General features: G+C 46.6%; 1 protein-coding gene across 3 annotated transcripts; it reads right to left on the bottom strand.

Annotated features, from left to right (window-relative positions):
- Positions 1-36,869: 36,869 nt before the first annotated feature.
- Positions 36,870-70,326, bottom strand: LOC139754547 (homeobox protein OTX2-like). Of its 3 annotated transcripts, XR_011713902.1 has the most exons (5): positions 70,003-70,326; positions 53,500-53,677; positions 53,072-53,259; positions 38,588-40,830; positions 36,870-38,543 (listed from the first exon to the last, which is right to left on the bottom strand). XR_011713902.1 is itself a non-coding variant. In XM_071671871.1 (4 exons), the coding sequence occupies exons 2-4, from the start codon at positions 53,606-53,608 to the stop codon at positions 40,066-40,068; spliced, it is 1,062 nt and encodes a 353-aa protein (XP_071527972.1). In that variant the 5' UTR covers positions 53,609-53,677; positions 70,003-70,326; the 3' UTR covers positions 36,870-40,065. The 3 variants fall into 3 exon arrangements, 2 of the variants coding, with proteins under 2 accessions (XP_071527972.1, XP_071527974.1); XM_071671871.1 differs by having other exon boundaries at positions 36,870-40,830; XM_071671873.1 differs by having other exon boundaries at positions 36,870-40,830; positions 53,072-53,232; positions 70,003-70,325.
- Between the last annotated feature and the right edge of the window lie 1,763 nt (positions 70,327-72,089).

The following is a 72,089-nucleotide window of genomic DNA, read 5'->3' as shown; positions in this document are numbered from 1 at the left end:
GATCGCAACAGGTCGATTGTGTTGACGAGCGGCAGTCAGTGGTAGAGAGGCGTGTGTGGGGGAGGAGGTCTCGGTGACTGGGGGGGTGTGGGTCAGCAGTTCATTTTTGCCAGACTGTCGTGTGAGCTGCTGGTGTTGGTCAGGGATGGTGGACGGGTTCAGCGAAGTGATGGTCTTCTTCTGGGTAGGTGGTAAGAAGGGCCCTGAATGATTCTGCCTACCGTTTCCTGCCCTCTGTCTAGCTGGTCCCTCTGCGTCGCTGTTGGTGAGGAGGACCAGGCTGAGGGAGGAGGCGTGGGTGGCCTTAGGTAGATCGAAGATGGTAAAGACATTCCTGAGCTCATCTTATGGGACGCCTAGTGATATCCGTTGGCGGAGAAGGTACAGACGGTATGAGGAAGATTTTATTAGTGATGGCAAGACTCCTCCGGGTTGGTGTGGTCGTCTGTTGTGACACCAAGAAGTTTGGTGAGGTCGTTTGGCCGCCGCCGTTCACTCCTGAAGGTTGTTCGATGACGTCCTGAAGGACACTGAAGTCAGGAGAGTTGTTGTTGTTGTTGCTGTTGTTGCTGTTGTTGTTGTTGTTGTTGTTGTTGTTGTTGTTGTTGATAGTGGTGCCAAAGGAGGAGGAGGAGTTTAGTACGTAATTCCAGCGGTGGCTTGTGTCCCTCAAGGCGTCCATGATAAGGACGAGGAAGAAGGAAGGAAGGAAGGAGGAGGAGGGTGGTGGTCCCATCTTCGTGCCCTGTGGTACGCCTCATGTTGTGGGTAGCGGTGCCGATGTGTGGCCTCCCCCGAAGCGGAGGGGGTTTTGGTGTCGCCCGGTCAGGTGAGGTCGTCCAGCCACGAGACGAGACACGTACGTAGTCCCAGGTCGATGGCTGTCTTTATGATAAGGTTATGGTTGACCCAGCCTTAGTGAAGTGGATGAAGGTGAGCGCCGCCGAGGTCTTGCGCTTCTCCAAGTTGTGCGGAACGAAGTCTGGGAAGCTGACACAGCGGTGAGGGGTGGAGGAAGACTTCAAACTGCTGAAGGTCTACTGAATCAGCTGAAGAATCTATGTCAGTGGTGTGTGTGTGTGTGTGTGTGTGTGTGTGTGTGTGTGTGTGTGTGTGTGTGTGTGTGTGTGATATGAAAATTGTATGTGTCTATAAGGTAGGGTAATGGGGAAGACATATGTGGGTGGGTGAGATGAAGACCCCAAAAAAATAGTGAGTGGTGTTTGTTACGATGTTGTTGTCAGGGAAGGGAGCAGAGGCGTGATGTTGTTGTTGTTGTTGTTGTTGTTGTTGTTGTCGTTGTTGTTGTGAAAGACGTATTGAGAACATCAAAACAACTTATAGACTTCAGATGGCAATGTCGTCCCGCACATTTCTTTCTTTTAGGAACTTTCGACGAGGAGGAGGAAAGGTCATCACTTAGCAATGTTACGTGAAATTACCGTCACGCCTGTGTGACGCACCGTCACCGTCACACCTCTTGTGACTATGAGGCATACTGCGGTGGTACATAATGAGGTCATTAGTGCAATAATGAGGTCATTACTGTACCCGTTACAGCCTCGTTTGATCGTTGTCTTCTGTATCGTCTGACATGGCCACAGAGGGAGGTCTCTCTCTGTGTCCACTGATTCAAAACGGATTGAGGGAAATTTGACGTCTGGAGGGAACGATTGAAAAGGCATTAACCTGAGTGAGGGACGATTTTCAGGCCTGAGTGAGGGACGAATTTCAGGCCTGAGTGAGGGACGATTTTCAGGCCTGAGTGAAGGACGATTTTCAGGCCTGAGTGAGGGACGATTTTCAGGCCTGAGTGAGGGACGAATTTCAGGCCTGAGTGAGGGACGAATTTCAGGCCTGAGTGAAGGACGAATTTCAGGCCTGAGTGAGGGACGATTTTCAGGCCTGAGTGAGGGACGAATTTCAGGCCTAAGTGAGGGACGATTTTCAGGCCTGAGTGAGGGACGATTTTCAGGCCTGAGTGAGGGACGATTTTCAGGCTTGAGTGAGGGACGATTTTCAGGCCTGAGTGAGGGACGATTTTCAGGCCTGAGTGAGGGACGATTTTCAGGCCTGAGTGAGGGACGAATTTCAGGCCTGAGTGAGGGATGATTTTCAGGCTTGAGTGAGGGACGAATTTCAGGCCTGAGTGAGGGACGATTTTCAGGCCTGAGTGAGGGACGATTTTCAGGCTCGGTCTCAGAAGCGATCTGAGGGACGCGATATGACCTAGTTTAAGGACCGGAGGCCAGTGAAGGGAATAATGGATTCTTCACGTCAGAAACCATTTTTTTCATGCACTTGCCTAACTACCTACCTACATGACTGAGGTCAGTCTGGAGTATATATGGTTGTCAAGCTACGAGCTTTTTGAACGAAGAGAGAGAGAGAGAGAGAGAGAGAGAGAGAGAGAGAGAGAGAGAGAGAGAGAGAGAGAGAGAGAGAGAGAGAGAGAGTTTTGCAGATGAGAGAGAGTTTTGCAAATGAACATAATACCATCCACGGTAAATAAACAACACCCCAACCCCCTCCGATGAAAGTCACATAACATATAAACATTTGTGTTTTGCGATTGTTGTCATACACATATTTTCATATTTCCGCTCGTTAATGTATATTATTTTCTTCACTAACCTTATTTAAAACTGAAATGAGGACAGATCTAAGGTCTGATATGTGTCCGAACACCCACGATGACGTTTAAGGATTCCTACAACTCAGGGCTGCGCTGTTTCCAGTAGCAGGGGAATGTAGACTCCTTCTGGAGTGAGGGGGAGGGAGGGGGGGGAGGTTTTTTGATGAGGTCGTTGTATACTCCACTGTGATACAGCCTTGCCAGTGTGACTTTCACACTCGTAGTGTAACCTCGTGCAAGGTGCAGTCCGGTAACACCAATCATTTGTTTACCAAAATGGCGTCCTAGCTACGTCTCTTCGGTGTATATCAACTGACTGTTATATTTCTCTCTTGTGTCTCCCCTGATGATGTGATTATTACACGAAAGTGCACTTGGGATCTTATCGTGTTTCAGTTTCCCCATGGACTCATAGGAATATATATATATATATGAAAAAAAGGGCAAATGAGAGTTGGAGTGAGAGACTATCAGTAAATTTTAGGGAGAATAAAAAGATGTTCTGGAAGGAGGTAAATAGGGTGCGTAAGACAAGGGAGCAAATGGGAACTTCAGTGATGGGCGTAAATGGGGAGGTGATAACAAGTAGCGGTGATGTGAGAAGGAGATGGAATGAGTATTTTGAAGGTTTGTTGAATGTGTCTGATGACAGAGTGGCAGATATAGGGTGTTTTGGTCGAGGTGGTGTGCAAAGTGAGAGGGTTAGGGAAAATGATTTGGTAAACAGAGAAGAGGTAGTAAAAGCTTTGCGGAAGATGAAAGCCGGCAAGGCAGCAGGTTTGGATGGTATTGCAGTGGAATTTATTAAGAAAGGTGGTGACTGTATTGTTGACTGGTTGGTAAGGTTATTTAATGTATGTATGACTCATGGTGAGGTGCCTGAGGATTGGCGGAATGCGTGCATAGTGCCATTGTACAAAGGCAAAGGGGATAAGAGTGAGTGCTCAAATTACAGAGGTATAAGTTTGTTGAGTATTCCTGGTAAATTATATGGGAGGGTATTGATTGAGAGGGTGAAGGCATGTACAGAGCATCAGATTGGGGAAGAGCAGTGCGGTTTCAGAAGTGGTAGAGGATGTGTGGATCAGGTGTTTGCTTTGAAGAATGTATGTGAGAAATACTTAGAAAAGCAAATGGATTTGTATGTAGCATTTATGGATCTGGAGAAGGCATATGATAGAGTTGATAGAGATGCTCTGTGGAAGGTATTAAGAATATATGGTGTGGGAGGCAAGTTGTTAGAAGCAGTGAAAAGTTTTTATCGAGGATGTAAGGCATGTGTACGTGTAGGAAGAGAGGAAAGTGATTGGTTCTCAGTGAATGTAGGTTTGCGGCAGGGGTGTGTGATGTCTCCATGGTTGTTTAATTTGTTTATGGATGGGGTTGTAAGGGAGGTAAATGCAAGAGTTTTGGAAAGAGGGGCAAGTATGAAGTCTGTTGGGGATGAGAGAGCTTGGGAAGTGAGTCAGTTGTTGTTCGCTGATGATACAGCGCTGGTGGCTGATTCATGTGAGAAACTGCAGAAGCTGGTGACTGAGTTTGGTAAAGTGTGTGGAAGAAGAAAGTTGAGAGTAAATGTGAATAAGAGCTAGGTTATTAGGTACAGTAGGGGTGAGGGTCAAGTCAATTGGGAGGTGAGTTTGAATGGAGAAAAACTGGAGGAAGTGAAGTGTTTTAGATATCTGGGAGTGGATCTGTCAGCGGATGGAACCATGGAAGCGGAAGTGGATCATAGGGTGGGGGAGGGGGCGAAAATTTTGGGAGCCTTGAAAAATGTGTGGAAGTCGAGAACATTATCTCGGAAAGCAAAAATGGGTATGTTTGAGGGAATAGTGGTTCCAACAATGTTGTATGGTTGCGAGGCGTGGGCTATGGATAGAGATGTGCGCAGGAGGATGGATGTGCTGGAAATGAGATGTTTGAGGACAATGTGTGGTGTGAGGTGGTTTGATCGAGTAAGTAACGTAAGGGTAAGAGAGATGTGTGGAAGTAAAAAGAGCGTGGTTGAGAGAGCAGAAGAGGGTGTTTTGAAATGGTTTGGGCACATGGAGAGAATGAGTGAGGAGAGATTGACCAAGAGGATATATGTGTCGGAGGTGGAGGGAACGAGGAGAAGAGGGAGACCAAATTGGAGGTGGAAAGATGGAGTGAAAAAGATTTTGTGTGATCGGGGCCTGAACATGCAGGAGGGTGAAAGGAGGGCAAGAAATAGAGTGAATTGGAGTCATGTGGTATACAGGGGTTGACGTGCTGTCAGTGGATTGAAGCAAGGCATGTGGAGCGTCTGGGGTAAACCATGGAAAGCTGTGTAGGTATGTATATTTGCGTGTGTGGACGTGTGTATGTGCATGTGTATGGGGGGGGGGGGCCATTTCTTTCGTCTGTTTCCTTGCGCTACCTCGCAAACGCGGGAGACAGCGACAAAGTATAAAAAAAAAAAAAAAAAAAAAATATATATATATATATATATATATATATATATATATATATATATATATGGAAAAAGGTGGATGGAAAAAGTTGAGAACAATGGAAGTAAGGGGAGTGGGGGAGGAATGGGATGTATTTAGGGAATCAGTGATGGATTGCGCAAAAGATGCTTGTGGCATGAGAAGAGTGGGAGGTGGGCTGTTTAGAAAGGGTAGTGAGTGGTGGGATGAAGAAGTAAGAGTATTAGTGAAAGAGAAGAGAGAGGCATTTGGACGATTTTTGCAGGGAAAAAAATGCAATTGAGTGGGAGAAGTATAAAAGAAAGAGACAGGAGGTCAAGAGAAAGGTGCAAGAGGTGAAAAAAAGGGCAAATGAGAGTTGGGGTGAGAGACTATCAGTAAATTTTAGGGAGAATAAAAAGATGTTCTGGAAGGAGGTAAATAGGGTGCGTAAGACAAGGAAGCAAATGGGAACTTCAGTGAAGAGCGTAAATGGGGAGGTGATAACAAGTAGTGGTGATGTGAGAAGGAGATGGAATGAGTATTTTGAAGGTTTGTTGAATGTGTCTGATGACAGAGTGGCAGATATAGGGTGTTTGGGTCGAGGTGGTGTGCAAAGTGAGAGGGTTAGGGAAAATGATTTGGTAAACAGAGAAGAGGTAGTAAAAGCTTTGCGGAAGATGAAAGCCGGCAAGGCAGCAGGTTTGGATGGTATTGCAGTAGAATTTATTAAAAAAGGGGGTGACTGTATTGTTGACTGGTTGGTAAGGTTATTTGATGTATGTATGACTCATGGTGAGGTGCCTGAGGACTGGCGGAATGCGTGCATAGTGCCATTGTACAAAGGCAAAGGGGATAAGAGTGAGTGCTCAAATTACAGAGGTATAAGTTTGTTGAGTATTCCTGGTAAATTATATGGGAGGGTATTGATTGAGAGGGTGAAGGCAGGTACAGAGCATCAGATTGGGGAAGAGCAGTGTGGTTTCAGAAGTGGTAGAGGATGTGTGGATCAGGTGTTTGCTTTGAAGAATGTATGTGAGAAATACTTAGAAAAGCAAATGGATTTGTATGTAGCATTTATGGATCTGGAGAAGGCATATGATAGAGTTGATAGAGATGCTCTGTGGAAGGTATTAAGAATATATGGTGTGGGAGGCAAGTTGTTAGAAGCAGTGAAAAGTTTTTATCGAGGATGTAAGGCATGTGTACGTGTAGGAAGAGAGGAAAGTGATTGGTTCTCAGTGAATGTAGGTTTGCGGCAGGGGTGTGTGATGTCTCCATGGTTGTTTAATTTGTTTATGGATGGGGTTGTTAGGGAGGTAAATGCAAGAGTCTTGGAAAGAGGGGCAAGTATGAAGTCTGTTGGGGATGAGAGAGCTTGGGAAGTGAGTCAGTTGTTGTTCGCTGACGATACAGCGCTGGTGGCGGATTCATGTGAGAAACTGCAGAAGCTGGTGACGGAGTTTGGTAAAGTGTGTGGAAGAAGAAAGTTAAGAGTAAATGTGAATAAGAGCAAGGTTATTAGGTACAGTAGGGTTGAGGGTCAAGTCAATTGGGAGGTGAGTTTGAATGGAGAAAAACTGGAGGAAGTGAAGTGTTTTAGATATCTGGGAGTGGATCTGTCAGCGGATGGAACCATGGAAGCGGAAGTGGATCATAGGGTGGGGGAGGGGGCGAAAATTTTGGGAGCCTTGAAAAATGTGTGGAAGTCGAGAACATTATCTCGGAAAGCAAAAATGGGTATGTTTGAAGGAATAGTGGTTCCAACAATGTTGTATGGTTGCGAGGCGTGGGCTATGGATAGAGTTGTGCGCAGGAGGATGGATGTGCTGGAAATGAGATGTTTGAGGACAATGTGTGGTGTGAGGTGGTTTGATCGAGTAAGTAACGTAAGGGTAAGAGAGATGTGTGGAAATAAAAAGAGCGTGGTTGAGAGAGCAGAAGAGGATGTTTTGAAATGGTTTGGGCACATGGAGAGAATGAGTGAGGAAAGATTGACCAAGAGGATATATGTGTCGGAGGTGGAGGGAACGAGGAGAAGAGGGAGACCAAATTGGAGGTGGAAAGATGGAGTGAAAAGGATTTTGTGTGATCGGGGCCTGAACATGCAGGAGGGTGAAAGGAGGGCAAGGAATAGAGTGAATTGGAGCGATGTGGTATACAGGGGTTGACGTGCTGTCAGTGGATTGAAGCAAGGCATGTGGAGCGTCTGGGGTAAACCATGGAAAGCTGTGTAGGTATGTATATTTGCGTGTGTGGACGTGTGTATGTGCATGTGTATGGGGGGGGGGCCATTTCTTTCGTCTGTTTCCTTGCGCTACCTCGCAAACGCGGGAGACAGCGACAAGTATAAAAAAAAAAAAAAAAAAAATATAATATATATATATTATATATATATATATATATTTATATATATATATATGGAAAAAGGTGGATGAAAAAGTTGAGAACAATGGAAGTAAGGGGAGTGGGGGAGGAATGGGATGTATTTAGGGAATCAGTGATGGATTGCGCAAAAGATGCTTGTGGCATGAGAAGAGTGGGAGGTGGGACTGTTTAGAAAGGGTAGTGAGTGGTGGGATGAAGAAGTAAGAGTATTAGTGAAAGAGAAGAGAGAGAGGCATTTGGACGATTTTTGCAGGGAAAAAATGCAATTGAGTGGGAGAAGGTATAAAGGAAGTGACAGGAAAAGGTGCAAGAGGTGAAAAAAAGGGCAAATGAGAGTTGGGGTGAGAGACTATCAGTAAATTTTAGGGAGAATAAAAAGATGTTCTGGAAGGAGGTAAATAGGGTGCGTAAGACAAGGAGCAAATGGGAACTTCAGTGAAGAGCGTAAATGGGGAGGTGATAACAAGTAGTGGTGATGTGAGAAGGAGATGGAATGAGTATTTTGAAGGTTTGTTGAATGTGTCTGATGACAGAGTGGCAGATATAGGGTGTTTGGGTCGAGGTGGTGTGCAAAGTGAGAGGGTTAGGGAAAAATGATTTGGTAAACAGAGAAGAGGTAGTAAAAGCTTTGCGGAAGATGAAAGCTGGCAAGGCAGCAGGTTTGGATGCTATTGCTGTGGAATTTATTAAAAAAGGAGGTGACTGTATTGTTGACTGGTTGGTAAGGTTATTTGATGTATGTATGACTCATGGTGAGGTGCCTGAGGACTGGCGGAATACTTGTATAGTGCCATTGTACAAAGGCAAAGGGGATAAGAGTGAGTGCTCAAATTACAGAGGTATAAGTTTGTTGAGTATTCCTGGTAAATTATATGGGAGGGTATTGATTGAGAGGGTGAAGGCAGTACAGAGCATCAGATTGGGGAAGAGCAGTGTGGTTTCAGAAGTGGTAGAGGATGTGTGGATCAGGTGTTTGCTTTGAAGAATGTATGTGAGAAATACTTAGAAAAGCAAATGGATTTGTATGTAGCATTTATGGATCTGGAGAAAGGCATATGATAGAGTTGATAGAGATGCTCTGTGAAGGTATTAAGAATATATGGTGTGGGAGGCAAGTTGTTAGAAGCAGTGAAAAGTTTTTTATCGAGGATGTAAGGCATGTGTACGTGTAGGAAGAGAGGAAAGTGATTGGTTCTCATGAATGTAGGTTTGCGGCAGGGGTGTGTGATGTCTCCATGGTTGTTTAATTTGTTTATGGATGGGGTTGTTAGGGAGGTAAATGCAAGAGTTTGGAAAGAGGGGCAAGTATGAAGTCTGTTGGGGATGAGAGAGCTTGGGAAGTGAGTCAGTTGTTGTTCGCTGACGATACAGCGCTGGTGGCTGATTCATGTGAGAAACTGCAGAAGCTGGTGACGAGTTTTGGTAAAGTGTGTGGAAAGAAGAAAGTTAAGAGTAAATGTGAATAAGAGCAAGGTTATTAGGTACAGTAGGGTGAGGGTCAAGTCAATTTGGGAGGTGAGTTTGAATGGAGAAAAACTGGAGGAAGTGAAGTGTTTTAGATATCTGGGAGTGGATCTGTCAGCGGATGGAACCATGGAAGCGGAAGTGGATCATAGGGTGGGGGAGGGGGCGAAAATTTGGGAGCCTTGAAAAATGTGTGGAAGTCGAGAACATTATCTCGGAAAGCAAAAATGGGTATGTTTGAAGGAATAGTGGTTCCAACAATGTTGTATGGTTGCGAGGCGTGGGCTATGGATAGAGTTGTGCGCAGGAGGATGGATGTGCTGGAAATGAGATGTTTGAGGACAATGTGTGGTGTGAGGTGGTTTGATCGAGTAAGTAACGTAAGGGTAAGAGAGATGTGTGGAAATAAAAAGAGCGTGGTTGAGAGAGCAGAAGAGGATGTTTTGAAATGGTTTGGGCACATGGAGAGAATGGTGAGGAAAGATTGACCAAGAGGATATATGTGTCGGAGGTGGAGGGAACGAGGAGAAGAGGGAGACCAAATTGGAGGTGGAAAGATGGAGTGAAAAGGATTTTGTGTGATCGGGGCCTAAACATGCAGGAGGGTGAAAGGAGGGCAAGGAATAGAGTGAATTGGAGCGATGTGGTATACAGGGGTTGACGTGCTGTCAGTGGATTGAATCAAGGCATGTGAAGCGTCCGGGGTAAACCATGGAAAGCTGTGTAGGTATGTATATTTGCGTGTGTGGACGTGTGTATGTACATGTGTATGGGGGGGTTGGGCCATTTCTTTCGTCTGTTTCCTTGCGCTACCTCGCAACCGCGGGAGACAGCGACGAGGTATAAAAAAAAAAAAAAAAAAAATATATATATTATATATATAATATATATATATATATAATATATATATATATATATATATATATATTATATATATATATATATTGGAAGGGATCACAATTTTGCGCGTGATCAAGTATAATCATCAGGGAGATACAAGAAAGAAATATAGGTCATTTGATATACAACGAAAAGACGTAGCTAGGACGCCATTTGGTAAACAAGTGATTGTCCAAGACAGACAACAAGCGTATCATAAACTTATTATGTGGACAAGAAGGGGAATTGTTTACTGATTTTATCAACAATAAAGCTATCCAATTTGTATAGACCTTTACTAATATTAAGGTTATGATTTTTTGTGTATTTAACAATAGAAGATTCAATGATATTTCTCTTGGTACTTGGAGTTAGAGTTAATAACTGAGATGGCATTTCTCCAGTTAGTACCATGATTTTAGTTTTTAACGTGATTAAACAAGGCATTTGAATCTTGTCCTGTTCTTATACTATATTTATGTTGCTTAAGTCTAAGAGAAAGATCCTTACCAGTCTGCCCAACATAAAACGTATCACAATTTCTACATGGCACTTTATAGATTCATCCAGGAGAATATTCTGGTGAGTTCCTGATTAAGATATTCTTTAGAGTATTATTGTTGCTGAAGGCAACATTTACATTAAAGGACTTAAGCAACATGGGAAGTAAAGCAGAATTATTATTAAAAGGGAGAACTAAGAGCTTCTTGGTGTCAATGTACATATATATATATATATATATATATATATATATATATATATATATATATATATATATATATATATATATATATATATATATATATATATATATATAGAAACATCAGATCGTCTTGTTGAGATGATAGCCTCTGAGAAGTAGTGAACCAGGCGCTTGACACAGTGACGACGGTGACGCTGTGACGGGTGACGCTGTGACGGGTGACGCTGTGACGGGTGACGGCCCAGCGCATCATCAGACCAGGGTAGTACAGACACCGTCATTTCTGGTCGAGTTGAAGTCGCGTTGAGTCACGCAGTTCTGGCGATGGTGCCGCGTACACCGCAGGGTCAATGGAGGTCAGGTCAGGTAGGGAGGAGGTAGGGAGGCTCGCTGACCACAATCATCAAGTGCCAGGGAGGAACAGCAGACCGGCTCCCGTGCCCTCAGAATGAGGCAGACGTGGGACGGAGCTCGAGTGTGTATCTTGTTTCCCCTGACGTCGAAGGCTGTGTAAGTTGCTTTTCCCACCGCTCCTCTAGCGGCAGGTCCGGACACTGCATTCCCTATCAGGACCCGCTTGAAGCACTTTTCCCCTTGCGGGACCTAGTGTACAGTAGCAGCCATGGGAACCCTGGAGGAAGACGTGGGTGGATTCTTCGTAAGAGGATGTAACTTTGTCTACTCTTGGAGTCGATCTTTCGTGCTTCGTCTGTCCCTTCTTCGTCTCTCGCCTCCCCGAAGTGTTCTGCTCTCGAAAACCGGAAGGGGGAGGATATCGTCCGGAAGGGGGGGTATATCGTCCGGAAGGGGGGGGTATATCGTCCGGAAGGGGGGGTATATCGTCCGGAAGGGGGGGTATATCGTCCGGAAGGGGGGCTATCGTCTGGAGCCCCTCACTTGACGGACCACCAGCCTCACAGTACAGACCATGACACAAGGTTCCTCAGACCCGAGAAGGGGCAGCCAGGTAGGTGGGTATTGGTTGGTGGCGGGGGGGAGGTGGGTGAAGCCTGTTTACCCAGGGGTGGTCTTCATGTCTGCGTCTGTGCAGTGCCAGCCCTTGTGGTCTTGTGTGGCGTGTGTTGTCTTTGGAAAGAAGGGGGCGGGGGGAGGGGGAAGAGAAGATCTCAGTCTCTTCTGCCTGTTCCTCTGTTGTTTCACTGTTCTCTGTACGTCTGTTGCTCTGCTATTTCACTGTTCTCTGTCCGTCTGTTGCTCTGCTGTTTCACTGTTCTCTTTCCGTCTGTTGCTCTGCTGTTTCACTGTTCTCTGTACGTCTGTTGCTCTGCTGTTTCACTGTTTTCTGTCCGTCTGTTGCTCTGCTGTTTCACTGTTCTCTGTCCGTCTGTTGCTCTGCTGTTTCACTGTTCTCTGTCCGTCTGTTGCTCTGCTAGTTCACTGTTCTCTGTCCGTCTGTTGCTCTGCTGTTTCACTGTTCTCTGTCCGTCTGTTGCTCTGCTGTTTCACTGTTCTCTATCCGTCTGTTGCTCTGCTGTTTCACTGTTCTCTGTCCGTCTGTTGCTCTGCTGTTTCACTGTTCTCTGTCCGTCTGTTGCTCTGTTGGTTCGGTTATGTCTTGTATGTTCTGTTTGTTCAGTGTTCTCTCCTTTTGCCGTGTTAGTCCACTGTTCTCCCCTTTTCTCTCTTGTGCCACTTCTTAGACTCCCACTGTTCCTCCGTTCGCCGTTCTTCTGTTTGTTCACCGTTCTCCTCTCTCCACCCCGTTGGCCAAGTTTCGTGGGGAGGGAGGGGAAAGAAATAAGATATTTCGTATTACTGTAACAGTCAGGTACACAATTTTTTTATTTTCCCTCTTGTATTTCAGAGACCTCTGTAATATTTCCTTTAAGCTTTGTTCTTTCAGACGTGTTCATCAGAATGACACATAATTACCCTCATATCACGCTAGTAAGCTTCGGTATCCCCCCTCCTCCCCCACCCCCTTCCCCCACACACACACCCCATCCTCCTTCCCCACCGAGGCTCATTAGCCAATCGGATGGCTGGATTCTCAGTGACGTCACGAGGAGGGGGAGAGATGCGATTGGCCGGTGATTTTCGTTGTAACAGTGACAGATTGAGAGAGAGTGAGAGAGAGAGAGAGAGAGAGAGAGAGAGAGAGAGAGAGAGAGAGAGAGAGAGAGAGAGAGAGAGAGAGAGAGAGAGAGAGAGAGAGAGAGAAGGAGAGAGAGATTATATGTACACATTTGATCCCTCATAATTGAGGCGATGGCTTAGCAATGGTGGCGATAAAGAATTTATCTTTGTGTCTACGTGCGTCCAAAGTTACTGCAGGTAATTAAGGAAATGAGCATCTATGAAGGGATGAAGCGATCCTCTTAGCTAGAACGCAGGGAAAATGAACACACACACACACACACACACACACACACACACACACACACACACACACACACATACACGCAGGACTGGCCGAGAGGTTCACAAGTGTCGGGTGTGTGTTCGAACCAAGAACACATATTGAGTCCACCCCTTTCCCCCAGCCCCTCTACCCGACGACCCATCACCCACCTCTGCTTCACGCTGGAGCGAGCGAGTCTTCAACGCTTCCGAAGCAGCTTCGTTTTGGTTTTTTTTTTCGAACCACCGCCGACCATTTATGAAGCAGTTAACGACCGTTGGCTGGGAATAGCCTCAAGTCGCCTGCTGGTAATGTCATCTGGAAGAGAGAGAGAGAGAGAGAGAGAGAGAGAGAGAGAGAGAGAGAGAGAGAGAGAGAGAGAGAGGATGTTGGCAAAGTGCGACCATACTTCCTGTACTAACCGCGGCAGAAGAGCAGACAGACTCTGGTGGCAACACGAAGACATTCCTGGAAAAGCCTCACCTCCTTCAGATCCTGGTAAAGAAACAGCAACTCCTGCGGTGTTGCTGGTTAGGGTGTTTCCATCAACTCCAAAAGGTTAGAGTGTTCCAGCAACCCCAAAAGGTTAGGGTGTTTCCAGCAACTCCAAAAGGTTAGAGTGTTCCAGCAACCCCAAAAGGTTAGGGTGTTTCCAGCAACTCCAAAAGGTTAGAGTGTTCCAGCAACCCCAAAAGGTTAGAGTGTTTCCAGCAACCCCAAAAGGTTAGAGTGTTTCCAGCAGTTTCAGAAGGTTAGGGTGTTTCCAGCAACCCCAAAAGGTTAGAGTGTTTCCATCAACTCCAAAAGGTTAGGGTGTTTCCATCAACTCCAAAAGGTTAGAGTGTTTCCAGCAACCCCAAAAGGTTAGTGTTTCCAGCAGTTTCAGAAGGTTAGAGTGTTTCCAGCAACCCCAAAAGGTTAGAGTGTTTCCAGCAACCCCAAAAGGTTAGAGTGTTTCCAGCACCTCTCAGAGGCACGACATCTTGAGTGCACGAACAGTCTGGGTCGTCCAAACCCTTTGCCCCTCCGTCCATGGGCGAGTTTGTGCTGGAAGTCGTATCTGGTCCTGGAGACCGGAACAGACTGGAGAGCGAGTTTAACCTCAACTTTCCAGTCGTCTTTCTTTTTCATTATTATTTAGCGTAACTTTATATAGACTTCTTTTCTCGTCCAGTGCTTCGCTGAAACAAAATTGGTGTTCTGGATATGAAGATTTCAAGTTGAGGTGGGGAGGGAGGAGGGAGGAGATAGAAGAGATTTCAGGTTTTATATCATATTTCTTTTGTCGCTGTCTTGAAAATTGGGGGGGGAATGATGATACGTGTGTTTGTGTGTGTGTGTGTGTGTGTGTGTGTGTGGTGGAGACTTGTGGCACCTGCTCTGCATTCCCTGATCAATAGCGATTTCTGACCATTTTCTTTCACGAAGCGAGAGTGGTGGAGGGTCTTTGAGCGTAGTGTGGTGGTGGTGGTGGGGGGGCCGCCGCGCCCCGCCGCCCCCCCTTCCTCCTTTAGGACTCCCCCTCCCCTTCCAGCCCACCCTTCCCCCCCTCCCCTAGGGCCCCTCACCTCGTTTCAACCCCCCACCGTAAACCACACACACACACCCACACACCCCTACCCAACACACCTCACCCTCGTCCCCTACCCACATCCCCTACCCACATCCCATGCTACCCACATCCCCTACCCACATCCCATGCTGCCCACATCCCCTGCTGCCCTCATCCCCTGCTGCCCACACCCCCTACCCACATCCCCTACCCACATCCCCTGCCCACATCCCCTGTTGCCCACATCCCCTGCTGCCCACATCCCCTGCTGCCCACATCCCCTACCCTCGTCTCGAACAACGACGATGTCTTACGGGTAAGTTCAGCGGATGCAGCGGTGGCTATGACCTCCTCCTCCTCTCCCTCCTCCTCCTCCTCCTGCAGGTAGCTGGGCATCACGGTGTCAGTCCCGTCCTACACACACACACACACACACACACACACACACACACACACACACACCATCATGGCCTCCCCTCCTTGACCTAACCTCTGGCGGTCATACTCTTAAGGGTATTTACCGTACGTACGTCGACGTGTTGAGGGAGGGTAATAGTAATACAGTAATACGATACCTAGACGTGTTGAGGGAGGGTAATAGTAACAGTAATGCGATACCTAGACGTATTAAGGGAGGGTAATAGGAATACAATAATACCATACCTTGACGTGTTAAAGGAAGGTAATAGTAAGAGAGTAATACAACACTTTGTGCTGAAGGAAGGTAATAGTAACACAGTAATACAATACCTCCCCCCCCCTCCCTCCCTCACCCCACCTTGTCTGGACCCCCTGTCTGATCTGGTCACTATATGAGGCTACGAGTCGAAATTAAGATGTGTTCATGACGTGCCTCGACCCCAGGCTGGTGGGTCTTGTGTTGTGGTGGGTCTGTGTTGTGGTGTGGGTCTGTGTTGTGGTGTGGGTCTGTGTTGTGATGGGTCTGTGTTGTGGTGGGTCAGTGCTGTGGTGGGTCTGTGTTGTGGTGGGTCTGTGGTGTGGTGGGTCTGTGGTGTGGTGGGTCTGTGTTGTGGTGTGGGTCTGTGTTGTGGTCTTCAGAGGGACGTGTTTGAAGGGCATTGAGAATATTGGTTTTGCTGTTGCTGCTCCTGCTGTTCCTGCTGCTGCTCCTGCTTCTGCTGTTCCTGCTGCTATTTCTGCTATTGCTGCTATTGTTCTGCTACTCCTGCTATTCCTGTTGCTATTCCTGCTGCTATTCCTGCTATTCCTCCTGCTATTACTGCTATTCCTGCTATTCCTCCTGCTATTACTGCTATTCCTGCTATTCCTCCTGCTATTACTGCTATTCCTGCTATTCCTCCTGCTATTACTGCTATTCCTGCTGCTGTTCCTGCTGCTGCCTGTGCTGTTCCTGCTGCTGTTTCTTTCACACAAAACCTCGTTTCTTCCTTTTTTTTCCCCCTTCTTCCTGGAAGAGTGAAAATCCCCTTTTAATAGAGCGAGATCTGATGTTGGTTGTAAAAGTCCCAACCTCCGTCCCTCACCCCTCCCCCCTCTCCTCTCCCACCTTCCCTCTCCCACCTTCCCTCTCCCTCCTGGTGGAAGAGTAGCTCCCCTGGGATGGTGATTACGGGGGGGGGGGAGGGAGGGGAGGAAGAGAAGGGGATGGGATAGGGCTGCACGGGGTGAAGAGGAGGAAGATGGAAAGGAAGTAGAGAGAGAGAGAGAGAGAGAGAGAGAGAGAGAGAGAGTATGTGAGAGAGAGAGTGTATGTGAGAGAGAGTGTATGTGTGTGTGTGTGTGTGTGTGTGAGAGAGAGAGAGAGAGAGAGAGAGAGAGAGAGAGAGAGAGAGAGAGAGAGAGAGAGAGAGAGCATGTGAGAGAGAGAGTGTATGTGAGAGAGAGTGTATGTGTGTGTGTGTGAGAGAGAGAGAGAGAGAGAGAGAGAGAGAGAGAGAGAGAGAGAGAGAGAGAGAGGCAAAGGGGGGGTGTGTGGTAGGACCGAGTTGGAAGAGTAAGAGACAGAGATTATGGCTTCGAATCCCCAGAGTCAATAGACTTGTAAGTTTGAACAAATATGTATTGATTGGTAACGGGGAGGAGGAGGGGGGGAGGGGGGTGCCGGGGGGAGGGGGGGGCGGTGGCGGCGCTTCAGCCGCCCGCCGTCAGATGGCACCTACGTCTTAGAAGAAAGATCGAGAGAGAGAGAGAGAGAGAGAGAGAGAGAGAGAGAGAGAGAGAGAGAGAGAGAGAGAGGGGCGGAGGGAGGGAGGGAGGGAGGAAGGTTCAGTAAAGTTAGTTGGCGCTCCCGGCAACAGAGGGCTCTGGCGACAGACAGACAACACCGCCACCTCCTCTCTCTCTCTCTCTCTCTCTCTCTCTCTCTCTCTCTCTCTCTCTCTCTCTCTCTCTCTCACCCATCCACAAAATGGACCACCCCCCTCTCCCCACCCCACCGCCACCCCCCCTATTACTTAATCAATTTTGATAATAAATTGTGAATATCTCATACAACAGAAGAGTGAAATATATATATATATATATATATATATATATATATATATATATATATATATATATATATATATATATATATATATATGTGTGTGTGTGTGTGTGTGTGTGTGTGTGTGTGTGTGTGTGTGTGTGTGTGTGTATCTTACTTACGGTGTATTTTACGAAGTTGTAAAATAAGAGAGAGAGAGAGAGAGAGAGAGAGAGAGAGAGAGAGAGAGAGAGAGAGAGAGAGAGAGAGATTCTGATCTGATGTTAGATCACTTCAATATTCGTTTTCTCTATAGAACTATATATATATATATTTTTTTTTCTTTTTTTTTTTCCCTATATTATTCCTTTCTCCTCAAGCGCTTCCTAACCCTTTTAAGCGTCGTACCTTCGCTAAGCACACACACACACACACACACACACACACACACACACACACACACACACACACGCGCGCGTCGGTCCGCTAATTCTGTCACTAGATTCTCGTCTCTTCGCTAGTCCAGGCCCTCGGGGTGGATTCACACTGGTCGTCACCTCCCTGGCCTCCTGCAGGCGTGGACACCGACGGGAGTTAAATAGACGGGAGGAGGAGAGGCGCGGCGGGGCGGGGCGCGGCGGGGCGGGGGGGCTAACGCTGGCTCCTGCTATCATCATTATCATCATCATGACTACAGTACTGTAGGCGCCTACTGTATTCGTCGTGTAGCGCGCGCCACACCTCCGACAACAGCGGTACCGCCACACTGCCCAGCAGCAGTGGTAGGCCTCCGGTGGCGAAGCTTCAACAACACTAGGCCTCCCGCACCACATCTCCAACAACACTCTAACGCTGTCAGTACATCTCCAACAATACTCTACCGCTGTCAGTACACCTCCAACAACACTCTACCGCTGTCAGTACATCTCCAACAATACTCTACCGCTGCCAGTACATCTCCAACAACACTCTACCGCTGTCAGTACATCTCCAACAACACTCTACCGCTGTCAGTACATCTCCAACAACACTCTACCGCTGTCAGTACATCTCCAACAACACTCTACCGCTGTCAGTACACCTCCAACAACACTCTACCGCTGTCAGTACATCTCCAACAATACTCTACCGCTGCCAGTACATCTCCAACAACACTCTACCGCTGTCAGTACATCTCCAACAACACTCTACGTAGTACAATAGTACATGGGACAGTAGTACATGGTACAGTGGTGCGTGGTACAGTGCTACATGGTACAATGCTACATGGTACAATTACAAATCAGAAACAAAAATTATAAATACGTTTTTGTTCAACGCATGTTTCAGTACAATGGCGATATAATCATATAAAGTTGTATATATGAATTACGGCTGCCATGAGAGTGAACCGGATAATCATATAATGACGATATAGGATTTGTTATATGTTGCTATATAGCTGCAGTCAGGGTTGGGGGTCGATGGTGTTGAACTGTCTGTTGTTCATCGTTTCCACCTGTGTGTCGGGGGCGTGGAGTGGGGCGTGGATTGAGGTGTGGATTGGAGTGTGGAGTGGGACGTGGAGTGGAGTGTGGAGTGGGGTGTAGAGTGGGACGTGTAGCGGGGCGTGGAATGGGGCGTGGAGTGAGGTGTGGATTGGAGTGGGACGTGGGACGTGGAGTGGAGTGTGGAGTGGGGTGTAGAGTGGGACGTGCAGTGGGGCGTGGAATGGGGCGTGGAGTGAGGTGTGGATTGGAGTGTGGAGTGGGACGTGGAGTGGGGTGTGGAGTGGGGTGCGTCAGGCAAGAGATGAATGCAACAGATGAATTTCGACACAGTGGCTTGTAGGGCCATGGCCTCTGACCTGTTGACCCCAAGTGACGATCGTCAATCACTGACCCTACGCCGACCTTTGACCTTTCATGACCTCGACGATACATGTATATCATCAGTCGTTGAACCCCCTACACGTGATAGTGATCATCAATCACCATTGACCTTACTGATGATATTGATGACGGCTAATTGGGTCAACGATAGTAATCGCGACCTCAATTAATCCTTGATCTATCTCCCCCCCTCCCCCCCCTACCCCTCCCATCTCTATCATAGGTAGCGGTGATTATGACCCAACCATTGACCCCGCCTGGTAACACACTAACGACCGCGATTGATCATTGACCTGTCGTTCCCCCCGTATCTTTGATGACTGGTCAACCTTTCCCTTGTCGCTGATTGGATGAATATCCTTGAAGAGATCATGCCATGTTCTTTCCCTTTCTTTCTTTTTCTTTCTTTCTTTTTGCCACTTTGTGCGCGGCGTCAGCTGTGGACCAGAAATATACTGGAAGAGAAAGAAAAAAAAATGAGTGAAAGAAAATGTATTGAAGGTAGAAGTATAGTGTGCTGAGGAAATGTATGCATCCCTAATGTATACATCCCTAATGTATACATCCCTAATGTATACATCCCTAGTGTATACATCCCTAATGTATACATCCCTAGTGTATACATCCCTAATGTATACATCCCTAGTGTATACATCCCTAATGTATACATCCCTAATGTATACATCCCTAATGTATACATCCCTTGTGATGTACAAGATCATGTATATCATTTTTGTAGACATTTTTTTTTTTCTTTTTTGCCTATTTAGAATACTTTCCAATCTCCCCGAATGAGCTTGTTAGCGTTAACTGCTCGTTGTGGTGATTGGATAGACACACACACACACACACACACACACACACACACACACACACACACGGACACAGAACCAATCATATGCCTCCAGTATGAAGCAAATTACAGGTCAGGGTCGTTAGTACAGGTCATTCCTCCCGCCCGTTTACTCTCTCCCGGTCATGTCAGAACTGGGGTTGACGAGTGGTTGAACCCAGACAACTGAGACTCAACATTATTAAGTTACTGTTATGTTATATATACTTCACTACGGCTGATATGATGAAAAGTAAGCATTCGATTCAACCCAGATCTGATATATATATGTTCTTGTGTCAACGATATAATTAACCAAAAATAAGAAAAAAAAAACACGTCATTACAGTCATTATCATTACAGTAATTGTCATTACAGCCATTGTCATTACAGTAATTATCACTACAGTGAGTATCATTACAGTAATTATCACTACAGTGAGTATCATTACAGTAATTATCACGTGCCTCACCTCGTGTCTTGTGTCCTGGTTTTTACCCCCAACACCTTCCCTCACGTACAAACATGGAGGGCGTGGCCCCTCGACCACAGCCCTGGGCCTCACGCTGAGGGGGGGGAAATATATAAACCCAAAAGAAAAACAAAAAGCAAAAAAAAAAAAACACCGGAAATGTACTTGTGAATTGCAAAATTTCCCTCATCTCACACAGGGAGGCGAAAATCCTCTGTTCGGGAGGAGGAGGAGAGGATGGGTCCTCCTCGAGCTGGCTGGGTGTGTGTGTGTGTGTGTGTGTGTGTGTGTGTGTGTGTGTGTGTGTGTGTCGCTGGCTCTAGAGGAGGGGGAGGAAGTGAGGGAGGGTAGGGTAGGGTAGGGTAGGAGGATGGTTGAGGCATGGGGAGGAGGAGGAGGAAGAGTAGAGGGGGAGGAAGGGTCGGCCATGGGGAGGAGGAGGTAGGTAGGGTAGGGAGAAGAGGAAGGGTAGAGGGGAGAGGAGGAGGAGGAGGAGGAGGAGGACAGTGATGATGGCCGGGCGAATGTATATTCCCGTTTTGAATAAGATGGCGAAATGGGGTATAATGTAAAACATGGCGCACATGCGAATAGCCAGTGTTCCAATTGTGGCACAGTTAAACCAGGAGAGGACGCCGCTGGGAGAGGCGTGTGTGTGTGTGTGTGTGTGTGTGTGTGTGTGTGGTGGGACCGTCTCACACCTCTCTCTTCTTCTTGTGTTATCGTTTGTGATGTGTGAGGTTTCTTCTTGTCGATTCTAAGGCCGTCCGTTGGCGTTCTGTTGGAGGGGTGGATGGTGTGTTTTGTTGGAGGGGATAGATGTGGTTCTGTTGGAGGGCTGGATGGTGGTTCTGTTGGAGGTGTGGATGGGGTTCTGTTGGAGGGCTGGATGTTGGTTCTGTTGGAGGGCTGGATGGGGGTTCTGTTGGAGAGGTGGATGGGGTTCTGTTGGAGGGCTGGATGGTGGTTCTGTTGGAGGGCTGGATGGGGGTTCTGTTGGAGGTGTGGATGGGGTTCTGTTGGATTAGTGGATGGTGTTCTGTTGGAGGGCTGGATGGGGGTTCTGTTGGAGGGCTGGATGGTGTTCTGTTGGAGGGCTGGATGGTGTTCTGTTGGAGGTGTGGATGGGGTTCTGTTGGAGGTGTGGATGGGGTTCTGTTGGATTAGTGGATGGGGTTCTGTTGGAGGGTTGGATGGTGTTTCGGATGGTGTTCTGTTGTGGGGTCCCTGGGGTTGTTTTAGGAGGTCAGTGGTTGTTTCTGTTGATCAATAATCGCCTCTGTTATTCATGGTTACTTCTGTTGTTCGTCATCATTTCTGTTACTCATGGCTGCTTATCCACAGCTAGGCTGTACACTGAAGAAGATAGAACTATATGTATTGGTGTAACGATTCATGGTTGTATATTGATGTATATTATGAACTGTGCTTGTGTAGCGCCAGGAACAGATGAAGGATGGCCTCAATTGCTTCCATTTAGTATTTGATTCCATTTCTTATGCACCAAAACCAGGACCCACTATCAAAAACCAAGCCCCACAGGCGTTTTCTTTTTTTTTTTTTTTGTGTGTGTGTGTGTGTGTAGTTTTCCTGACCGCTTGATATGTCCAGGTTCAGTCTGTTGACAGCACGTCGCCTTAGGTATACCACATCGCTCCAGTTCACTTTATCCCACGCTTGCCTCTCACCCTCCTGCATGTTCAGTCCCTTATCTCTCTAAGAATCTTTCACTCCATTCTTCCACCTCCTTCTCAGTTCCCCACTTCTCCCTGTCCCATCTCCTTCTGACTGGTATATCTTCTAAATCATCCTCTCCTCACTCATCTTCTCCATACGTCCAAACCATTTTAGCACACCGTCTTCAGCTCTCTCAACCATGCTTTTTTTTTTACTACCACATTCTCTCTCTCTCTCTCTCTCTCTCTCTCTCTCTCTCTCTCTCATCATTTCTTGCTCGACCATTCTTCCTCGCACTACATATTGTCCTCAGTCGCTTCATCTCCAACACCTCCACCCTGTTCCGTGCTTTTTTTCTCTCTATCTAACTGTTCTTGCACCTGTGCAGTCCCGTACAGGACTATTATATCAGTTAAAATACCCGTGGTTTGTTCTCACAGACAATGACTTCTCTTTCTGCACACTCGTCCACACTCCACCCCTTTCTCCAAGATCCTCTCATTCACCTTTCTCCCCGCCCCATCCCTAAACAGATCAAATAGCCACGGTGACATCACACACCCTTACCGCAGTACTAAAACCACTCACCATTCTTTCTTCCTACACGCACACATGCCTTATTCTTTTGATAGAAACTCCTCTCTCCTTCTAGTAGGATTTCGCCCACATTGTTTGATGGTAACATTTTTCACAAAGCCGGCCGCTTTCGCTCTGGCCAGCTTGTCGCTACACCTCTCGCGCAAGACTTTCCCCACCTCTTCCCTTTTCACCAGACTTCTTACAGTGATGATTCTCTTCCTTCGTATACCTCTGTGCCCCACGCACCCACATCTTCCACCTTACCATCTAACGAATTCAACAGTCCTTCGGAAAACTTGCTTCATCTCATTTTCTGTCCTTGTTGCTTTTCTTGACACCATAACTGCTTCCTTACTGGTGCTCACTTTTCTGCTAACCTCCTTCCAAAACATTTTCCTTATTCTTCGTAAGGCTTACCGATAGTCTCCTACCCAAGAACTTTTTTACCCCCTTTTCTAGCCTCTGTACTTTATTCTCTTGACTTTCTGCAGCTTTCTCTTGTACGTCTCCCAGTCACTCATACTCCTTCCCTGTAACACCCATATATCTCCATTTTTCTCTTTCTCAAACAACTCAACTTCCCCATGCCACCACTCACTCCCCATTTTCACACGCCATATCTCACCTTTCTTACGCCACACACTTCTTTCGCACATGCCAACACTGCTTCCCTAGATACCTCACATTCCTCACCCGCTCCCTCATTTCTTCTTAGCCTTTTGCCATTCCTCACTCAATCTCACCTCATAACTCTTCAGGAAAGCCTCTTTTGTAAGCTCGCTTACTCTCACCGCCCACTTCTGAATCCTCTACAAACTTTCATCTTTACTTCCACCAGGAAGTGATCGGACATCCCATCAGCGACCCGTCTCAGCACACTTACATCCAAAAGTCTGTCTCTCTCTCTCTCTCTCCCCCTCTCCTCGGCACGCCTATCATTTGACACATATTCCAATAATCCTCGCTTACCATTAACAACCAACACCCCCACCTCCCCCTCATCCTCGTATAGTTACCTACGAATGTCTCTCTTATCAAACCAAGTAATCGCAACCTCCAGTCCTCTCTTAGCTTAGAACTTCACCATATTCGTTCACAGTGGGTGCCCCACTCCTCCCTGATATGGCATCATCTGTCACAGCATCCAGTCCCGCCTTCATATCATTCGTCAGCGATACCTCATCCCTCATGTCGATATTGCTGACTCACTCGCTCGCCTCCTCCCATATAGACATACATACATGCATACATGTACATATATAAATACATAGGTGAGTAAACTCGTTGGGGAAAACAAACACAGAAGCTCCAGACATTTGACTGTATTTCAAGCCATTTTCAAGGCTACAGAGTCAACGTGAACATGACAAACTATATACAACACCAGACTTGACCACAGCTGAGGGAACAAGGAACAGTTGACCAGAGAAACATTCCGGAATGGGCCGATGACCAGAACGGTGGAATGACCCAGTCCTTCTCGACCTGGCAAAGGAGGTCAGGTCACCCACTACTGCTCTCTTGATTTTACCACATTTTCAGCAGAGATTTCATTAAGATATTATCCAATTCATTCATTCTTTAGTTCATGTTTATGGTTATGTCAACTATGATGAGAGAGGATTCAGTGACAAGCCTTTCTTTAAGTGACACACAAGGGTAGAAAAAAGAATTCAATTCGACCTCCTCCAATTCCTTAGATGTAAATAATGGGTATGTATGAATCCTGCGATTGATGCTGAGGCTAACCTTGCCAAAGGATTATGCTGTTGAATCCTCTCCTATCAAGATCTACCCGTTTGAAAGTCAATAACCATCTCATTACAGAGTTTACCTGGAGCACAGTACACACACCTGATGTTGCATGAGACGATGGTCTGTTCTTTGATTAAGAAATTGCGTGTGGTGTCGCTGTATCTGAGAATAGATCAGTGCTTCTCTTGTGTATGTGATCTACCACAGGTGAATACCTACATGCAAAGATAAATAGATACATGCATACATCCATCATACATACATACATAAATACATACATCATACAAACATACATACATACTCATAGAAATACATACATACATACATACATACATACATACATACATACATACATACATACATACAAAGATAAATAGATACATACATACATACATACATACATACAAAAATACATAGATACATGCATACATACATACATACATACATACATACATACATACATACATACATACATACATACATACATACATACATACATACATCATACAAACATACATACATACATACTCAGAAATACATACATACATACATACATACATACTTATATACATACATACATACGTACATACATACACACATACATACATACATAATGAGAAAAGAAACATTCCTAAACACACTAGTTTTACTGAAGGCTCATCAGTCTGCTTTGAGAGATGAGCCATTGACTCGTGGTTACTGTTGTGGTGCCAGCGGCTCACCGCCAGCAGGCACCCAGGTGACACGACCCTACCACTCCTGAGGCGAGGGCCAGGCGGGCTGTGGGCGGCGGGCGGGAACAGCCACTCCTCCTGACGAAGGAAGGACGTTCCACCCAGCGTCTGGTCTGTTCCACCCAGAGTCTGGTCTGGACCCAGCGTCTGGTCTGGACCCAGCGTCTGGTCTGGACCCAGAGTGTGGTCTGTACTGCTGTCCTCCGTGCCGTCTCCTCTTGCTTCATCGGACAGGTGTGTATGATGATCCCCCTCCAAAACGTCCCTCGTTGACCGTGAGGGAGGGCGGGGGCTCGCGGGTGGGTGATGTGTAGGTAGACACACACACACACACACACACACACACACACACACACATACCATGCTGTGGTAAGCGTTGTAAAATGGGGGATTGTAAAATTGGTAGTTGATGACGTTGGCCAACACATTTTCATTTGTTATGACTGCAGGCAGATAAAAGATAATAATGATAATAATAATAATGATAGTAATAATAATAAAAATAATAATATTAATTATTTTTTTTTTTTTTTTTTGCTTTGTCGCTGTCTCCCGCGTTTGCGAGGTAGCGCAAGGAAACAGACGAAAGAAATGGCCCAACCCACCCCCATACACATGTATATACATACGTCCACACACGCAAATATACATATAATGATAATGATAATGATAATAACGATAATAATAATAATGATAATAATAATAATAATAATAATAATAATAATAATAATAACAATGATGATAATAATAATGATAATTATGATAATAATGATGATAATAAAAAGGATACGACAGATGGACAAACACAAGCGATGATGTATTAGAGGAATTTTCGTAACATCCATACATTTTATTCTTGACGAAGCAGGAGGATTTCAGGTGAATACTCTGTACCATCACACAAGACTATCTGACACCTTCTTGTATGGGGTCTGCATCAACCACGTCCTCAGTCATTGTGTTCCATTCCTCCCCCACTCATATACTGGAAAAGTACTTCCCCACATCTTATTTTCTTTACGAGTTCCATGGCTTAATTTCGCATTATGTTCTCTGGCTGTGTGTGTGTGTGTGTGTGTGTGTGTGTGTGTGTGTGTGTGTGTCTGTGTTTACGTGGAGGAAACAGACAAACGTATTTTTTTTGGTTGATCCGGGTTGTGAAACCTGATACATATCAACCAGGGTTGTGAATACTGTTTACATTTTTTGGGTTGTTGTTGTTGCTGTTTTCGTTGTTGTTGTTGTGTTTAATCATGGTCCCGCATGTCTTTAATTGGTTGGTAATGTTTGTGTGTTCTCTGCAGCCGTGAAGATTAGATGAGTAAAATCATTGTTTGGCATCTTGGATGATAAAGATTCCCCCCTCCCCCTCTTACCATTCGCTGTGTGAATATATATATATATATATATATATATATATATATATATATATATATATATATATATATATATATATATATGGGCCATTCTTTCGTCTGTTTCCTTGCGCTGCCTCGCTAACCGCTAACGCGAGAGACAGCGACAAAGCAAAATATATATATATATATATATATATATATATATATATATATATATATATATATATATATGTATATATATATGCTCTGTTTTCCCTATAAAAACATGGTCTTCTATATATCACTTGTTTTCTGTAACGTGTATTTACTATATCTCATCAATAGATATTCATGTATCACCTATTTTTCTTAAAGTGTTCGCATCTTGGCCTGTGTACATCTCACTGTGTAATTCATGTGAGAATCCTTCCCCACGTCTTTAACTCGTCCCAGAGCTGCACTCACGATTGGATCCCCTTCTCTGTGTATCCCACTAGATTCCAGTCCTGTGATGGGAGCGATGACACCCATGGCTGAACTGATATTATTGAATTACTTTATTTATAATTTGGGACTAGAATTGTATAGATATCTGGCTTGTGTCTCAAGTCAGTATTGTACGAGTACATCCAGTTTCATCAATGAGATTATCAGTGAGGTTACTTATAGCCCATGACATTTACTTCCTCGAGACCTACCATTTACTTCCCCGAGACGAGACCTACCATTTACTTCCCCGAGACGAGACCTACCATTTACTTCCCCGAGACCTACCATTTGCCCGTGTGTTGTGTGTGGCCCTCCCATGCCTCCCTCCCTCAAGGGCATACTAGTGTTGTGAACGATAGATTAAAAAGAAAGAAAAGATATATAGATATATATCCTTCCCTCTCCGTCAGGCAGAACCCATCAAATGCAAGGGTTGGTCTCGGGTCTGAGGGCTGGTGGGCCTCACAGTAGACTCCCTTTCCTGGTAATGTTCTCAGCCATCATCAGTCGACTTAGATCCTTCTGTGTGTGTGTGTGTGTGTGTGTGTGTGTGTGTGTTGTAAGGGGGGGTAGGATAGGGTACGGTACTCGCTCGCTGGCTCGCTCGCTCCTCGATCGCCTAGTGATCATTCTGCCTCATGCCGGATGAGAGGCGCTGGTTAGACTGAAGCCCCTGGGTGGAAGTCTCATTATCGCTCCGGGCTAACGACCTGATCAAGCTGGCATTACCGGTCGTTAGCAGCGAGAGGTCTTGGTGTTCCTCCAAAAGCCATCTGTCTAGTTCGTGAAAAGGGAGGGATGGGGAGGGGAATGGGGGAGAGAAAGGGAGAAGTGGATTCGACTTTGTCTACCTTGCTGGGTTCCGGAACTCATTAGGATTTTGTGTGTGTCTCTCAAGTGGATATGGTATGAACCACATTGTTACGTGTCAGCCATCGTAACCTAAACTACTCAAAGGTCGTCTCTTTGACGTGGGGGGGGGGGGAGGGGTTAATTAGTTCCCGACACGCTCTCAGAGAGAGAGAGAGATGACGAAGTGCTCGAACACACAGATGTAGACGACCATTTCTATAACATTTCTTTTTTTTTTCCTAACAATTTATTTCTTTAATTTCATGTTCCGTCCTGTGGTTCTTCTGTCATTACGTCTCTCTCTGAGAACTGTCTCTTCGCTGTCTACGTCATCGGTCTGTTTTGAAAACTTAAAGGTTTTGTGATCTGGTCACACCTTACTCTTCTCTCTTCCAAGGTGGGCAGATTTTTACATTCACCTTTCCCCGTAATTCAGTGTGTGTGTGTGTGTGTGTGTGTGTGTGTGTGTGTGTGTGTGTGTGTGTGTGATCACTATTTGTGTGTTACAGGGTGAGAGTTGTACACTCGTGTTGTCCCGTCTCTTAACCTTGTATATATGTACCATGTCTTGACTCCTACATACACACACACACACACACACACACACACACACACACACGGCCTAGACTAAACCTATGGTGTAGAAGCTGTCACACCCACATTGTCCTGTGTACAACATCTGTGTTACTGGTTGTAACGCGGTTACGTGATGAACCAACCCACTAAGAATCAAAACCCATTCGAATATTTCTACCCTGGTGAAGGCACGTGAGAGCATCCATCATGAATATTACAAATCAAATATCAGTTTTCTAACCACCTTTACAATGATCATTATTTCGTTATAACCTTATACACATTTCCCTCGTGGGTCACCACAGCTTGTGCCAGCCAGCGTCCTCTCTTTTACCAGTAGATATGATATTGATAATGGATATGATGATAATAATAATAATAATGATAATAATAATAATAATAATAATAATGATAATAATAATGATAATAATAATAATAATAATAATGATAATAATAATGATAATAATAATAATAATAATAATAATAATAATAATAATAATAATGATAGGGGATAGGGGAGAAAGAATACTTCCCACGTATTCCCTGCGTGTCGTAGAAGGCGACTAAAAGGGAAGGGAGCGGGGGGCTGGAAATCCTCCCCTCTCTCTTTTTTTTTTTTTTTTTTTTTTTTTTTTTTTTCCAAAAGAAGGAACAGAGAAGAGGTCCAGGTGAGGATATTCCCTCAAAGGCCCAGTCCTCTGTTCTTAACGCTACCTCGCTATCGCGGGAAATAGCGAATAGTATGAAAAAAAAAAAAAAAAAAAAAAAATAATAATGATAATAATATTAATAATGATAATAATATTAATAATGATAATAATAATAATAATAATAATAATAATAATAAGTATATAGAGCTAGTGAATCTGTAAGTCTTTGGAAATACTCCGTTTTCGTTGTTCAATGGGGTTGGTCAGGAAACCCGCGCGTGGGGGGGTAACTTATGAAGACTTTTGACCCGTCTCGATGCACGTTATTTTCCTTGGTCCAGTCATGGGTTTTATGTGTTTCATACGCTTTGAAGTGGAGGGTCAATTATATAATAAAGAAAGGGAGGGGGTTAGAAAAAAAGGGGGGGGGGGAGGGGGAAGGAGTGCTTACGGCAAGAGTTTGTTTATTAAATGTCAAGCGCTTGCGCGTAGCGTTCACCGTGGGGAAAATGTGTCCGTGTGTGTGTTACGAAGTGACAGTAGAGTGAGTTGACGCGCCGTCACCAGTGTTACGTGTGAGGTGGAGAGGTCGCGTTTGGGATATGTCAGCAGCAGCTCACGTGTGTGGGTGAGGCACTGAGAGAGAGAGAGAGAGAGAGAGAGAGAGAGAGAGAGAGAGAGAGAGAGAGAGAGAGAGAGAGAGAGAGATTCTTGTTTTATGCATATACACTATTCCAGCCTCAGGTAAACATCAGGAAATGAGCCTTCGAGGGGAAAAAAAATATCTTCGCTGGACAGTCACTTGTTTACCAAATGGGTCGTCCTAGCTACGTCTCTTCGTTGTATATCAACTGACTGTTATATTTCTCTCTTGTGCCTCCCCTGATGATGTGATTATGACACGAAAGTGCACTTGGGAACTTATCGTGTTTCATTTTCCCCATGGACTCATAGGAAAACATATATATATATATATATATATATATATGTATATATATATATATATATATATATATATATATATATATATATATATTATTAGGTACAGTAGGGTTGAGGGTCAAGTCAATTGGGAGGTGAGTTTGAATGGAGAAAAACTGGAGGAAGTGAAGTGTTTTAGATATCTGGGAGTGGATCTGGCAGCGGATGGAACCATGGAAGCGGAAGTGGATCATAGGGTGGGGGAGGGGGCGAAAATTCTGGGAGCCTTGAAGAATGTGTGGAAGTCGAGAACATTATCTCGGAAAGCAAAAATGGGTATGTTTGAAGGAATAGTGGTTCCAACAATGTTGTATGGTTGCGAGGCGTGGGCTATGGATAGAGTTGTGCGCAGGAGGATGGATGTGCTGGAAATGAGATGTTTGAGGACAATGTGTGGTGTGAGGTGGTTTGATCGAGTGAGTAACGTAAGGGTAAGAGAGATGTGTGGAAATAAAAAGAGCGTGGTTGAGAGAGCAGAAGAGGGTGTTTTGAAGTGGTTTGGGCACATGGAGAGAATGAGTGAAGAAAGATTGACCAAGAGGATATATGTGTCGGAGGTGGAGGGAACGAGGAGAAGAGGGAGACCAAATTGGAGGTGGAAAGATGGAGTGAAAAAGATTTTGTGTGATCGGGGCCTGAACATGCAGGAGGGTGAAAGGAGGGCAAGGAATAGAGTGAAATGGAGCGATGTGGTATACCGGGGTTGACGTGCTGTCAGTGGATTGAATCAAGGCATGTGAAGCGTCTGGGGTAAACCATGGAAAGCTGTGTAGGTATGTATATTTGCGTGTGTGGACGTATGTATATACATGTGTATGGGGGGGGGGGGCATTTCTTTCGTCTGTTTCCTTGCGCTACCTCGCAAACGTGGGAGACAGCGACAAAGTATAATAAATAGATAAATAAATAAATAAATATATATATATATATATATATATATATATATATATATATATATATATATATATATATATATATATATATATATAGGGAAAGTTCTTAGGACGACCAAGCTTGGAATTGATCACTGGTAATACCCCACAGTTAATCCGTCATCATCTTGGACAAGCTGGTAATCAAATTGATTCAATAAAGAAAAAAAGAAACATATGAATATATTAATAAAAACATCAAGTCAGGTTATTGAATCAAACGGGTTCTTGTGTGTGTGTGTGTGTGTGTGTGTGTAAGTGAGGCAGAGATTGTAGATGTTCCCTTACCTCCTTACTTAACTACTTACCTCCTTACTTAACAAATTCCCTCCTTACTTAACAACTTCCCCCTCCTTACTTAACAACTTCCCCCTCTTTACTTAACAACTTCCCCTCCTTACTTAAAAAAAATTCCCTCCTTACTTAACAAATTCGATCCTCACTTAACAACTTCCCTCCTTACTTAACAACTTCTCTCCTTACTTAACAACCCTCCTTACTTAACAACTTCTCTCCTTGCTTAACAACTCTCCTTACTTAACAACTTCCCCCTCCTTACTTAACAACTTCTTCCCTCCTTACTTAACATCTTCTTCCCTCCTTACTTAACAACTTCTTCCCTCCTTACTTAACAACTCCCCCCTCCTTACGTAACAACTTCTTCCCTCCTTACTTAACAACTCTCCCCCTCCTTACTTAACAACTTCCCCCCCTCCTTACTTAACAACTTCCCCCCCCTTACTTAACAACAACTTCCCCCCTCCACCCTCCTCCTTACTTAACACCTTACTTTAACTACCTCACTCATGCCATTCGCATCTCGGTTATGCCCTATATACCATGTTGCCTCCCCGTTACCCCCATAGGAGACGTTGTCACCTCGTCATCCTCCCTTCCTACTCTCAACTCACGCAGCAGCAGCAGCAGCAGCACCACCAGTTAGTCTCCTCTGCCCACTTCATTATTTCATGGCGGAGCGAATCCCCATAATGGGGGACGGGCCGTAACGTGGAAATCGATGGTGGGCAAATGGACAAATCAATAATGGGTAAATACCCGAGGGTTGGCTACTGTTCAGGAGGTGGGTAGGAAAACAGTGAAACATCTGGGAGGGAGAGGGAGGGAGAGGGTGGATGGGGAGGGTTTAACCTGGGTCCAGGACTGACAGACCTCTCTCACTCTCACTCACTCACTCACTCACTCACTCACTCACTCGCCATGAGTGTTTACCGGACGCTTCATTACTGTCGTATCATCTCGTGTGTGTTGAGATGGGCTAGGCTAGGCTAGCGTAGGCTAGACACACACACACACACACACACACACACACAAGGGGGACAACCCCAAGCCACCCCAAAAAAACTAGACAACACAACCATAGGGTGTAATACACTTCAACACAAACATGTTGCTCTGTTAGACAATACTCCGTCATCATATCCGTCCATCCATCCATCATCTGTCTATCTATCTGTCTAATTATCTATTCATTTACCTATCTGTCTATTCATCTATCTTTCTGTCTGTCTAATTATCTATTCATTTACCTATCTGTCTATTCATCTATCTCTCTGTCTGTCTAATTATCTATTTATTTACCTAGCTCTCTATCCATCTATCTGTCTGTCTGTATAAATATCCATCTATTTACCTGTCTATCTGTCTAAATATCTATCTATTTACCTATCTATTTATCTCTCTATCTAACTAATTATCCGTCTGTTTATCTAGCTATCTATCCATTATCTATCTATCTATCTATCTATGACTGTATACCCCAAGTATAGATCCTGCAGTATATCTGCAGGACAGGAGTGTCACACACCAGGCAAGACAAGACAAGACAAGAGGCAGCTGTGAAGAATTACCGTCAGAGAGAGAGAGAGAGAGAGAGAGAGAGAGAGAGAGAGAGAGAGAGAGAGAGAGAGAGAGAGAGGTAGCGGTGGCTGGCCCCCACGGGGGGTGGGCACACACACACACAACTGTCAACAGACTGTAAAATTAGCCTTCTGGGTATCACATTATAGTTCGCTAATTTGTGGGGTGTACGGTACTCCCCCATGCTGAGCGGAGCGCCATCGCCTCCATCTGATACTGTAGCGCTGCGCGGGCCCCCACGGTCAGCCGGCATTTAAAACCCGAGCCCCACTCTGCATCAGTCAGCCTCGCTCAGGTTCGCTCACACCTCTATGTATGTGTATGAGTGTGTGTATGTGTATGAGTGTGTATGTGTGTGTGTGTGTGTGTGTGTGTGTGTGTGTGTGTGTGTGTGTATACCTCTCTCTCTCTCTCTCTCTCTCTCTCTCTCTCTCTCTCTCTCTCTCTCTCTCTCTCTCTCTCTCTCTCTCTCTCTCTCTCTCTCTCAGGTGGGTTGATGTAGCCAGTGGTCGACCAGCCCCGCTCCCAGTCGCGTCACGCTGGTCGACGGAAAAACCTTTTGTTGGGCATGCGCATATCTCGCTGCTTTTGTAGGTCTGGGCCAGGGATGGTACCAGCCACACACACACACACACACACACACACACACACACACACACACACACACACACATCTCCCTCATAACCTCACTCACAAACGAGACCGTCCCATGGTTGGTAGGGACGTTCGCTCAGAAAAATAACATCGTAATAAAAAAGAGAGAACTTTAGTCTCTCTCTCTCTCTCTCTCTCTCTCTCTCTCTCTCTCTCTCTCTCTCTCTCTCTCTCTCTCTCATCCCATACTATACCCCATCCACCACCCACCCCCCCACTACTCATCCCCGAACCCTCGACAAAAGGTGAGGAATTTAAGCTCCCCCTGGAGTGAGCTCATGCTGTTTAGAAAGTAAGGGAGAGAGAGAGAGAGAGAGAGAGAGAGAGAGAGAGAGAGAGAGAGAGAGAGAGAGAGAGAGAGACGAAGCATAGAGGAACCGGGCGTGAGTGAGCGACACGGGGGGAGCCGGCCATTGTCGCCCAAACAGCTGCTCCCCAAAACAATCACAACTCCCCAGGCGGCTGTGGCGGGTCCGGGTCCGGGTCCTCCTCCTCCTCCGTCCTCGTCTCACGCCCCTCGCTAAATACTTTCCCCACTTTACCCTGAAATCAATTTGTATACAACCCCACCAAAAAAAAAAATATAAGAGTGAATATCCACACATCCGCTTATTATTATTATTGTTATTATTCAGTATCGCTTCAAAAAGCGGGGAATATTGACACTTGTGATCTAGTATCGCTTGATGTATGTGATCTGGTATTTATTATATATGTATGTAGTCATATCCCTCAACGTCTGTGGGTAAGAAAGATGTTCCTCTCGTCCACAAAACCAGTTTGACCGTGGTGGATTGTGTGTTTATGGTAGATGGATGGTGAAGTGTGTGTGTGTGTGTGTGTGTGGTAGATGGGTGGTGAAGTGTGTCTGTGTGTGTGTGTGGCAGATGGATGGTGAAGTGTATGTGTGTGTGTGTGGTAGATGGATGGTGAAGTGTGTCTGTGTGTGTGTGTGGCAGATGGATGGTGAAGTGTATGTGTGTGTGTGTGGCAGATGGATGGTGAAGTGTGTCTGTGTGTGTGTGTGGCAGATGGATGGTGAAGTGTATGTGTGTGTGTGTGGTAGATGGGTGGTGAAGTGTATGTATGTATGTGTGTGTGTGTGTGTATGGTAGATGGATAGTGAAGAGAGTGTGTGTGGTAGATGGGTGGTGAAGTGTATGTGTGTGTGTGGTAGATGGGTGATGAAGTGTATGTATGTGTGTGTGTGTGTGTGTGTGGTAGATGGATGGTGAAGAGAGTGTGTGGTAGATGTGGTACGTGAGACACGGACGCCGAGAGAGGTAATGATGCTACAGGTTTACTGTAACTGTGTCTCCCGGTACTGTAGTGCCCTTCCCGGTACCACACAGCCGTTCCTGGTACCACACAGCTATTCCCGGTACCATGCCGTCATCACGGTACCACACAGCCATATTCCGGTACCACATAGTCATCTTCCGGTACCATACACCTATTCCCGGTACCATACAGCCACCTTGGTACCATCCCAGTACCAGACAGCAGTCCCAGTACCTCATAACCATCAAAGTACCACACAACTTTCCCGCTACCACACAATAATCCCTGTACCATCGTGCTCAAGGATCGTACCGTCGTGTTCAAGGATCGTCCCGTCGTGCTCAAGGGTCGTACCATCGTGTCGTGCTCAAGGGTCGTCCCGTCGTGCTCAAGGGTCGTACCATCGTGTCGTGCTCAAGGGTTGTCCCGTCGTGCTCAAGGGTCGTCCCGTCGTGCTCCGGTGTCTAAACCATTAACAGCATCGCCAAAGACCTCATCATACCACTAGCACAATACTTCCATAAAGCTTTTTGTATCTACGTAAGATCAAAAAAGGACATGACCCATCCGTCAGCCTCAGTGGAAGGTATTATAATGATGCTAAGGTCATCTCGTGACCTGACCTCGGTCATTGGAAGACAGTTGGTAACCTCTCCACGTCCACACCTGCAACACCTCGTTCAGCTAATGACCGGATATAACTCGTGCATACGTTTAAGTACACTTAATTAGGATAACATCCTCTTATTAAGTTGAATAGTAAATGTCATTTTATATATATATATATATATATATATATATATATATATATATATATATATATATATATATATATATATATATATACACACACACATACACACCAGGAAAGACAATATCTAATTTCCACAGAAGTGAAAACTGAATAAGTGACCCGTAGCGAACAGTGATTTACACTGTGAATGCCAGTGACCAGCAGTAGTTCTTCCCAAACGATTATCATCAGCTAACAGTGATGCAGTGATTTCTTCATCAGCACTGATACGCTGATGAGTAACAGTGACGTCTCACTGTCATATACAGTGTCTTAGTGTTGCAGTGTAAAGTGAACGGTTGGTCATCCCTCCTGGTCGTCTGTGTAACACTGTACCGATCGTGTTGGTACGAGTCAACAGGTCCACTGCCGGAACCTGAAGTCCCAGATCTGTGTAGTAGTAGTAGTAGTAGTTGTAGTAGTGTGGTAGTAGTAGTAGTGTGGTAGTAGTAGTAGTAATAGTGTAGTAGTATAAGTAGTAGCAGTAGCAGCATCAGTAGTAGTAGTAATAAGAGTGTGCTAGTAGTAGTGGCAGTAGTAGCACTACTACTACTACTAGTAGTAGTAGTGGTGGTGGTAGTAGTAGTAGTAGTAGTAGTAGTAGTAGTAGTAGTAGTAGTAGTAGTAGTAGTAGCGTACCAACCCCCCCCCCCTCTTGTATCATACAACACGTCATCAACCTCCCGCAGTAAAAAGTGTTGTAGAATGCTCCTCCCTTCCTTCCTTCCCTCTCCACCACCACCAGTCTCTCCCTCCTCCATAGGTCCAGCAGCAGCAGGGAGGGAGGAAGGAAGGGAGGGATAGGGGACGGGGGGGAGGACGACCGGGAACCTGATCACCACTTTGATCGTGGACCATCGTCTGCATCCGGATGTTTATGATCTCAAATTACTATTTCTTGCCAAACAAATCCCCCCCCCCATACACAACACAATCGTAAACAAAAGAGAGGGGGGGGCGGTGTTTGCCATTGTCACGACTGTCATGGATGATTGGGGGGGGGGGGAGGAAGATTCGGCCATTGACTGGGTGATAAGAGATGTACAAAGATTGGGTGGTTGGGGGGGGGGGTCACTGATTAGGTCAGATAAACACGAGAGTCATATGTCAATACGTAACAAGCTGGTTCACTGGTGGATGGTGTGTGTGTGGCACATATGGGTTTAAATGTCTGTGTGTGGCTGTGTTATATGTATTTGTGTACGTGTGTGTGTGTGTGTGTGTGTGTGTCTTACATATGTGTTTAAGTGCCTGTGTGTGGCTGTGTCTGTATATATATGTGTTCAAGGGTGTGTGTTTGTCTTTAAGTGTCTGTTCGTGGGGATGTATGTATACATATGTATGTGTATGTACATGGGTGTGTGATACGTGTATAAATGGCTATTCGTGGATATGTTTGTGTACATGGTGAGTGTGTGTGTGTGTGTGTGTGCAGAGAGAGAGAGAGAGAGAGAGAGAGAGAGAGAGAGAGAGAGAGAGAGAGAGAGAGAGAGAGACTACTTACGTGTATAAATGGCTATTCGTGGGTATGTTTGTATACGTGTATGTGTGTGTGTGCAGAGAGAGAGAGAGAGAGAGAGAGAGAGAGAGAGAGAGAGAGAGAGAGAGAGAGAGAGAGAGAGAGAGACCTCTCACACAAACAGGTTCGAGAAAAATAAAACAACCTGTATATATATTTTTTTTTTTACCCTTTGGATAGTATATTACAAAACAATATTATCTGAACACTTCACCATCGAGATGCAGCAGTTAAGTCAGTCATGGCCACCTCTTGGTGGTGGGTGGGAAGGAGGAGGAGGAGGAGGAGGTGGAGGAGCAGGAGGAGCAACACCAGCAGCAGCTCCTCCTCCTCCTCCAGCCCCTCGCGAGAACTGTTGTATTTGAAGCATTTCTTCCAAGGACAGACGGTGGTTTGTGGAGTGACATACACAATAAACGTATCGGTAGGTCCGTACGGGGCGACTACCGTCCTTATGACGTATCTACATAGAGAACATTTCTTTTTTTTTTCTCCAGAAGGTACTTACTATGTACAATAAACTGTTGATTAAAGTCTCTAAATGCTGGCAGAATAAGGGTGGAATTCATTCTTCCATTTATTTATTTTTATTTTTTTGTCCCCCACCCACACACTTAAGTTTCTCGTGTGTTGTAGGTGGGTTGTTACAGATGATAAGCATATTGGAAGAAGGAGAGGAAAGGTTATGATTAGCATGACTGGGTCATCAGATGTTGAGCAGAATGGTGGTAGTGGTAGTAGTTACGTTGTAGTAGTAGTAGTAGTAGTGGTAGTTGTAGTAGTAATAGTAGTATGATAGAAGTAGTTTAGTAGTGGTTGTAGTACTAGTAGCATAGTAAGTGGTTGTAGTAGTAGTAGTACTGTAGTGGTTGTAGTAGTAGTAGTAGTACTGTAGTGGTTGTAGTAGTAGTAGCATAGTAGTGGTTGTAGTAGTAGTAGCATAGTAGTGGTTGTAGTAGTAGCAGTGTTGTAGTAGTAGTAGTAGCATAGTAGTGGTTGTAGTAGTAGTAGTACCGTAGTGGTTGTAGTAGTAGTAGTAGTACTGTAGTGGTTGTAGTAGTAGTAGTAGTACTGTAGTGGTTGTAGTAGTAGTAGTAGTATAGTAGTGGTTGTAGTAGTAGTAGTAGCATAGTAGTGGTTGTAGTAGTAGCAGCAATGTTGTAGTAGTAGTAGTAGTATAGTAGTGGTTGTAGTAGTAGCAGTATAGTAGTAGTAGTAGTAGCAGTAGTAGTAGTAGTGATTGTAGTAGTAATAACAGCGGTGGTTGTAGAGTGCGTGTAGAGGTAGAAATAGTTGTGATAGTCATAACAGTGACAGTTGTAGAAGGCCTTGGTTATGTCTTTTTTTTTTTTGGACAGCCTTCGCTCATCCCTGACCTTGACCTCGCACGAGCTGAGGTCACCAGCGGCTGACCACTGACCTCCCCGCGCCAGTATTGCACTAACATGTACATATAATCAAGACTCGAAGTAAACAACACACACCTATCTACGGCTGGCAAATGATAGTAATGATGATAATGATAATAATAATCATAGTGATAATAATAATAATAATAATAATAATAATAATAATAATAATAATGATCATAATAATAATGAATATCCCCTTACCTCCTCCCCTCCCGTATTATTACAGCAAGTATATCTTTAGAATACTATATATATGTACAGTAGAAAGAAAGATATGAAATATATCTATATATGGACCACACATTTCAGGAGACCAAACCAACCCCCCCTCCCCTACTCTCTCCTCCTGAAACGGGCCCCCTCCTGTAATGCACGCTGTTCTCTGAAATACACGTATTGAGAGAGGCCACCTGTACGGGAGGCCAACTGTGCGGCCAGCTGTGGGGGAGGCCACCTGTACGGCCAGCTGGGAGGGAGGCCAACTGTACGGCCAGCTGGTTCAGGGGAGGGAGGGAGTGAGGGAGGGGGGGTGGGTCTCTCTCTCTCTCTCTCTCTCCAATCACGTCACAGAATATGTGGAACACACCAAAGTCACTATACGTTCCTTAAACTGCCAGCACATTGAATCATACAGTCTACGTTGCAGTTTATTTAATATTTTTTGTTTTTTTTTTACATTATGTACAGATGGGTATCAGTCAAATCCTAGCACAGTTCACCCTGCTATATGTAACTCTAGACACGCTGGCTACAGTTAGTATAAAGGCTTTGTGAAAGACAAATCACACAACATTGAGATCAGAACCCTCTTGCCCGACCTCCTCCTCCTCCTCCTCCTCTCACTCACTCACTTTACTCTTTCTTTCCCTCTCTTTCTCTCTCTCTGGGACGCGCGTGTTGTGTCCAGGCCTGCCTCTCAGGAGGGTAGGGGGGAGAGAGAGAGAGGGAGAGAGGGTGGTGGAGGTCGCTACCTAGGTAGACGACGCGTCGCGCTGGTCGCCCGTGTGAGTGGTAGTAGTGGTGGTGGTGGTGGTGGCGGTGGCGAGCGAAGCGCTGTGGCAAGAGGGCCGACCGACATGGGCGGCATCAAGACTGTCCACATTCGCTATGTTAATCCTCGCTTCGTGCAGGTGGCCGGCCGCTTGACCCTCCAGCCTCCTCCTCCTCCTCCTCCTCCGACTCTTCATTCCCTCCATCCGAACTCGCCCTCCCTTTCTTCTGTCCCTCCTCCTCCACCGTGGCTGCCCTCAGTCGTCCGGGTAGGTAGGTAGGCAGGTAGGTAGGTAGGTAGGCAGGTTGGTAGGTAGGTAGGTAAGGGTTGTTTTATTTTGTTTTATACACCTTCGCAAAACACGAAGTCTTACGGCCAACGCTTGGATCTGGGGAGAGGACGTGTTGTGCTGTGTGTATGTGGCCCGAAGAAGATGATGACGACGATGATGACGATGATGATGACGTCCCAGAGAGAGAGAGAGAGAGAGAGAGAGAGAGAGAGAGAGAGAGAGAGAGAGAGAGAGAGAGAGAGAGAGGCTGAGGAGGAGTAGGGGAGAGGTAATAATCATCTGGCTCCTGAGAACTCACAGTGAGTGAGTATGAGGAGAGAGAGAGTTGAGTTTTACGGGTGTGGCAGCTGATGCTGGTCACCCTCACGCTGGCTCCACACAAACTGACCCAGAGTTGTGGTGGTGGTGGTGAGGAGGAGTCTCCGACCGTGTGTGTGTGTGTGTATGTGTGTGTGAAAGTCCCGTTAAGAGCTCGGCGTGCAGTGCGGACGCACGCACGTCAGGAGAGAGAGAGAGAGAGAGAGAGAGAGAGAGAGAGAGAGAGAGAGAGAGAGAGAGAGAGACGTAAGAGACAGTGGCGTTCTGGTGTTCAGCTGAAGCCTGGAGACCCACTTGATGTCGGACGTGGCGGCGGTGGTCGCTGAGGCATTCAGAGGACCTGGAACTTCTCCCCGAAGTCCATGCAGTCTTGGGAGCCAGGGGTGGTCACTCCCTGCACGGGCGTGACGGCCGCGGCGCGGGAGTAGTGCTGGCTCCCCATCATGCTGTGGGAGCTCATCATGTGGCCTCCCATCTGCTGGAACCCACCCATGTGGTTAGTCACCGGTGTGAACTGTCCGTGCGTGCCCATGTGGTGGGGTAGGTACTCCATGCTCATGTTGCCGTAGTAGGAGGCCGGGCCGTAGTTCTGGTTCCAGGAGGAGCCTGGACTCTTGCTGGTGGGCATGTGGTATGAGGGGGTCTGCATGCAGTTGGCCGTGGAGACGTGGAGGTCGCCCATGGGTCGCAGACTGGTGGGGGCCCACAGGGAGGAGTAACTGTTGGTGTGGTCCGTCGTGGGCGGCGCGGACTGGAAGGACCCATAGGTATGTGTGGGTGTGGGCGTGGGCGTTGTGTTAGGGGGAGTGTGTGCGGAGGCTGGGGAGACTGAGGGAGGCTTGTAGGCTGGGGAGGCAGGGCGTGGGGAGGACTTGATGACTGGTGGAGGGGGCGAGGGCGTGCCGGGGCTCTTGATCTTCTTGGGGCGTGGGGCGGCCGCCTTGGTGCTGTCGTTGTTGTTGGCAGCTGGTGTAGTGGTGATGGTGGTGGCCGTGCTGTTGTTGCTGCTGCTGGTGCTGCTGGAGGAGCCGCCGCTGCTGCTGTTCTGCTGCTGCGCTTGCTGTCGACACTTGGCCCGGCGGTTCTTGAACCACACCTGCGGGTGAAAGAGGACACGTTAGTAGTGCACAGCGGTTCTCACCTCCGGTCTGCAAACATACGCGAGAGAAAAGGGAGGACGTGTGTACCGTAACCTTAAGCATGTGTCGTGGCAAAACCCTTGATGACCCCGGATGTTACAGGGGTCAACCTTAAACCACTGCCCGCCCCTGGGTCGAAAAAGACCCTCTCTTTAACCTCACCGAAGACTGTTGTTGACGGATGATACGATCTTAATGTACAGTGTTACCACTTTCCGTTTTCTTTCTCTACTCCTTATCCTGGGTGACCTAGAGCAAGTGTTGACCCCTGGGGGTTAACTCCCTACCGCAGGTTAGTTCCTGGTGCGACAGGTTTGGGTTGGAGTCCACCGACACCTTCCCTCGCTTCCTTCGCCTCTCCTCGTAGGGCAAGAGGTCCAGGGCATTGTGGGCCTGATTCCTCACCTCTGTAATCCGTTACCTCTATAATTCGTTACCTCTATAATTCGTTACCTCAGTGATTCGTTACCTCTATAATTCGTTACCTCTAAAATTCGTTACCTCAGTGATTCGTTACCTCTATCATTCGTTACCTCTAAAATTCGTAACCTCAGTGATTCGTTACCTCAATAATTCGTTACCTGTGATTCGTTGCCTCTATAATTCGTTATTTTTATGATTCGTTACCTCTATAATTCGTTACCTCTATGATTCGTTATCTCTATAATCCGTTACCTCTATAACCCGTTACCTCTAGCCGTCCTTTATCGCTGCTTCTTTGTATCCGGAGGCGAAGCGACCGTCATGCGTCGCACGAACGATTCTCTCTCTCTCTCTCTCTCTCTCTCTCTCTCTCTCTCTCTCTCTCTCTCTCTCTCTCTCTCTCTCTCTGCATCTATCCACAACTCTCAACCACAAGTCCCCGCCTACCACCACCACCCGTGGAGCAACGCCACTTAAATGACCTCGCTTCCCTCCCTAACAATATGAAACACACTTAGACTCTTTGATTAAGGAGGGAAGGGGGAAAAAAAAGGAAGGTGCAGCAGTGAGGCACAGAGCGTCCACACAGACCACAGCCAACACCGATCATACGAACGAACATCGTTAGTGTGTGTGTGTGTGTGTGTGTGTGTGTGTGTGTGTGTGTGTGTGTGTGTGTGTGTGTCCTGTGGAGGCAGCGGCGATCCGAGGAGCCATACGTGCGTCCTCAGCCGTTACTAAGCGGGGGTAGGGGGGATGTGTGTGTGTGTGTGTGTGTGTGTGTGTGTGTGTGTGTGTGTGTGTGTGGACCATGGGCCGGGCTGGGCCGGGCCAGACCAGCAGAGCCGCTATACTAATCCCTTGGTCCAGGCTACCAGATCCTGCCCACCCACCCTGCAACCAGGCAGCGCTGCTTATTACACCCACCCACCCACACACACACACACACGCACACACACACACACACACAACCATCCACCCACCCACCCACCCACCCACACACACACACACACACACAACCACCCACACACATCTATCCACCACACACACACCACCCACCCATCCACCACCCACACACACACACACACACACACACACACACACACACACACACCAATCCGCTCACCCACCCGCCGTCAGACACACTGAGTGAGAAAGCTGTAAATGTTGAGTGGAAAACAGCTTGAAAAAGAAGCTGTGTGATGGTAAAGAATGCTTAAGAGATGGGGAGGCCCCACATTCTCCCCGTACTGTGCATATAAGGTAATCACACACACACACACACACACACATACACACACACACACACACACACACACACACACACACACACACACACACACACACACACAAACAAACAAACAAACACACACATCTCCCTCCTTAGTTAATGATGTCGTAAGGATGAAGGAGCTAAACTTATCAATAACCACTCCACTGTCACCTACCAGGAGACTCGCCTTAGCTAAACCTTACCATCTCCTGCCGTCTCTCCCCACCCGAGCCTGATCATCCTCACACTTAATACATACGCAGTTGAAGTCACGCGAGGGTTATGCAGTCTTAAGATAAGAGAGGCGTATCCATTACACCGACCGACTCGCATATCAAACTATACGAGAAATTCTTTCCGTGAGCGAGCTAGGCCGCGCCACTCTGCTCCAGCATCAGCGGTTATCTTGAGCAGATAATTGGCATCGCTTACTTGGAAGACTTAATGCGTCTCGCCAAATGCCAAACTTAACTTATCAGTAAGTTGCGAATCCTTGCCATGATTCCCGAACTTGTATTTCAAATGGGTTTAGATCGATATTGTAAGTTCCGCCGCTCTCTGAACAGCGTGTTCATGTGAAGACCTCCTCTGCCACACCACACACACACACACCCCTCACTGTCTCGTCACCATCTCACGCCTTCATGTGTCGCAACCTCGAGAGAAGACGTGAGATCTTTGTGGTTCTCACCTCCGCTGACTTCACCAAGGCGCTCTCGGCACGACCACCTACAACATGGTCGTCAGGCGTGGGCTGCTGAGAGAACTGCCATGCTATAATAGTCGGCAGACTTCCTCAGCGAGGGTGGGCCAGGTTCCTCAACCTCCCGAGGGACCATCTCCACTTTTCCCAGTCCCTCACCTGTGGCCTTCCAGACTTACCCCCTCCCGGTGGATAGTGCATCAGTGACTCTTGCTACTTGGCATCAGCGCTGACAAGAGGTCTGCCAGGTATAGCATTCTCCAGTTCATCCTCATCGGCTTCCAGAGCCGGACCATCACAGACCACATCACTACCGGGTCAGAACTGACTGTCCTGAACGTACAAACAGCGTCGCTTCCATTCATGCCTCTTCACCCCCTACTGTCTCACAAGGCACCAGTCCCTTCAGTCCACCAAGCTTCCAGCCCTTTCCCACCCCCTACTGTCTCACTAGGCCCCGGTCACCTCCAGCCCTCGAAGCTCCACGGCGTTACCCTGGACGATGGATTAAGCTGGGAGGAATACGTCAGCACCTCTAACATTCTCCATAGACTCAAGACACCTGGCTGGATTCTCTGCCCTTGAATTCATGATCATCACAATTTTCAGTCTGCCTCAGTATCCACCACACAACAGGAGCTTCGACGAAAAGGTACAGAAGAGGGCATGCAAGACTATCCACAGCCCCTTCTTATACCACTTGTCAACAGGCGCTTAAAACACACTTAAGCCTTGTACCTGGACCTCAGGTAGAAGCTGTTGCACCGATCCCCCCCACCGTCACTAGAGATCCCTCGTCCCCAGGGTTGCAGTTCGACACCACAACCACATCGAGCCCATCCCAGCTGGTGCACAAGAAATGTCACATCTCAGTCATTGTGAACATTAGCCCGTACCTTCAGCTCACGTGTCTGTATTTGTGTAAAGACAGATTGTGTACGAATCACCCCTTCATTATACAGCCCCTTTGCCCCACAACAGCCCATGAAACACATACAGACAGGCATGCAAATGACCACAGTCATGCCCATAAACATACAGAATCACGCCCACACATACCACTTGTTAAACACACACACACACACACACACACACACACACACACACACACACACTCCGTCTATCATTACGTCAGTCACTGTCGTAGCACACACACTCAGTGTCACACACTCACTGTTACGGTCACAAACACTCATTGTTACACTCCCACGCACTCTTTGTTAAGGCCAGGCACCAACCCAGTGTTGGTAACACCCTCCATCACACACAGGCCCACACTGTGTGTCTATTGTCGTGCCCACACCTACCCACTCTGACGCGCACATCCACCCACCGTCACAACCACCACTCACCGTCGCACCCACATCCACACACTAGCGCACCCACATCCACACACTAGCGCACCCACACCCACACACTGGCACACCCACATCCACCCACTGTCACACCTACATCCACCCACTCATACCCACATCCACACACTGGCACGCACATCCACCCGCCGTCGCACCCACATCCACCCACTCTCACACTCACATCCACCCACTCGGGTCCATCTCTCCCAGATCGCCGTCTTTGTCACCAATGCGAACAATGAGTTTAGGGGATTCCCACTTGTGACGTGGTTTGGGAGAGGCTGAGGGAGTGAGTCACAGTAGTGAGGGAGTAACAAGGGAGTGAGGGAGTGAGTCGGTAGGAAGGGAAGGGAGGGAAAAAGGGCAACATGGATAGAACCAGAGACGATGATAAACGATAAAAAAACGTAGATTTTTGAAATGATGATAATTGATAAGTGTAATAATGATAATAATCTATATTAATAATGATAATCAATCAGTGCTAGTAATAATGATAATGATAATTGATAACAGTAATAATAATGATAATAATAATAATAATAATAATAATGATAATAATAATAATAATAATAATAATAATAATAATAATAATAATGATGATAATCATGATAATAAATAGTAATAGTTACTGAGAGAAAAGAACTTTTACAAATCTTCAAACTGAAGATACGAACAGTGGAATGATGACTGCAGGGTCCAGGTGTTTCAGAATAACTGGATGATGCGCCTGGAGGGCTGGAGCCCTTCCTGGAAACGTCCAGGGAACAGTAGACTGACAGCTAGGCTCTAACGAGCACCCCCAACCACCCATTACGTCTCCCTTAACTAGTACTTAACTAATGGTTCAAATGTATTACACACACACACACACACATATGTATATATATATATATATATATATATATATATATATATATATATATATATATATATATATATATATATATAATGAACTCTTATTGCCATACAGAACGCACCTTGAGAATGGGGAGAAAACCCATTCTCTTTGCGTGCAGGAAACACCAACTGAACGCCGAAAAGAGCCCACCAGTTGAACATAAAAAAGTACCTATCAGTTGAACGCCAAAATAGAACCCACCAGCTGAACGCAAAAAAGTACCTATCAGTTGAACGCCGAAATAGAACCCACCAGCTGAACGCAACAAAGTACCTATCAGTTGAACGCATAATATAACCCACAAGCTGAACGCTCTTTAAAGAACCCGTCGATTGAACGCCACATTAACCCATCAGCCGAACGCCAAAAGAGTACTCGAAAGTCTGTCACAACTCCGTTTCCCACGGGAACAAGAGCTCTCACAAGTTTTTCCTTTTTTTTTTTCTTTTTTTTGTATCCAGGTGTTCCCACGTCTAATACCATCCCTGCCGCTGGGATCCACCGCGCTCTATGGCTCTATCCAGTGTCTCAGCCTCTCGATGACATAGAGTCGGTCGGTCGGTGCTCTAGGACTGTATCTATCCACGTTTCCCAACGTTTCAACGCTACCACCACCCCTCGCCCCCCACACATCCCTACTACCCCCTGTTACTAGCGGGGGATGATAGTGCGTTACTCTATAAGGCTCTCTCTCTCTCTCTCTCTATATATATATATATTATATATACGTATATTAACGTCTAAAATGCCATCCCTATGCCGTTGGAAACCCCAGCTCTATACGACTCTATGCACCGTAACTCACCCACAAATTACCTTAAAAGAGACGACAGTCCTTCAGACACTCCTTCACCCAATCACCCTACCTCCTCCTCAATCACCCTACCTCCTCCTCACTCACCCTACCTCCTCCTCAATCACCCTACCTCCCCCTCAGTCACCCTACCTCCTCCTCAATCACCCTACCTCCTCCTCAATCACCCTACCTCCTCCTCAATCACCCTACCTCCTCTTCAGTCACCCTATCTTCTCCTCAATCACCCTACCTTCTCCTCAATCACCCTACCTTCTCCTCAATCACCCTACCTCCTCCTCAATCACCCTACCTCCTCAATCACCCTACCTCCTCCTCAATCACCCTACCTCCTCCTCAGTCACCCTACCTCCTCAATCACCCTACCTTCTCCTCAATCACCCTACCTCCTCCTCAATCACCCTACCTTCTCCTCAATCACCCTACCTTCTCCTCAATCACCCTACCTCCTCCTCAATCACCCTACCTCCTCCTCAATCACCCTACCTTCTCCTCAATCACCCTACCTTCTCCTCAATCACCCTACCTTCTCCTCAATCACCCTACCTCCTCCTCAATCACCCTACCTTCTCCTCAATCACCCTACCTCCTCCTCAATCACCCTACCTCCTCCTCAATCACCCTACCTCCTCCTCAATCACCCTACCTCCTCCTCAATCACCCTACCTCCTCCTCAATCACCCTACCTTCTCCTCAATCACCCTACCTTCTCCTCAATCACCCTACCTCCTCCTCAATCACCCTACCTCCTCCTCAATCACCCTACCTCCTCCTCAATCACCCTACCTTCTCCTCAATCACCCTACCTCCTCCTCAATCACCCTACCTCCTCCTCAATCACCCTACCTCCTCCTCAATCACCCTACCTCCTCCTCAATCACCCTACCTCCTCCTCAATCACCCTACCTCCTCCTCAATCACCCTACCTCCTCCTCAATCACCCTACCTTCTCCTCAATCACCCTACCTCCTCCTCAATCACCCTACCTCCTCCTCAATCACCCTACCTTCTCCTCAATCACCCTACCTCCTCCTCAATCACCCTACCTTCTCCTCAATCACCCTACCTTCTCCTCAATCACCCTACCTCCTCCTCAATCACCCTACCTCCTCCTCAATCACCCTACCTCCTCCTCAATCACCCTACCTTCTCCTCAATCACCCTACCTCCTCCTCAATCACCCTACCTCCTCCTCAATCACCCTACCTCCTCCTCAATCACCCTACCTCCTCCTCAATCACCCTACCTTCTCCTCAATCACCCTACCTTCTCCTCAATCACCCTACCTTCTCCTCAATCACCCTACCTTCTCCTCAATCACCCTACCTTCTCCTCAATCACCCTACCTCCTCCTCAATCACCCTACCTCCTCCTCAATCACCCTACCTCCTCCTCAATCACCCTACCTTCTCCTCAATCACCCTACCTTCTCCTCAATCACCCTACCTTCTCCTCAATCACCCTACCTTCTCCTCAATCACCCTACCTTCTCCTCAATCACCCTACCTTCTCCTCAATCACCCTACCTTCTCCTCAATCACCCTACCTTCTCCTCAATCACCCTACCTTCTCCTCAATCACCCTACCTTCTCCTCAATCACCCTACCTTCTCCTCAATCACCCTACCTTCTCCTCAATCACCCTACCTTCTCCTCAATCACCCTACCTCCTCCTCAATCACCCTACCTTCTCCTCAATCACCCTACCTCCTCCTCAATCACCCTACCTCCTCCTCAATCACCCTACCTTCTCCTCAATCACCCTACCTTCTCCTCAATCACCCTACCTTCTCCTCAATCACCCTACCTCCTCCTCAATCACCCTACCTCCTCCTCAATCACCCTACCTTCTCCTCAATCACCCTACCTTCTCCTCAATCACCCTACCTCCTCCTCAATCACCCTACCTTCTCCTCAATCACCCTACCTTCTCCTCAATCACCCTACCTTCTCCTCAATCACCCTACCTTCTCCTCAATCACCCTACCTCCTCCTCAATCACCCTACCTCCTCCTCAATCACCCTACCTCCTCCTCAATCACCCTACCTCCTCCTCAATCACCCTACCTTCTCCTCAATCACCCTACCTCCTCCTCAATCACCCTACCTCCTCCTCAATCACCCTACCTCCTCCTCAATCACCCTACCTTCTCCTCAATCACCCTACCTTCTCCTCAATCACCCTACCTTCTCCTCAATCACCCTACCTCCTCCTCAATCACCCTACCTTCTCCTCAATCACCCTACCTTCTCCTCAATCACCCTACCTCCTCCTCAATCACCCTACCTCCTCCTCAATCACCCTACCTTCTCCTCAATCACCCTACCTCCTCCTCAATCACCCTACCTTCTCCTCAATCACCCTACCTTCTCCTCAATCACCCTACCTTCTCCTCAATCACCCTACCTTCTCCTCAATCACCCTACCTCCTCCTCAATCACCCTACCTCCTCCTCAATCACCCTACCTCCTCCTCAATCACCCTACCTCCTCCTCAATCACCCTACCTTCTCCTCAATCACCCTACCTCCTCCTCAATCACCCTACCTCCTCCTCAATCACCCTACCTCCTCCTCAATCACCCTACCTCCTCCTCAATCACCCTACCTTCTCCTCAATCACCCTACCTTCTCCTCAATCACCCTACCTTCTCCTCAATCACCCTACCTCCTCCTCAATCACCCTACCTTCTCCTCAATCACCCTACCTTCTCCTCAATCACCCTACCTCCTCCTCAATCACCCTACCTTCTCCTCAATCACCCTACCTCCTCCTCAATCACCCTACCTTCTCCTCAATCACCCTACCTTCTCCTCAATCACCCTACCTTCTCCTCAATCACCCTACCTTCTCCTCAATCACCCTACCTTCTCCTCAATCACCCTACCTTCTCCTCAATCACCCTACCTTCTCCTCAATCACCCTACCTTCTCCTCAATCACCCTACCTTCTCCTCAATCACCCTACCTTCTCCTCAATCACCCTACCTCCTCCTCAATCACCCTACCTCCTCCTCAATCACCCTACCTCCTCCTCAATCACCCTACCTCCTCCTCAATCACCCTACCTCCTCCTCAATCACCCTACCTTCTCCTCAATCACCCTACCTTCTCCTCAATCACCCTACCTTCTCCTCAATCACCCTACCTCCTCCTCAATCACCCTACCTTCTCCTCAATCACCCTACCTCCTCCTCAATCACCCTACCTTCTCCTCAATCACCCTACCTCCTCTGTATCACTTAGGAAAAAAAAGAATGATATGGCAATTAGGACCTAAGGCGTAGTACGTCTATAGTACCATAGCGTTGGCCATCATGGAGTAAAAAAAAAATATATTGTTAAGCCGTAATCCTCGATCTTTCAAACTCAGAAGACGATACGTTTATTTCAAGAACCTCTTTATATTTTTTTTTCTCTCTCTCCTCCTTCTTCTTCAGGAGGCCCTACAGCACAATACAACGTCCTGGTATTCATTTCCCTTTGGTGTACAAGACCCTTTGTGACCCAAGGCGTAAATGAAAAAAGGAAAAAAAAAAAATTTATATATCTTCAGGCACGCGGCGGAGTGGAAAACCTGCCGAGTAAGACGCCCTAATTACTGCCGCGGAGGAGGTGAGGTGGTCACGCGGCCGCTCAAACTCCCGACCCCGCTCATTTGCATTGCTCTCGCAAAGATTACCCACTTTTTTTTTTGGAAGGGAGGAGGAGGAGGGTTAGTATCTAGTCTTCATCATTCAACATCACACGAGTATCGGGCAGACCAGTGCCATGGCTAAGGAGCATCAGGGCGGTTTAAAAATGCCACAGAATTACGAGCAAGGAGGGAAGGTTAAGGGCTGGCTGGGCACGCATGGCGTCCACCGTACTATGCTGCCGTTTTCTGGGGGAGAGGATGGAGGAGGGAGGGAGGGCAAGCCAGCGCTTGGGGGTCGGTGGGACGGGGTTACATTAGCCTAATTATGGGTGTCACATTACAATGGCGAGTCACGCATCAGCCGCCAGCTCACACCGACGCGCCTCCAGGTAACAAATGGTTCCTTTTTGAAAGCCACACGGCTTCTGCCATGCCCCGTCATACACACACACACACACACCGGTAGTCGGGGCCCCCGACGGAACCCAGGAGATGATGTTGCCGTCCCGGAGCTGGAGGGAAACGTGGAAAATAAAAAAAGTTTCCCTATATCGATAAATTTGGATAAAATATCATGAAGGCGAAAGATCATTTATAATAATGATATGTATTGTCAAGGGAGACGGTTGTCAACCCATTTCAGTGTTCTACCGGCTGGCCTGGCTGTTTCACACACACACACACACACATATATATATATATATATATATATATATATATATATATATATATATATATTATATATATGAGTTAGGAAGAATGCGTCGTATGAGTTACGTGTTGTGTTGTAACGTTTGCCGCCCACTTATGTCCGACGCAGAAAGATAAGCCAGCCACTAGGCCTGAGTGAAACTTGACAGCCACTGAAGTAAGGGCTCTGCGCTGCATTAAGTGGTGTTCCCGGACTCCGCCCGCGTGTGGTGACACCACGAGCGACAAAGACGCCCTATGATGAGGCTGTTTCCGCGTCCAGAAGCTTCTCGCCGTGAAGGAGCCCACGGTACCCTGCTCCCATGTGGAGCGCAATGCCTCAAAGCTGACAGAGCGCCCCCACCAAAAAAAAATATTAATCTTAGAAGTACAAAACATAATTATGACAATAATAAGAATTGGAGAGAGAGAGAGAGAGAGAGAGAGAGAGAGAGAGAGAGAGAGAGAGAGAGAGAGAGAGAGAGAGAGTTTTCTGTTGATTGAATCAAATTCCCCCCCCGTAAATTCCCCCCTTTCATAGCACCACAAGTCTTTAATTACCAACAAATCCACTTTTCATTTTCTAGAAGCAGTTCTTTTCCTCTTCTTTTCTGCCCATATATTTCTTTTATTACAAACGTCTCTTTTAAATGTACAATAAGGAAACCTTACGGGTATCACTTGTCTTTACTTTCACCAGTTTTATTTGAATTCATTTCAAGCCAAACTGGTTTTTTTTCTCTGGGGGGATGACTTACCCCATAATATTACTCCATCGAAGAAGGGGAATAGGATCACTTTTATCAGTGAGGAGACACACACACTGTTGGGAAAGAGGGGAGAGAGAGGGGCAAAGATAGGGGGAGGGGAAGAGAGTTTGTCCCCTATGTCTGTTCATCTAGTGAGGGGAGGTAGAGGAGGGAGGGCGCGGGGCGCACCTTCAGATAGGTCCTGGTGCTGGGTCGCCTTCTTCAGTTCCTCCTGACGGCGAGATAGTGTCACGTGCCCAGACAGCCCACGCCTACCGCCCTCTACAGAAAATCCAGGTGAAAGACGTCATTGTGTGATTACCTGTTGGTAATTACCTGTGTGTGTACAGTACAGGGAGGAGGGAGGGGGGGGACAGTTTTACCCTCCTTCGTGAGGGGGTGGGGGCGCCCCTATCACTTGAACTTTATCCATGAAGAGAGAGAGAGAGAGAGAGAGAGAGAGAGAGAGTGCTTGTGTACGCGTGTATGTAAAGTGAAACATGAGATTGACAGGTAGAGAGATTACAAATATTCTGTACGCATACATAGATATGTATCATGTTAAGCGTAAGTAGACACAGATCTGAATCTTTGGATTAAGTGTTTCTTTTAGGTTTTGAACACTTTGTTGCCTGTTGCTTGCCAGCCGCGAGGGGCTACCGTGAACACACACACACACACACACACCAACGTACGCAACACATTCCCTATATACGCCGTCATTTCCGTCCGTAAAACATTTTTACATATTACGTACGCCAGATCCGGTTAGCGAAGTCTCCGGACCCGCCTTCATGAACGGGCAAAAACCTCCCTGACGTCATAATTCGCATTTAGATCATTAATCCTTAAAATATTCCTCCGTGATCACTGATCATCATCGTCCAACGAATCAAATTCTGAGTCGTTGCCTCAGAGCCATGACCGACGGCGGGTCAGCAGGAGGAGGAGGAGGAGGAGAAGGAGGAAGAGGAAGAGGAGGAGGAAAGGAGGAAGAGGAAGAGGAGGAGGAAAGGAGGAAGAGGAGGAGGAAGAGGAGGGGTAGGAGGAGGAGGCCAGCCCCTGAAGCGTTTCAGCACCGGTCACAATTTTCTCCCGTGGTATGAAAGATATTCTGTCGATCCTGAAATATTCGATATTCCCTCCCTCTCCTCCCCTCTCGGTTCTTCACTACAGCCCGGACGACAGAGCTGAAAGATACTGATCATCATTACTGAGACTCGTTAGTTACACGAAGATTCCACAGAAATTATTGAGACGTTGAAATATTTCCAGAGAAATCTTGGAATTATAAGCTCTTCCTTGAGACTGTGTGTGTGTGTGTGTACGATAGACAGCGCCATTCCCTCCCCCGTAAGACAGTTGGGGCTTCGCCACAGATTCAAACCAGCCGAAGAACCAGCTGCCGACCGAACCGATTTTCCCCCAACGCGGATCCTCTTCCTCTTCCTCCTCCTCTGCCCCCCGACGCTGCTGCTGCTGCTGCTGCTCCTGTTGTAGCTGCTGCCTCCTGTTCCAGACGCACACAACAGGAAGGTGGACACACTCCTGCCACCTCTGCTGTCTCCTGTTCCAGGTGCACACCCAACAGAGGAAAGTGGACACACACATACGTACATATACATAACAGAGGGACAGATGGCAATAGAACCCACCTGTACTCGACTCTCCGGTAGATTGATTTTGATAGCGACCTCCTCCCTCATGAAGATGTCTGGGTAGCGCGTCTTGGCGAAGAGTGACTCCAGGACGTCCAGCTGAGCCCGGGTGAAGGTGGTCCTCTCCCGACGCTGCTTCCTGGCCGGCGCCGGGGTCACTGTGGAGAAGGAGGTCCATGAGTGACCTGCAGGAGGGAGGCAGGAGGAATCCTAGTTACATCCTGTGGCTGGGTGGAGACAAGTCTGGAGGCATAAAAAATGGGTGGTGGGGTTGTTGCTTGTGGTTCATGATCATATTTCTCAAGGGGGGGATATTCATGAAAGGTAACACTGGCAATAATGGCTATTGGAGGGCCAAGGACTTCGCTGGCCATGTTTCAGAGAAGCGAGTTTGTGCAGAGAAAACGTAAGGTGGGTGTTCTTACCTGTAGGGTATGGTACCGATGGGTGTACCCCATGTTCCATGGGGGAGTGGTGTCCCATGCTCAGGCCCAAGCCGTTCATGGGGTAAGGAGGGCTCTTGAGGTAGGCCATGCCTCCCCCAAGACCCCCCTGGGTCCCGAAGGTGCCGTGGTACGCCAGCCTGCTGGAGAAGGGGTCCGCCTGTAGCCAAGGACCAGAGAAGAGAACAGAAAATATCCAAATCAGTTCCAGAAATTAAGAAAAAAAATTCATACATATTTATATGATTGTATTCTGAGTTTAATTTAAAGGATTCGTTTCTTTAAACGCCGGTGCGCTTGTAACAAACCCCCGATGTACGATAGGTGCCTTAAATTAACGCCTCTCCCGCCCCCCTTATGACTATCATACTCCAATTAAATCATATATCGATCTGCGGGAACAGCGGCCGCCCGCCCCCTACCTCTCGCCCTCACCCTCCCTCTTGTACACCGATATCCCGGAAACAATTACCGACCGATGACCAAGTAATGAACCGACAAGAAGAACTGCTAGATCGGGCGGCGGCGGGCGGCGGAGACGACGCTATTACCGGCGTGAAGCCCCACGCGGTCCAACACCCTCTTCCTTTTTCCCCTCCGATACATGAGACGCAGCGGTGCCGCTACCTACCCATCTACCTACCTACCCATCTACCTACCTACCTACCTGTCTACCTACTTACCTACCCATCTACCAACAAACCTACCCACCTCTCTTATCTATCTCGCGCGTCGCGACACCCACCAGACAGACAGACAGACGGGCTATTCGCCCTCCGTCGTCTGAGGCCTACCTCGTTCCCAAGCAAACTATGGAGACCAGCGGACTCTTAACAACCCGTCATTTGACAAGCATAAGTGTCGTCTCCTCTTAGGCTATTAACGAAGAGGCTGTGTGTGTGTGTGTGTGTGTGTGTGTGTGTGTGTGTGTGTGTGTGTGTGTGTGTGTGTGTGTGTAAGGAGCCTTTGTTCGTTAGCGACGAGAGGAGGAGAGTCGCGCAGTGGACCGAACCCATAACAAACCAGATTGAAATTTTACACCTATGTACAGGACAGTTACCCCACAAGGGAAGCCTTACCCTGGACCCATCACCGATACTGCTGCTGCTCCTCCTCCTACTGCCGGAGGTGTGGTGGTTGCCAGGGCCAACCTGGGCTACCCAAAATGCTGGTGGGTGGTTGGGTGTTTGGTTGGTGTAGGAGGGTGGCTGTGACTGAGAGTTATTTCGTGTTGTTAGAGGGAATTTGGTAGTACAAGTATCGGTAATTGATTGGTTATAGAAGTACCGGTATTTGATTGGTTATAGATGTACCGGTAATTGATGGGTTATACAATTATTGGTAATCAATTGTTAATGCAAGTACCGGTAATTGATTGCACGAATACCGGCAATTTATTGCTTATACAAGTGCCGGTAATTGTTAAACAAGTGCCAGTAATTGAGAGGTTATACAAGTACTGGTAATTAATTGTTAATACAAGTACCGGTAATATTGGGTTATAAGAGTCCTGGCAACTGATTGGTTTTACAAGTACCGGCAGTTTATTGGTTATACGAGTGCCGGTAATTGATAAACAATTGCCGGTAATTGATTGGTTATACAAGTTCCGGTAATTGACGTTATACAAGCACCGGTAATTGATTGCTTATGCAAGTTACGGTAATTGACTGGTTATTCGAGCACCGGTGATTAACTGATTACATGTTACCGGTAATTGATTGGTTATATATCCCCGGTAATTTCTTGGTTCTCTAGGAACCGGTGGTCATTTGGTTGGGTTTTCACTTGGAGCCAATTAGGTTGTCTGATTCGTAGTGATTAGCTTTCAGTTCTGTAGATTGGTTGGTGCTTGTTGGTTGGTCGCCTGAACGCTGATGTTGGTTGTAAGTACCAACCCAGGGTAGTTTGGCTGTGTGGTAGCGGATGGTATGATTATGGTTGAATGGAGAAAATACTGGTTGGTTATGTACAACCAAACCTGGTGGTATAGTGTGTTTCTACGGACTGTCGAGTGGGTTATAACATTTGTTTGTGCCAACCAAGATGGTTTTCTGGTTGTGCGGACTGTGATATACGATTCTTGTCAACCAAGATGGTTGTTTTGGATTTTGGTAAGGATATATTCACACTATAGATATAACCAGGTTAGCAGAAATGGCGATAGTGCTGAGGTTGAATTGGTTATGAGGGTCTACAGGAATCTAATTTGATTGTAATTCGTCTGGACATTTAGTGGTAATTAAGACAAAAGTTCATTATAAAATAGAAATGTAATTATTGATGAATATGTTTTTCATGAGTAGCGACATGGACGCAGTCCTTTTACTTATATATTAAAACCTGCCATTATCATACTAGATCTGGAACATATCACCCACTGTGATTATCCAGTGGGTAATACTAGTGGGAGGGGAGAGGGTACTTTTGTTTTAATGGTAGTATAGCGTATGTTCGGACATTCACAGTGGGATAATGATAAAAAAAACATCATGGAACACCCCAGGTGTCTAGTGCTGTCAGTATGTGTAGGGGAAAAAAATGCTGATTATTTTAATTATACGAATATGAATATTTTATTTTGAATAAAAATATTGGAAGAATTACTTGTCGGGAATGAACTGAAATAAGTATATATATATATATATATATATATATATATATATATATATATATATATATATATATATATATATATATATATATATATATTAATTTTCTGATTACCTTTGATTATATTTTTAGAGACGCTTTTTTCATGAATTACGACATTCTATAAACATGAATAATTATCATAGCCCTTCCCTCTCATCACTCCATAACCAACTTATTAATCTGATAATAACTAAACACAACCCTCTCCCCCTCCCGATCAAAGTTTGGCAAATAAACGCACCGGAAAAGTCCAGATCGCCAGGAATGTCGTCCAGCGGAATGTTCATGGTAAAAGTTTTGTCAACAATGGTCTACACGCGACTTCCGACGGAGGAGGGGCAGCAGCAGCGGCGGTGGCGGTGGTGGTGGTGATGATGATGGCTCGGCGGTGGCGGTATACCGGGCGGGCGGTGAGGTGAGGCAAGCGCGGGGCGAGACATCGCCTCATCCCCGCCACCCGTTCGCTCACCCGCCGCCGCTGCCGCCGCCGCTCCCGCTCCGCTCCTTCATCTATCTAGACGTCCCGCTAGCGCTCCTTTCCTTTACTCCTTTTTTATATATTTTTACGCAAGTTCTACCAGCGTGTAATGCCTGCCGCTGTGTTTGACAGCTTCCTAAATGCGTATGTATGTATTAGAAATTGTATAAATAGTTGTACGATAAACGTGTCGAATTAAAACGAGGATTTTAAGATGAACCGTTGGTAATATCAATATAAGGAGATATATATATATATATATATATATATATATATATATATATATATATATATATATATATATATATTATTGTTAATTTGTCGTGTGTCGCTCGTCTAAGATTTATCATCAGAATATGTTAAGATAATTTTATGTATCCGCTTAGTTTATAGAAAAAATGAACCGCTGTATTTCGTTATGTTATTTATCTAAAAAAAATTTCGAGCGCATTCTCTAAGATTTATATGTTTTACAAATTGTTTTCAGGCCTCCGCGTAAAAGAAATTATTTCCCGATAAGTGATTACACTGTTCCAAAGGTAATTAGTTCGGGTCGACCAGATGGTCGCAGACCACATCACTACAGTGCTTGAAAATAATCCTTAAGCTTTTCAGATTAGCTGTTGTGCAATATATATATATATATATATATATATATATATATATATATATATATATATATATATATATATATATATATATAAACTATGAGTATACCGGAACATATAATATTTATATCATGTCATTATCGTCATTAATTGATCCCCTGTTTATGATAACTATCTCTGCAAGTCCGCTACGTAAAATGCAATTTACGTTTCCTGTCGATGGCTGCGTTGTACCACCGGCGGAGGTTCCGCGAGCATGGTTGCTCGAGCGCGCAGGGCCGCCGCTGGGTGACGACCTGCCTGCCTCCGCCGTCAGGAGTAAATAGCGGAAGGGGCTACTGCCGCCATTAGTTTCGTTCGTGGTTGTTGGGTGGTTCGCATTGCTCCGGGACCGAACACCCATGATATAGCTAATTACAAGCCGGACCGTTTTTGGTAGAGAGAAATATTTGTAAAATCTATACGCAAAGGAAATGCCAAACTTAACCTAACCTAACCCAACCCAAAATAACCTAACCTAATCCATCATGTGTATTGAACTCAAATGGGTGTCGTTTGGTTTGTAATGGTAAAGAGAGACGGTTAGAGATTTAGAAAAGAATACATTATAATTAACTGTAGCCAGACATCTGAATATATATTAATTCTTAGGTCAGACTGAGTGATGTAAATCTTGCGTGCTCTGTCCGGGTTGGTGGCTATATGACCTTCCACTGATGCTGGTGTCATATATGACCCAGCTGTGACACCAGTACCGCTGGTGTCGCATATGACCCAGCTGTAACACCAGTACCGCTTGTCATATATGACCCAGCTGTGACACCAATACCGCTGGTGTCATATATGACCCAGCTGTGCCAGTACCGCTGGTGTCATATATGACCCAGCTGTGCCAGTACCGCTGGTCTCATATATGACCCAGCGATGACACCAGTACCGCTGGTGTCATATATGACCTAGCGTTGACACCAGTGCCGCTGGCGTCATATATGACCTAGCGATGACACCAGTGTCTTTCTAGAGTGCGTTGATGGCATTCCGGTAACCCCGGTGATCTTCCTTAAATACCGGGAGGTAGAGGCGAGCGATTTCGGCATGAGGCGCATCATCGGGGCCGATATGGTATCCGATCTTCACGGACGCCCATGGCAACTATACTGACATCTACCTCGCCGATCTGCCTCAAGTAAACAGGAGTGTCTTCCTCACTTGACACAGGGTAATCCATCCTTCTCGCCGGAGAGACCGCGCGTCTTTCTCAGTGAGCGAGTCTTTCCCCACCAGACGGAGGAGCGCGTCTTCCTCACCCGACGCAGTCAAGTCTGAGGTACAGCAGGATATTTTTCCCCCCGTGGCTGAACGCTGGCGCGTGATGGAGGGCGTCATGCACAAGGTTCAGCCAGCCAGCCAGCCAGCCAGAGAGAGAGAGAGAGGTGGATGTGGTGGTGATCGTGGTAGAAGTGGTGGTGATCGTGGGAGAAGTGGTGGTTGAATAGTGGTAGTACCAGACGTGGTTGTGGTAGTGGTGGTAGCTGCGGTAGTCGTAGTGGCAGGGATTTCTAGTTATAACTATAGGGTAGATGAAATATGATATGCGTTATCTCTGTTATCACTCGCGCTATGTGCTGATGATAACCTTATCACTAGCGCTATATGCTGATGATGACCCTATCACTCGCGTTATATGCTGATGATAACCTTAAAGTTCGCGCTATATGCTGATGATAACCTTATCACTCGCGCTATATGCTGATGATCACCTCACAACGTGTCTACAGTTCGTATCTGTCATCCACCTGTAGTCCGCCATCCACCTGTAATCCGTCATCCACCTGTAGTCCGTCATCCACCTGTAATCCGTCATCCACCTGTAGTCCGTCATTCCACCTGTAAATCCATTTTTACTGGATGGATTAGATTGTGTAAAGCCTCTCAGTTTTACTCAAACATTATCCTCAATCCATCGGCCGATGTGTTGAAGCGAAGCCAGAAATTCCCTACTTAAATATAAAAGTACTTGTTACTTAACTTGTTAATTAACTTGTTAATGGCAATATCACTTGACAACTGTAAAAAAAAATAATAGGAACAATATCTTTTTACTCGGAGACTACAGACGAAGAACAGGTAACGTACATGATTGGATAACTATTAGTGTTCTGGACCTACCCTTAGCCTTTATCTAAAGTACTTTAGATAAAAGGTATCATTTCGTCTTATTCTCCTTCTTCAATCATTATAATAGTGTCTACTAAGTAACACGTTCGAATGAAAATATTTCGAGAGTTTTTCCTCCCTCACACGGCGTAGAATCATTATGAGAACTATTTGATTAACGCGTTGTATTGAAATTTTGAGTTTTTTCCTTCCCTTGCGCTTGGCGTCGAGCCGTTATGAGAACTATTTGATCAACGCGTTGTATAAAATTTTGGGTCTTTTCCTACCTTACGCTTGGCGTAGAGTCGTTATGAGAACTATCTAATTAACGCGTTGTATAAAATTTTGAGTTTCTTTTCCCCTACTCTGAGTTCTGGCGTAAAGCCTCAATTTGGCCACTGTTGGGCGGGTGATGAGGTGTCTAGTTCAACGCCATCTACGGCGGAGCGCGGAAGTCACATCGTAAGGGGAATGTGATGAATTCATTTTGTTGACTCTTTTTCAAAAGTTGTATGATACAAGTTGTTGTTGGAGATGCGACCAAGCGTCTCCATCAAGTGTAAGGGTGTGCGGTATATCGGCATTTGACCCGTGCAAACTCCAACGTAGTTCACTGTTAGGGTCCTCATGTGTGTGTGTGTGTGTGTGTGTGTGTGTGTGTGTGTGTGTGTGTGTGTGTGTGTAGACACTACAGTATAACCCAGATCACATTCAGAATCTACAAGGACTTGTGTCGGTGAGGCAGTGTGGTTCACAATTAGGTCCCCTAGGGTTGGGTGGGGGGGGGGGAGGGAAACGCTGCTAATTACCATACACATCGTCACCGATCTATCAGGAGGAGGTGGGAGGAGGATGGGGGTTTGACCGAAATGTCAAATCACAGTATGAAAAGAACACCTCCCCTTACCTCCCAAGGGGAAGGCAAATACCACGGCGGGTAGAGTTCCCCAACGCTAGTTTTATTCGCCCTACAGTCGACTGGAAGGGAGGGGGGCTAGAAATCCTCCCCCCCTCTAGTTTTTACTTTTCCAAAAGAGGGAACAGAGATGGGGGCCAAGGGAGGATTTTATCTCTTAAAGTTCAGGCCTGTGTTCTTAGCGCTACCTCGCTGACGCGGGAAATGGCGAATATGTAAGATATATATATATATATATATATATATATATATATATATATATATATATATATATATATATATATATATATACACACACACACTACAGTCAATACAGCCAGGTTTAACTCCGTTGTTTTTCCCCCCCGTTTGCTAAAATCATTACACATTAGTGATCAGAGAGATTTATGGCACATTCATATAATTGGTTCTGGTTGTTTTTTTTTTTCTGAACATCGTATATAAATTGCAATATCATTTTGTACATCAGACAGAAAATGCTACATGCCTCCTGGCCATCCTGTCTGCGTATATTTTTTGTGTGTGAAATGAACAAATGAGCTGTTGAAATTAGCATATATATATATATATATATATATATATATATATATATATATATATATATATATATATATATATATATATATATATATTGTACTTGTGTTCCCGGACTACGCCTGCACGAGGTTACACCGCTACTGAAAAGTCACCTTTGGCGAGGTTCTATCATTCAATGGATGTAATAACATCTCGTCAAGGAAAGTCTCAATCCTAAGGAGCCTACATTTCCCTGCTACTGGAGGTGGCGCAGACTCGGCCTACAGGAACCTATAGAAAGGTCCTGTGTAACACTTTCACGGAAATTGGTTCCCGAGGTGATCACAGATTACTAAGTACATGTAGCGTAAGTACATGCAATGTTTGTACTGCCGTTGAACCCGCTATCCAGCCAGTGTACACAGTACATTCTGTACATCGTCACTTGATTAGAAAGGGTTTAAATGAGGTCGGTGTATTACGTTAGTAAATAAGCTCTTGTTGTGTCAATGAACGAACTAGCTGTCTCAGTATCTTGGACTGAGAATAAGATAGTAAGTAGATGTATTTATCTATTTTCGTAAAAAAAGAAAGGCAGTGAAATTTTGGCTACAGAGCAAGTCTCGCACAGCTTCAAGAATGTTGTGTTAAATTTCTTGTTTTTTTGCCAGTTCAGACGTCTGGACCTCACTAATAATCTTGACTTGCTTAAAAAAAATTATAAAAAAGGGAGAGAGAGAGAGGAGATGAGGGAATATATATATACATATATATATATATATATATATATATATATATATATATATATATATATGTGTGTGTGTGTGTGTGTGTGTGTGTGTGTATGTGTGTGTGTGTGTGTGTGTATGTTTAAAAACAAAAACATAAACGTGTTATCTGATAATCTTTTAAGTCTAATTTTAACAAAGGGCAAGACGGGAGATGAGCCATCGTAACACACACACACACACACACACACACACACACACACACACACACACACACACACAGAGGAATCACGAGAACATTCACTGTACAGTGCCGGGCGGAAGACGCTCCACGTTGCTGTATTTACGCAAGAACCAGCTGATGTCCACCGCCGCTGCCGCTGGCTGCTGTTACGTGCAGGAGGAGGAGGAGGAGGAGGAACAGCAGCAGCGGCGGAGCAGGAGCAGCAGCAGCGGTGGTGGTGGTGGTCAAGCGATTACTAGCAAATTACGACCATAACTCCCGCTTGTAGGTTAGTCTAGAGTCACGCACATCAATTACCGATCGATCCCGGTCCGGCCTCCAGCGCTGGATGCCCTGGCCCCACAACCCCTACCCACCCACCCCAGCCCGGCCTCCAGAAGTAATTACCCCGCACTCGCTGCTTTATGCCCGGGTTTACTTAATTGTCTCCCGAAAACGGTAATTACAGGTGTATTTTAAAGTAATACGATGATCCCTTGAGGGTTCGCGTTCGCTGCCAAGGGCAACGATTGTCTCTGGTATGTCCTTATGTGCTCGCTCCTGGCGAGAGGGGGTGTCGCAAAACCATGATATATATATATATATATATATATATATATATATATATATATGTGTGTGTGTGTGTGTGTGTGCTGGATGGTGATTTTGTGATTATAGTGATGTGTTTTCCGTACCGAGAGTGTTTTGAACGAGGCGACAAAGTCTACATCGCTATGGTAAAGCGTTGGACCAACTGAACGCGCTGGTCGCTGGATGGCGTAAGACCCAAGAGATAACCTAGCAGAACTCCACCACATCACCTTACCCACCCATACCCCACCGTTCAGCTCACAGAAGTTATGGTCGTAGAAATAAACCTACCCAACACCTCCCTCCTTAAAGGACTCGATTTAGTACATTTTCAAGTCGCATTTTGCTCATAGCCACCAAACCACCACGGGAGGGCGGGCGGGCGGGCGGGCGGGCGGGTGGGCGAACGCATCCGTCGGACGTTCGAATCACGTCCGGTGCAGTGATCGCTGGCTGCGTGATTTAATGCCACTGAATAAATTACAAAAATCAGAACGAGTCTTCAATTAGCGGTAACCGCTGGACCTGATGAACGGGCCATTTGTATAGATCTTTGGCTAGGGGGCTCGGGGGGGGGGGGGGGGGGGGGGGGGGGAGTGTAATTGATATGTAATGTATGGGTGAAAGTGCAGTGTTAACAGCCACGAGGGGCGACCCTACCAGCTGATCTTCGACCACTTGCAATATTAATGTGCAGTTAGAGACAAACACGGGACGAGCAGGCGTTTAATTACCGTATAATGTTTAGTTATAATTACGCACAAAATACGTAAACACACGCGTATATATATATATATATATATATATATATATATATATATATATATATATATATATATATATATATATGTATATATATATTACTAATCATCCCTAGGTATCTGTGTATGGGGCCTATGGAGCTTCAAGGCAGCGCTCCATGCGATAGTAGGGTAAGGTGCGCTCCCTTGACGCAATAAAGTCCTCGACGACGCTATACTCTTTTCTTCCTCGCGTTATCACTCTCAGGCGTCTGCTTACACACACACACACACACACACACACACACACACACACACACACACACACACACACCTTCCTGCCCTACGATCCCTGTCTACAGGGATTTTGCAGCGCTCAGGAACCTGGCCACGTCTACTGAGCGGAAACACTGGTCAAGAGTTCAAGTGGTGTATATGTGTGCGTTGTGTGAGCATAGGACAACTAAGGAGTTTGTGTCTCGTGTCTTCAGTATGGAGGTTTCCTCCCAAGCCTGAGGGGTCTTGCGATACATTGAGAAAGCGTAACTCGTACATGCCTGGGGCGCGCACTTTCAATTTGTCGTATGCCCGGTGACGGAGATTTTCAAGCCTGGGTTTGGAAGGCGATAATGTAATGATCGACTCATTATATCGTGTGTGTGTGTGTGTGTGTGTGTGTGTGTGTGTGTGTGTGTGTGTGTGTGTGTATATGTTTTTGTCAATGTTGTATTTGAAGAGGAGGGATATGTGAACACCGGTTGCTTGAAGTGTGAGTTAAATGTATAACTTATATTTCCATCTGGGTTCTGATGGTTGGTTGTGAAATGGTTTGATCGGAAAGGGATCGAATACTCTTGCAAAGAAATGGATGCCGGGCATGTCGGAAGTATTTATGTATTATTGTGTGGATGATGAACGCATGCGGTTCTCACTGAGGCCACCGGGACGTGCGAGGTGGACAAGGTAAAACATGAAGTGCTCAGAGCGGCTCGGCTGTGCATGGTTGGCCCTGGTTTCGCAACATTGTGCCTGAGAGCCGGAGCCGCTGTCCACTTACGTGTTTATATACGTATAATCACCCACCAAGACAAGACCCCATTTCCATGTGGTCCTGCAACGCTACGTTAAGTAGCAGGGACAGCATGGAGCCATTTGGAGCTAGAAGGTCTTTGACGAGACTGTGCGCTCTTTCCCCGTAAGTCGGCAGTGACACAACCTCGCCAAAGGCGAAACCTCAAAACAGGAGAAGTCCGGTAACACCTCTCTCTCTCTCTCTCTCTCTCTCTCTCTCTCTCTCTCTCTCTCTCTCTCTCTCTATATATATATATATATATATATATATATATATATATATATATATATATATATATATATATTTATATATATATATATAATGCACACAGACACGAGTTTGTAATAGAGCAGTAATTCTACAATATCAGCTGAATATAAAGAACAATTTATTTGTGATATTCGCCAGTGGAGAATTAGCGTTGCTCTGAAATATTTATGCAGATAATAATTGTACATGAATAATCCATTACCGGCCAGCAGCCGCCACTGTCCAGCTTTTTCCCGGGAAAAAAAATACGAATTTCATTCAAGAAGAGTTCTGGTCCACCCCCCGTACCCCCTTCCCCTCCCCTCTATCATCGCCCCCCCACCTCTCTCTCTCTCTCTCTCTCTCTCTCTCTCTCTCTCTCTCTCTCTCCCACAACCAACTCTCTCCCACCCCCACCTAAAATTATTATATCAGTGACTGGGAGACGAGTATCCACGTGGTGGTGAGGGGTGCGGGGGGGGGGGGTGTTAAGTCTAGCCAGTTCGGTCGTTAAAGAATGCACGAGGGTAGTCATTGCAAACACCGGTAATTTGTCTATGTAGACAAAAAAAATTTGTTAGTTACCGTTAGTTTATCTATGTAGTTCTTTAGTTATCGGATTTTGAAAGCGAATCAGCATTATTTTTTTTTTCCTCTATTCAATTTTTCTATTTAATTTCCCCCACTTCTATACACAGTTTCGAACCAGCGTACACGCAGTTCCTAGATCACAACCGACCCCGTACTGATCACGGGGCCCTGCCTGCTCTTATCGTAGTGATGCGGTGGACGCGTGGCCTCCCGTCCTGTGCCATGGTCCTTGGCTCGAAGATCTCTCCTCTCTCTCTCTCTCTCTCTCTCTCTCTCTCTCTCTCTCTCTCTCTCTCTCTCTCTCTCTCTCTTCCCTTCGGCGCGCGCTAACCGCTCGCTACAGCGAGGGGGAGGGGCGAAGAACTACAGCGATCCCAGCATCGCCGCGATGCCCGCTGAACTACCTGAACTTCGCTGTAGATTCCGCTACGTTTCTCAGCTACTCCTCCGAGTTTTGGCTTCGGGGTAGAGTCCCTCAGTCTACTTTGGCTTCAAAGTAGAGTCCTCCGTACGTTTTTTTTTTTTTTTTGGGTGGGGGGGTTTCAACGAGTGTCTATGACTTGGCTTCACCACATTCCGGACTTCCTTCGATTCCAGTCCTCTGCCGCTTCCAGCCCCAGCTGTAGAGTCCTCCGCTTCACGGTGCAACTGTAGGTAGAGTCCTCCGCTTCACGGTTCAACTGTAAGTAGAGTCCTCCGCTCCACGCTGCAGCTGTAGGTAGAGTCCTCCGCTCCACGGTGCAGCTGTAGGTAGAGTCCTCCGCTTCACGCTGCAGCTGTAGGTAGAGTCCTCCGCTCCACGGTGCAGCTGTAGGTAGAGTCCTCCGCTTCACGCTGCAGCTGTAGGTAGAGTCCTCCGCTTCACGGTGCAGCTGTAGGTAGAGTCCTCCGCTCCACGGTGCAGCTGTATGTAGAGTCCTCCGCTTCACGGTGCAGCTGTAGGTAGAGTCCTCCGCCTCACGGTACAGCTGTAGGTAGAGTCCTCCGCTTCACGGTACAGCTGTAGGTAGAGTCCTCCGCTTCACGGCACAGCTGTAGACTCCTCCGCTTCACGGTGCAGCTGGAGACTCCTCCGCTTCACGGTACAGCTATAGTCCTCCATTTCATGGTGCAGCTGTAGAGTCCGCATCACGGTGCAGGTGTAGTCTTCCCGGTGTAGCTATAGAGTACTCCGCTTCACTTTGCTGCCGTAGAGTCCTCCACTTCATAGTCCAAATGTAAAGTCTTCCGCTTCACGGTGCAGCTGTATAATCCTCCGCTTCACGGCGCAGCTGTATAGTCCTCCGCTTCATGGTACAGCTGTATAGTCCTCCGCTTCATGATCCAGCTGTAGAGTCCGCTTCACAGTGCAGCTGTAGATTTCTCCGCTTCATGGCTCAGCGGTAGAGTCCTCCGTTTTACGGTACAGCTGTAGAGTCCTGCTCTTGGTCCCCCTGTAGAGACCTCCGCTGCTGGGTCTCAATGTAGAAACCACTCGCGGTTTCGATGTTTCGCCGAGAGGTCTCGCTGTAGAGACCCTGCTGCAAAATCTCGCCGTAGAAACCGTCGGCATTACGTCTCGCTGTAGAGACCACTGCAGAGTATTCGCCGTCCAGGTTTCGAAGTGGAGTTTCCCCTCAAGGTGTGTCTCGCCTTGAGAGACCTACTGTCCCGTCTCGCTGTACAGACATCTCGCTGTAGAAACTTTGGCTGCCAGATTTACCCCTTTAGAGACTTCCTTTGTTGGCCGTTGACGTGCCAGGCATTGCCTTAGAGACCACCGCTGCTCGGCTTCGTTCTCGAGACCTCGCTATAATTTGCCGCTGGAGAGTTACCGCTGGATCTCGCTGTAGGTTTCTTTCCCGTTTGATCTCCCTTTAGAGACCTCCAGTGCCAGGTCTCGTCGTAGAGATCTTCTTTACTAGGTCTCGTTGTATAGGCCTCCGTCTCTGGGTCTCGTTGTAGTGTCCTCCGTCACTAGGTCTCGGTTTCAAGAGACCTCCGCCGCTACATCTCGTTGTAGAGACCTCCCTTGCCATGTCTCGCTGTAGCGACCTCCACTTCTGGGTCTCGCCGTAGAGAAAGGCCTTTGCCGATCGGTCTCGCAAGAGATAACCCTCCACCTCGTCTCTTTGTTTCGTCATCCATTCCTCGGGCTGGCTGTGGGCCTCTCTTATCGCTCTTGGCCTCAGCGCTTACTTCTCCTCCTCCTTCGCCCTCGCGCTCCCTCCCGCTGCTGAGTCGTCCACTTCTTTATCTTGGGTGGGATTCGGAAGGGGGTCTTGTCTTACCGTAGACCCGGCTCTTATCTTCCTAGAGGCGCTGTTGTTCGCTAACCCGGTCTGTCCTCAAGTTTAGACCTTCGCTTATCCGGTCTGTCCTTAAGTTCAGACCTTCGCTTATCCAGTCTCTCCTCAAGTCCAGACCTTCGCTTACCCGGTCTCTCCTCAAGTTCAGACCTTCGCTTACCCGGTCTCTTCTTAAATTCAGACCTTCGCTTACCCGGTCTATTCTTAAGTTCAGACCTTCGCTTACCCGGTCTGTCCTCAAGTTCAGACCTTCGCCTACCCGGTCTCTCCTCCTCGTCTTCGCTATAAGATTCCTTCGTTTCTCGGCTTCGCTCTACCGGACTCATTTCTTAACCCGGCTCTAAAGCCCTGCGTTGCTGTGTTAAACATCGCTGCTTCTTAAGAGTGATGTACTACCTGGCGTCAACCGCGAAGTCTTTCTTTCTCTTCTCTTGGCGTTAAGTGTAACAGTCCTCAAGCGCCTCGCTTCGTAAAAAAAAAAAAAAAAAAGTAAATCGCATAAATTCGGTATTACGTTCCTCTTTCCCTCGGGCTGTAGAGTCGACCCGTGTCATCCCAGTGGAGTCTTCCACATCTTGTCCTCGCTGTAGCGTTCAGCGCCTCTCTCTCTCTCTCTCTCTCTCTCTCTCTCTCTCTCTCTCTCTCTCTCTCTCTCTCTCTCCACACCTCCACCCCGGTGTAAGTCGCGTGTGTGTCTTGCCGCCCCCGGCCGCCGGGGAGTCGAACACCTCTGTATCCCCCGCTGTAGCATCGAGCGTCTCTCTGTGCCTTCCCGTAGTGCATCTACGTTTCCTGGTGACCCCATGTTAGTCCCACTCCCTCTCGAGTCATTCCTCTTATTTTGTCTTCTCCACATCAAACTTACAATGTATTTGCCTCCCACAACGCCTTCAAATTACTGATGTATTAAAACAAAGAATAATACACATACATAGACATAAACACAAACACACACAATGTTATAAACATACGCAAAACACAAACATATTATAAACATACGCTAAACACAAACACACACACACATATCATTAACATACGCTAAACACACACACACACACACACACACACACACACACACACATATAGCATTAACATACGCTAAACACACACACATATATTAAACATACGCTCAAGAAATATTATTAACGCTGAAAGAAATATATTTGAAGATGGGATTTATTGGATGTGGTAGAAGTGAGTCAGATCTTCAGCGCATAATTTCGTAGAAAAAAAAAATGGTGCAATTCACCGCTCCAGGAGGAAGGCAGCCTCGGTGTCAGTGAGTTGGGAAATACGACTCAGCTTGGCTTATCGAAAGCTTCCTTACGGGAAGAAAAAAATATTCTCATTCAAAGATGGTTCGAGGAAGAGGCAAATTGCGATCGCTCAGATGCCATTCGTGGCCTGGAGAAAAAAAAAAAAAACAGAAGAAAGATATTGTCTTCCTAGATCTAATAACTTTCGTCTGCGTGTGTGTGTATATGTGTGAGTATCTATAGATATATATGTGGAGATAGTTCGTGTCTGTTCTCCGGTAGCTGTCGGTTGCCGACCGTCGGGGATAAGCCCGCTTAACGGAGCGCAAAAGTTCGTGTGATCAATGGGTAAGTTTATCAACGTCCCACGAGTGTGTTAAGAGAGGCTGGGGTGTGTGTGTGAGAGAACGGGTGGAGGGGTGGCGGTGATGATGGTGCCATGTGATGGTGTGGATGGTGAGCGACGGTGGTGATGGTGATGAGGGATGGTGGGGGATGGGTTGGATGATGGTGAAGACGGTTCGTGGCGGCGATGATGGTGTGGTTATTGAGGAAGTCGTAGTGAGTGATGGTGAAGGATAGTGATCGGTATGGCGGCGATGGTCAGCGACTGAAGAACCGTACAAGGATGGTAGTGATGGTGACACTAACGACGGGTGATGGTGAGTGATGGTGAGCCAGGCCCGACACAATCACCAGGTTCACATTCCCCTAACCGTCCATACCCATACTCTAATCTAACACCAGACCTTACCATCAGATCCATAAACGCCGCGTGCGACCGCTGACGTTAATAAATAATTAATGAATCCCATAAATTAAAAAAGAAAAAAAATCTACGGAAGGAGGAATAAACGTTGCTTGGAGGTACAGCAACTTTTTCCTACTCGTTTAAATTACGAATGATTTAAATCGGGACGTCGAGCCGGCAACACCTCCACCCACACCGGGCTCAAGACTGCTCGGCCAGCGATTCCCACCTCACGGATAACTTGTTACCCGACTCCTACACTCCCTACAGGTCATATATTCGTTCTGACTCGTCCCCTGGCCACGAGGGCAGGTCAGGAGAGGTCAGGACACGAGATGTGCGGGCCGTAGGGCGAAGCGGCCATATTGTCGGGGGGCGGGAGGTAGGAGAAGGCATCGGACGAGCGAGCGGGCGGGCGGCCGTGCTGTTGCCAGACGCACCTCCTCCACCTTATTTTACCGTCTAATACGGCTCTACCGACTTTACCACGCCTCGCCCCTAATGAAAGTGCGGTCCCAGAGGACCTCAGCTAACACCGTAGCGGCCAAGGAAGCGTCGGTGAACCCTCCGCTACGGACACGTCACTCCAATGCACAGTAGCGGGCGACACAAGATGGAAGATGCGAGCGAGGCTTTTGAGAAGAGAGTGTCGCGCAGACGACTCACCTGTTTCCGAAGACGTCGGGCGCCCTGCTCTGCGCAGTATCCTGAAGACCTGGCCCCAGGTCCTCCACTAGATCACGCACTTATTTTATCCACTAGTCACTTGTTGGGAGAAGGAAGAGGGAGAGGAGAGGAGGAGGAAGGAATAATTTTCTCTTCAGGACTGGCTCTCAAGTCCCAAGTTCACTTTAAGAGAGCAGTTCAGGGGCGGCACTACTGGCCCAGCAGCGGAATTGGGGGGGAGGGGGGCGGGCGAAGCGGCACGTGTTTACACAGTCCAGCGAGCGCTGAGGGGTGCGGTGATGATGGGTGCGCTGTGGTCAGCGTCAGACGGCAGACTGTGTGGAAGGGAGCGGCGAGTGCGTGTGAGTGTGTGCGTGCGGCCACGCCCCGCCCCCTCGCTGACCAGACTCCTCCCCACTGCCGGGGCGTCAGGCTCCGCCCCGCGACCCCTCACTACCCTGCCCAACCGCTATGCCCCGGGCACCACCACAGCCACCACCGCTACCACACTCCTACACACCTCTACATACCGCCACAATATATATATATATATATATATATATATATATATATATATATATATATATATATATATATAAGACTGAGCCACGATACTCAACCTTTCCTTTGTCAACAGACGCAAATTAGGTTACAATTAATCATTTACACTCGCTTAACACAAGTGCGGAAGAAACGTTTGATTAACAAGAAAACTGTTTTTGTTCCTTGTGAGCGGGGAATGTGAGGAAGATAGTGTCGTACCGTCTCTGGTGAGATATGGAGGAATAAAAGGGACACATCCTGCGAGACCAGCAGTGGAGGAGAGTAATTAACGTTGGGTTTAGAATGATCATTTGTGTTGGCGTCTCTCTCTCTCTCTCTCTCTCTCTCTCTCTCTCTCTCTCTCTCTCTCTCTCTCTCTCTCTCTCTCTCTCTCTCTGGGGTACTCGACTCAATATATATATGTAGGGGACAAAGGATAGGGGAGAAAGAATACTTCCCACGTATTCCCTGCGTGTCGTAGAAGGCGACTAAAAGAGGAGGGAGCGGGTGGCTGGAAACCACCCCTCCTGTTTTCACTTTTCCAAGAGAAGGAACAGAGTAAGGTGCCAAGTGAGGAGTTTTTGCCTCTAAGGCTCAGTCCTCTATTCATGAAGTTGCCTCCCTGACGCGGGAAATGGCAAATATGTATAGGAAAAAAGTATGTATATATATATATATATATATATATATATATATATATATATATATATATATATAGAGAGAGAGAGAGAGAGAGAGAGAGAGAGAGAGAGAGAGAGATAGTTGCATCTGTGACCCACATTCTTCCCTTGAATTTATATAATTCATATAATTTCACAAACGTGAAATTATATATATATATATATATATATATATATATATATATATATATATATATATATATATATATATATATATATATATTAGTCGTGAAGCCTGGAGGTAACCGGACCACCGGGCTGCTGGCCGTAATAAGAGGCCGCACGTGGGATAATTTTTTGGCTTATCCGAACACCAAACATCCGGACACGAGGATCAACACGCGGGCTAACTCTCTCTCTCTCTCTCTCTCTCTCTCTCTATATATATATATATATATATATATATATATATATATATATATATATATATATATATATATATATATATATGGGGTTGTTAGGGAGGTAAATGCAAGAGTTTTGGATAGAGGGGCAAGTATGAAGTCTGTTGGGGATGAGAGAGCTTGGGAAGTGAGTCAGTTGTTGTTCGCTGATGATACAGCGCTGGTGGCTGATTCATGTGAGAAACTGCAGAAGCTGGTGACTGAGTTTGGTAAAGTGTGTGGAAGAAGAAAGTTAAGAGTAAATGTGAATAAGAGCAAGGTTATTAGGTACAGTAGGGTTGAGGGTCAAGTCAATTGGGAGGTGAGTTTGAATGGAGAAAAACTGGAGGAAGTGAAGTGTTTTAGATATCTGGGAGTGGATCTGGCAGCGGATGGAACCATGGAAGCGGAAGTGGATCATAGGGTGGGGGAGGGGGCGAAAATTCTGGGAGCCTTGAAGAATGTGTGGAAGTCGAGAACA

The sequence above is a fragment of the Panulirus ornatus genome, chromosome 17 (assembly GCF_036320965.1).
Source record: "Panulirus ornatus isolate Po-2019 chromosome 17, ASM3632096v1, whole genome shotgun sequence".
Taxonomy (NCBI): domain Eukaryota; kingdom Metazoa; phylum Arthropoda; class Malacostraca; order Decapoda; family Palinuridae; genus Panulirus; species Panulirus ornatus.
This window is presented reverse-complemented; position numbering and strand designations above follow the sequence as displayed.

Coding starts and splice junctions, on each gene's coding strand:
- LOC139754547 (XM_071671871.1), bottom strand. CDS start 53,608: ATGGCCTACCTCAAGAGCCCTCCTTACCCCATGAACGGCTTGGGCCTG. Junction 53,260..53,499: donor ATCGGTACCATACCCTACAG/GTAAGAACACCC, acceptor TCCCTCCTGCAG/GTCACTCATGGACCTCCTTC. Junction 40,831..53,071: donor TACCGGAGAGTCGAGTACAG/GTGGGTTCTATT, acceptor TTTCACCCGCAG/GTGTGGTTCAAGAACCGCCG.